The sequence below is a fragment of the Patagioenas fasciata genome, chromosome 3 (genome assembly GCF_037038585.1).
Source record: "Patagioenas fasciata isolate bPatFas1 chromosome 3, bPatFas1.hap1, whole genome shotgun sequence".
Classification (NCBI taxonomy): domain Eukaryota; kingdom Metazoa; phylum Chordata; class Aves; order Columbiformes; family Columbidae; genus Patagioenas; species Patagioenas fasciata.
This window is the reverse complement of record NC_092522.1, coordinates 70226370-70290901: the sequence shown is the minus strand read 5'-3', so window position 1 is coordinate 70290901 and position 64532 is coordinate 70226370. Positions and strand designations below refer to the sequence as shown.

At 37.2% G+C, this 64532-nt stretch overlaps 1 protein-coding gene and 1 long non-coding RNA gene across 2 annotated transcripts; both read left to right on the top strand.

Annotated features, from left to right (window-relative positions):
* The first annotated feature begins 8560 nt into the window (after positions 1-8560).
* LOC139827585 (uncharacterized) lies at positions 8561-12084 on the top strand. Its single transcript, XR_011738388.1, has 3 exons — positions 8561-8647; positions 9878-9997; positions 11229-12084. It is a non-coding gene; the product is annotated as an uncharacterized lncRNA (long non-coding RNA).
* A 2493-nt stretch (positions 12085-14577) lies between these two features.
* On the top strand, positions 14578-22533 carry CENPW (centromere protein W). The gene is made up of 3 exons (XM_065834347.2): positions 14578-14793; positions 19707-19820; positions 21502-22533. Exons 1-3 carry the CDS (start codon positions 14704-14706, stop codon positions 21526-21528), a joined length of 231 nt encoding a protein of 76 aa, XP_065690419.1. The 5' UTR covers positions 14578-14703; the 3' UTR covers positions 21529-22533.
* Positions 22534-64532: the final 41999 nt, after the last annotated feature.

Sequence of the window (64532 nt, the reverse complement as noted above, 5' to 3'; positions counted from 1 at the left end):
TAGTAACAGGAAAGCCTGTTGGATCTGGTTGAACTTGGTGGCATGTCTGTTATTTAAGTGGTTTTGTGGTCTGTGGACTAGTCCTACTTTTTATGTGTGAAGCCTACAGCTTCAAGGTTGAGGACACTGCTCCAGAATACAGAGGTCAGTTAGCCAGCGACTGGTCAGTATTGTGATGTATGCTTTGTTGCCATTTTGAGAAATATCAGTGCACTACATTTGCTTAAGTTATCACTTACAGATGCTTCATGGATGTGATACAGAGGACTCTTCTCTATCTGTGGATCAACAATTTATCATACATTCAGAGATAAGTGGAACTTTGGACCATAGCCTTTGAAATATTTTTAAGGTGACTAAAGTTCTCTCTTAAAGTACATTGAGTGCTATCTTGGGATTTATACTAGCACTATTGTTCCAGGGCACGATCACAGCAAAATCACTGCCTTTAATGAAACAATTATTCAGAGTGCATTATAATATAGTCTGGTTATGTGAAATTGTTAATTAAGAATGCCCTCTGGCTGAATTCTGTGATCAAATGCTATTGCAGTGTATATGATCAGAAGGATTATCACTTTAGTATTACTAGACACAGATACAAAAAATATTTTGACTCTTAGCCACGAAGGACTGAGAATGAATCCTCAGAGCATTAAGTCTTCTGGAGATTAGTGCTGAGAGAAAACATCAGGTTTCTAAAATTATATTTTTTCTGACTCAGTTTAGTATGATCTGCATTAATCCGCCCATCTTTGAAAGCGTCTCCAGTTAAACCTGCTGCTATATCAGACCATAGAGCAATTCTAAGCTGCCATACAGCAGTGCAGACAAACCCACGGTTACCAGGAATGCAACAGCACTATCATTGCTGTTTTATCTCTATTGTGATAGTGTCTATGGACACTATCATTACACTTTGTTTTAGCCAAGTACAGTAACATGGCAGTCCCTTCTCAACAGTGTTTAATCATCTAGTTAAAGCAATGATTTAATCTGTGTGTTGAAAGCAGTGATGATAGTAAAAGAAAAATAGGCTTGCATGGTTTCTTATGATATGCAATTTTTTATATATAACCCAGACATAAGAAGCCAGGAGATATTAATGACTCTTTAGATGGGACGATAGCTTCAGGGCCTTGATAAGAAGTGACTTTGTGGATTATGTATAGTTGTAAATGACTGTCTGAGAGAGAGGGTGAAATGCTTGGGACATTAAAAATTGCAGGAAACACTCCTTTTCCACACTTCTTCAGTGGAAGTTCTGTTGCTTGGATCTCCTTGGGTATCTCTAGAGTGGCCCAAGCCTTCAAACTCATGTCTGTGAACCAAGTCTCTTTTAAACTACTTGTTTACCAAAATTTTCAGTATAGCAGTTTTTAATGCAGAACATAGCCGATCTCTTCAGACACCTAGAGGAACCAGAAGTATTTCCCCACTGGCAGACAAAATGGAGCTCACGCCTTACTTCCCTGGTCTTAAATCAAACCTGAAGGGCTTCATTTTGTATCTCCTTATTGACTCGCTGGTGTAGGGAGACCATTCCTTTGAGAGACTTTGTTTCTGTGTTGAGAACCGGTAGCTATCATTGACTTTGAGAAACAGCAGCTTGGAGAACCGGATGACTGTGAGGCTGAGCAAGGACTTTGATCTCATCTTGTCAAATAGTGTTCATCTTTCTTATTATGAAACCTGAGCACATCACTTAGTTTCCTATTTTACAGTTATGCAATGTTTTCTTAAGACTGTTATTTGAATCTTCCTCCAGGCTGTGAATGAAAAGGTAAGGCAAAGGTAAGATTCATTGCACAATTCTAATGAATGTGAAGATTTCTGGACATTAAAAGAACTGGCCTCATATTTTTTGCCTGGGGACTCCTGAAACCAGATGGTATAGATTTTGTACCTAAGCTTATTCAGCGTTTACTGCTGGCTGCTATATTAGTCCTGGCAGCTGCTTGGAAACCTCCTATCCCCCTGAAAATTAACACCTGGTTTCAGAAATACTGAAGTATAAGTGATGGAAAAACTATCTAGCTTCCTAAGAAGAAAATTCATGCATTATTGAATGGAAATTTGTTAGCCCAGAAGTGTCTCCTCTTCTAGAAGCAAAAGGTGTATCTACTGAAAGAGGTAACTTTGTCTCATGGAAAAACTGTCTAAAAAAATTAACAAATTCAAGTGTCTTCAAACACATTCAGATAAATAAATATTACTATGCATGGTTTATGTGTTTGGAAACTAAACAAGAACTTAAACAATGTTTTCAGACTTGGGCATCTATCTCCGCAGACCGTAAGTAGTACTTTGGTATTTTTGGTTCTGCTAACTCTTACATCACCTGTTTGTTATTAAATATGTCTGCAGGTGTTTGGATTTAGGGTAACAGTTTGGTCCTAATATCTTAGAGTCAGTTAACATGTCTGCAAAGTGAGGACTGAGATTTCTGTATCAACTTTACTGCAGTTTTGTGATGTCTAGATACTTGTTTGTAAGGGTTTGATAAGTACTACAGCCATCAATATATGTGTGTGTGGGAAAAAAAGGACTAGATTTTACAAAGGGATTGAAGCACCTTCAATTTTGCTTATTTCAGAAGGAATTAAGAACTATTCTGGCTTCTTATTTATAGTAATTTTTAAATTGTAAACTTAGATCAGAATTAATTCCCCTCCAATTTTAGAAAACAAGTAGATTTTATGTATGTGAATGTCTACGGTGTCTCTCTGAAATCCCATTTCCCTAAAACCTACATATGCTCCCACGCCTGCTCAAGCAGTGTCTCACACACCCCGAGGCAGCCCTGACAAAAAAATCACAAGGCAGTGAATGCCCAGCCCATAGAGCTCATGTCGCCGCGCAGCCACACAGACTTACAGACTCCTGCCTGTACGGTGTTGTCCCTGTTATATACTCCAGCATTTTTTCAGCAGAATCTGCAGTTCAGGGGAATATGACGTGAGGTAAGTTGTCATTGGTGCCTTGAGGGTGGGAGAACTTCTTTTGTCCTCCTCCTTTCTTCTTTTCCCACCTGCTCATGGTCAACTCTATACAGCTCAGACTGTCTCTAGACAGAGATTTTGACAGTACAATATGCACTCCTACCACCTTTTTAGGCAGGTAATAGAGGATTGTTGTTTGGCTCTCCACATCGCTTTTTCTGAGTGTGGGGGTACCCACGTGTCAGGCAGTGACTTAAATTTCCAGACCTTTACACAACTTGATTTTGAACTAATCACCTATTTTTGACTGCTAATGTATGTCATTCAGTTAAGACCTCAGAGACTGAACATCACCATTAAATTTACATTGTCTTCAGTTTGCAAAATTTAATGTGGTCAAAATAATGTTTTAAACACACTTTCACACTACAAATCAAGCTTTTAGATAACCCAGTAGGAAAAACACATGCTTTTTCTTAATAGCTGCTATTGCTCCTCCAGCTGTGCAGTATGTCCACGCACTGATACGGGGGTTCGTGTTTGGCTCTGAGCCGGTTCACAGGAGAAGACATCCACATTCCTGAGTTGCACTGGAGACACTGTTTTACCAAAATGTAGTTGAGCTGCACATAGGAAAGCAGCAGAGAAGATGGAGAGTGGTACAGTTTTGTAGCACGTATTTGCAAGAATGCCTTTCTAGCACTCTTGTCCTTGCACTCCTCTATGAACTATGCTTTCTGTTCTGGCTTTGATGTGTGAATGAGTGCTAGTACTCAGTCCATGTTTTCCTTGCCAAACATTTTACTGATCTCTGGAGTAAGTGGACAACTATTCATGTAGCTATTTAGGATTCTTCTTTTAACATTTGGCAGTCAATGGGAGAAGACATCTTGTAAAAGACAAGCCGTATTTATTTAACATATTACACAGTGAAGACAGTGGTTTACAAAGATAATAGATGCTAAGGTTGCAACTAATCCTACAGAATTCAGAAAATATTCTGATTCATTTGCAGACTGAAGCCTTTATTTGAATAACAAGAAAGATTTTTTGTATTTCAAATATCAACTTTACTGACAGGAAATGCAAGACATAAATGTTTATTAAACTTGTATCTTACTAACTTCTGAGCATGTTGCTTTATAGAACTGTATCAACTGAAAAGGTCCAAGTCTCTGAGACACCAAATTAGATGTCATGGGCATTTTATGTCTGAAGTTATATTTGTAGCTTTCATTGCTTGCATCAAAGAGGAAAATTCAAGCGTATGAAAAGACTACTGGAAGTGATTAAAAACTACCCAATAAAATCTATTAATTTATTCACTTATGGAAGAGTTAACGAGGGAGTAGAAAAGTCAGCCATCCACAAAGTATCCTCGTTGTCTTTTGCATAGGCATAGGGTGAGAACTTCACTAATAATTTACAAATGCTTACTAAACTTTAAAGATTGGAGGAATATTTGGGATCACACAGTGCTCTTCACGTATTGAAAAACATAATAAAGTATTAAAATATAATTTAGATTTGGAAAAGGATCTATATGTTCTATCTGTGTGGAACAATGGCTTTCAGGAAGCTTGCTAAGGAGAGGGTTTTCTGTTCATATGTGTGTAGATCGGTTGACCCGAACAGATAACAGACAAAACAGTGCTGACACTGGAAAAATTATATTTGTGATATTAATGCATGTACTTGGCTCCTCTTATTTATTATATGCCAAAATACAAATAATTCTGTATAAAACTGCATTTATCATTTAGTTATACATATAGCAATTCATATTCCTGATAGGTTCAGGCAGAACTGTGTATAATACAGCACACTCATGTATTACAGACTTCAAGCTATCAGAGAAATGCTAGAACTGGAAATCTGGAATAAAATCTTCCCAAAGACAAAACTCCCAAACCCTATCTTGTGCAAAAGTTCCCATTTAATTGCTAAATTCAGTCTTATATATGCATGGAACAGCATCCCCAAGGGAACACAATCTAAATTAAAACTCTGGATCCAGACACTGATGCTAGGAGAATTCAGATCTCTCATATGTACAGCTATACATATACATAGAACATATTTTCCCATGAATTTACGCTCAGACTTGTAGCCATCTACTTGCGTGTTTAATTGTGTTGCTGTGCTATCACAGGTTACGCAATGGATACTGTTTAAACAAAAAACATGGCAAAACAACAAACAAGCAAAAATAATTGCTTACTATCGCTGAAGTGCAGGGCAGTGCCTGTGGATCAGCCCCTGCATTCCTGATTGCCAACCAGTCTACTTACTCTTCTGGGTGATACCTTTGTGGTGAGTATATTTTTCTTGGGAAAATGATCCTCAATCCATTTCCTCCTCAAATTTTGGGGCTGAAGGCTGCATTCCCCACCTCTCAGAAGCATGACCCAGCCACCAGGCTGTGGACAGGCAGAGACATCTATTACACTTCCTGTTCTGCCTGTTGAAATACTGTTGCCACAGCAAACAAAGCATAATTCAGGACTAGAAAGAAAAAGCACAAGCAGCTGATGCTGTAGGTCAGTGGTAAGGACAGTCTCCAAGCACAGAGGAGATCCATAGCATAAGACTTGCAGGCACAGCTCTGGCCCAAGTCAACAAGCCAACTCCTGGATACGGCCCAGAGGATTATGCATGGTGGAGTTTGTCCCCGACAGTGGGGATTGACGAGATCACCCTATATTTAGGGAGAAGAGAATTTAGCCATAGCTACTTGAGGTGTAGCATGCCTCTTGCTCTCAGACTAGGCCTTACATTATACTTACAGGTACAGATCTAGCCTACAAGATGGAAAAGGAGAGTCTTATTCTGAATGAACCACCAGATTCTGGTGTTTGGGTCTACTAAATGCAACTCATTCACAAATAAACAACAGATTAAAAAAAAAAAAAGATAACTATTTCAAATTGTCCTACGTGCTGGCAATCACAAGGAAAAGCAGTATGGCTGTGAGCTGTACGTCAAGATACTGATACCTGTGGCTTCTTTATGCAGTCATACATATTTTGGGACTGTATTTCAGGACCCTTGTAGCTAAGGGCAAATGAAAGTTTGTCATTCACACATAGAATTCATGAGTGTAAGAATTGTGGCAGAAGGCAATTGTTAAATTTATTTTGCAAATATAAATCAATTTACTCCTTTGTAAAAAAAAAAAAAGTAATAGACAAAACTAATTAAAGTGCAATCCGGGTAATTATTGAAATCAGTGAGAGTTCTGAGTTCACAAGGCACCCAAATTGGATTAATCTGCTCAAAATATAATATTACAAAGAAACATTTAAAGTCTATGCATTTATGAACATGTGTTCTATGGTATAATTTTGTTTAATCTTCAGAGGCCTCTCAGAGGCCTCTAAATTTAATCTTAGACAAACTGGCAAACTTTTGCCTGACTAAGAATGCCAAATAAAGCCTAAAAAGGGATTGTTAGGATCAGAACTACTCGTTGTTTCCAGCTGCTTTGTTCTGCACTGGTATTGTAAATATGTCATAAATTCAGCTTAATTGGAGAGTTAAGCTAGGTTTACAGCTGTTTTGCTTACTTGTAGCACTGCAAAACAGCTGAGCATGCCAATGAGTATGGGCTTTCAACCAAATGACATTTACACTAGAACCACTCTTGAAAGAACTGTGTCTAGGTGCAGCTTTCCATATTCTTGCACTTTTTTTTTCTCTTTCTCCCAATGGCTCTTTTCCAGGAAACCTCGCACATACAAGTAGACCTAATGATGTCATTACATCATCAGATAGAAGTGAGAAGAATGCTAGAGAGATGCAAACACATCTTTCAAAAGAGTAAATACCTTTAGACCAGTTTGAAAAATGTGCTGGAAAAAATATCCTGTTGTCAAGCATAAACATATTTTTATTTACTCTACAGGCAGGGTAGTATTCAATAGGAATGTATTACTATTTAAAAATATCTGACAAAGCACACACCTGCCATGTTTTTAGGCAAAGAGCTGCCGCTGAACAGCAACTTTATATTTCCCTCTGCATTGTTTAATAGCAGCACTGAGTAGTTGGTTTGTATAGGGGCGAAGTGCCACCAGTCAGGACGGTAACTAGAAGCAGTCTGAGGCTCCAAGGGAACTATTTCATAGCACATCTGGAAGCTGGTGCATCACTGGTGCTGTTAAAGAGGTATAACCCATACCCAGGTAAAGGTACTTAAAAACCCCATAGAAACCTTTTTTACCATAAAGAACATCACTGTAGACTGAAATACCAAGCTTAATCTTTGCTAATATTCAGGCTAGGTAGTCTAAATACAAAATGCCTATCTGCAATTCGCGGGACAAAGGCGAGAGACCTTGGAGTTGACTTCTGTTTTCCATGTGTTCCAGCTAACATTACAATATACTCTTTCAAAAAAATATTGCATTTGTGTTTTTCTGGGTTTACTTTTTTAACAACTGTATTTGTGCTGATGCAAGAAGTGAGACTTTCAGCTTAAAATAGACTTTTTTCTTAGCTTTGTGGTAGTTAAGTTACACTACGTAAGCTCAGGTAGGCAGCCCCAATGTGTCTAGAAAAACAGTATGGTACCTCCATTTATTAAACCAGTTCTACTAGCTACTGTGCTTCCACGAACATTTCCTGTTTTAACAACAGGCTTACGCAGCAGTTTGGGGTAGATGAAGAAAAATCGATATGGCTTCTCTTGTCCACAGACAATATGATTATTCTTATGCTAAGGCTCCAATGCAGTTTTTCACAGCAGAGAGCAGCATCTTGCCGCTGTACAAGGCTGCAGCTACAGCTGCTATCTTTTAGTTTTATTAACCTGAAGCGTTATGCCCTCACTATTTTTCTTGGTGTCAAGCACTGTTTGAAGAAAGTGTGTTTGTTCTGTAGGAAAAGAAAAAGATTGTATCAGCAGTTGTTTATTTACAAAATTGTGGTCAAAGTTACATTTATTTAAGCAATACTTACTGGTGTCGGTTTACATTAGAAGCAGCATATACACTATCTTTCACTCTGTAAACTACCACTTCCATTTAATAACATATGAAACTGCAAATGTTATCGTCCCCAGAAGGCAAAATGAATCTAAGCTAATAAAAGAATTTTTAGCTTGATGGATAATTTATGTTTGAAGCCTCTTTTCATGCACTATATAGCAGGGTATTTTAAAAAGCCTCAAACCTACATTCCTAAGAATAAAATTTGCAGTTAACTAGCCAAAAGGAAAAGGATTTAGTAATTCATATACTTCACCATATTCTCCGAAGAAGTATTTTTCCCTTGTCTACGCTACAGCAGCAGAAATTTTTTAAAATTTATCTTTTTCATTTAGGTACCTTCAGAAAGCTACTGATTCTCAGTACAATCTGGAATAATTTCAGAAGGTTTCATATTTTGCTTACTATTGTTCTTAAAAAAAAGCTGTTTGCAAATTTTAAAAAAAGTATGACACAGAATCACATTCAGGAAGATTTCTGTGCATTCAAAAGGAATGTAAGCATTTCCGTAGTGACAGAAAGAATAATTTTGTCATTCTCCAGAATGTTTATTCTTTACCAATACAGAACTGCAATTAAAATTTTCAATCACTTTTTTTCTCCTTTTTCTCTTTTTTGAAGATGAATGATTCTATGTCTGCTCGCTAAAGAAGGCTGATCACTAAGGAAACATTTGTGGTAAACTGTTTGGCATAAACTACATTACTTCATTCTCAGGTGACTGCATGTTCCTTTGGCACTTAACCTCTTCGCTTCTGAATATCTGTATGGAAAATATATTCTGATTACAGCCTATTTTGAATTACTCATATTTTATCTGAAATGTTCTTTTTTAACTCCCTTATCGGCTATGATGGTAAAAGAAATAAATAAAAAATACTTAATTTTTCCCTCTCACCTCTTCATGACTGCAGAATACGCGCCAACTTTGGGCACTAAGGACCACTCCTATTGTGTTAGAGGTGCATTCCATGCAGCTGAAAGTCAATATTTAAATTCTTGCTCCACTATAGCTACTATTCTTCTATCATGTTCACATATAACAATAATATTATGGCTTGACTACTGTCACATGAAGTGAGATTTAAGCAGCCAGCAATCAGTTCCCCTCATCTGAAACCTAACCTGTCTGCCACTTTATTGGTTCTCTCTGAATTCAGTTTGCTTTAATCCATCATCAGGGGCATTGGGGCGAATCCCATGGTCAATGGGGAAAGTCAATGGGGAAAAAACCTGGTCCTTGTGGGAGGTGAAAGCTAACATCTCTTTTAGTGAGGCTAAAATGAGTTGCTGCCCTTCACGTGAAAAACAAAGTGAAGAAAAGCCATCAGGGTCAGGCCTTCTTGTGGTCAACACCTCTGAACTACCCTCCCTGCTAATTTAAAAGTTGGCAGTTGAGTAATATGTATCCGTCTATTAATCTTCGTTTGAGTTTTCTATGGTGGCCACTAGCATTAAACAAGTTACTAGACCAGTTTTCAGTAAAGATCACAGGGAATGTCATTGAGTGTTGCCCTTTCTCCTCTGTTTGTAAGACACTTGCATAAAATATATTTTTGGAAGGTAAACAACAGGTTCTTTTCAGAATATCATTTAAGTTTGAGAAAGCTTCTCAGAGACAGTGGTCTTTTTGGCAGGTCTGGGTTAGCTGATTAGGGTAGAGGTACTGGAAGATCCTTCTGGCTTCGATGTGCTTGTGGAAAGCATGACATCTGCAAAGGATAACATTGTTCCTTCTGGAGTTTGGAGAAGGAAATATGACTGGCATTAAATAAGTGTAGTAGAGTCAGGAGCAAAATGCAAAAAATGTAAAAATCTAAAAAAGTAATGAGAAAAGTTACAGAAGCACAGACAAAGTCTGTATCTGAAGTAATTATTTTTGGTGTTATTTATTCATCTTTATGGATTTCATTGGAAACACCTAAAATAAATAATTTTCTTTTACAGAATTAAATAAAGTATTGGACATATATATCAATGTCATCCTGCATTAAATTACTGAAAAGCAGAAAAACTGATACACCTTTAGTTGATGGCGTGTCAAGTGCATAAAGAATATCTCTGAAGGTAAGAGCGATGGCTGAGCTGTGATTTATATGCCTTTACTTTTTTAATGAATGCAATCCCAACAGTTACAACAGGGAGACAGTGTCTGGCCTGTGGAAGTCAACTGACTTCAGGCAGGCTCTTCACAGCTTGGTATACAGAGAGCTGATATATAGAATGTCCTGAAAAATAAAACTGAAGCATAAAATCAGCAAACAGTCTGATTTTCAAATTTAAGTTATGGTGTTTTGCACTTCCTGTTTTCACTATTCAACACCTGGCCTGAAAACAGATAGAAATAGTGCTAAACTAAAAAAAAAAAAAAAAACAAAAAAACAAAAAAAGGCAATATAAAAAATAATTGATCGTAGAGACATCTTTCTTCTCCTCATGAAAATAAAAGGTGAATGCCAAACACACCTTTGAGCTTCCAGTATTTACTACTGCAATTAACTTATTGCCATTATACTAATAGTGACAGCCACAAGAGAAAAGTTTCTTGTTAAATCTGCCATTTTGACCGTCTTTTTCAAGCAAGAGATTTACTTAAGTTTCACAGAGGAGAGGAAGACATACAATTTGCTCCTTTGTAGTCTTTTTTTTTTTCTTTCCTGTTTCTCTACAGAAGTATTCAACCACACCTGAATTATCATATATACAACAGAAGGAATATACAGATGTAACAGGAGAGTCAGTCTGTGTACTCCAACTACTATGATCAAACCTATCAACTACATTATAGAAGAGTTTACTTTTGCTGAATTGTTATGTTCTGGTTTAGAGATATCTTTTCATCACTGAAGACAACATCAAAAGATTTTAGGCTTTGACATTCACATCCAGGATAAGTTTCAAGGTCTTTCATCAACCACTGAAACTGGATTAGCACCAAAAAGTATTTAACAGTCTCTATCTGACTAGAGAAGAAAACGAGCGACCTTTGGCTTAGCAAGAATCTATAAAACGTAATTATTAATTTCAAGATATCACACATTTAAAATGGAACTCTTCAGCATTCTTTGGGAAGGCTGACTCTAAAATTATGAACTGATGAAGAGTCTGACTGAAGACAATGTCAAAATCCAGAAACAAAATAATTAAACTAATAGTTATAAAGGACAGGCTGAGTGAGACAATTTAACAAGTTAAGACTGCTTTTCAATTTAAGTTCCAAAAATTACCCTTGTTTCAACTTACAGTGTATTAACGGAGTGGATAAAATTAGTCTTTAAATTAATCTCTTTCCTTGCAGAAATGGAGAACAAAATGTCTACTGGTTTGCAGTTCAGCAGTGATGGCCCCAAGACTGGCCTCTTTTTACTCACTGAAATGTATGGAACTGTTTTCAAGAAACCCACATAATCTGTAAGCGAAACTGACAAAATAATGTAAGTGAAATTGCCTTTAGTCAAAAGCATCACAAAGGTTGTTTGTTTTCTTGAAGAAGACAGACCTGGATGGTGGCATTTTAATTGCTGAATTTTTCTAGCTCTTCTTGTCGGTATCAGATGATGTATTTAGTTTTGAAACACAGTTCGGTATTGCTGGAAAACTGGGAAGATTCTGTATGGCAGGTGAAGCCATGAAATACATGCAGTTCACAAAATGAACTTATGTATGCTTAAAAACTGCAATAGTTAAAAAGCGAAAAACACAAAATTCTTGAAATACTATCTGAAAAGAGAGTAACTGCTTGTAGAAAATGGATGCAAAACTCCTGCAGCTCTTGAACAGGCAAAACATGAAAATGTGCCGATAAGGCACAGAATTGCCTTTTTTTAATAAAGCTATATGAGTATGACAAAATTAGCAATTCCAGCTTTTCCAGAATTCATTTAAAATACATTTTGCATTATTCTTTTAGCTGTTTAAAATACATTTCATAGCAGCATTATACCAGAACATTACAGATTCTATCAGGAGGACCGAAAAATGTCATGTTCAAAATCAGAAACATAATGTGAGTTTGCAGGTTTCTATGACGTTCTAATGTAACCATTAATCCATGTGTTAATACAAATAAAATCATTTAAACAGTAGGGATTTTTAGGAAATTTAGTCATTAGGTTAACTTACAAAATCAGTTTTTCCATAGCAATGCATAATGTACAGCAATATACTTTTTTATTGTCTTACAATATTCCTGTGTTAAAATTAAACGATTCAAAAATCATATATACAGAAATATTTACTGATAGAAATTAAAATATATATTAAAGGAGAAATTTTAGCTATTGAAATTCAAGTTTGTTCAATAAATCAGAACATATAATTTAACATTTTCACATTGAACATCTTATCAATTGCTTGCAGTAACTAATGTCATAAATTTTTCAAAACATAAGAAAAAAAGAAATCTGATGAATGACTAAATTTGAGACGGCACTTTAAATTATTATTTTCTGTGGCTAAAACCAAATACTAGCCTAGTAGGAATATAAAACTAACAGAACGGACAAAAGTTTAAAAGTATCGGACTTAATAGTAGATTTTACTATTCAGTCATTGTCGATATAGCAAGTACATGACTAAAGATATAGTTAGTCGCAACATCTGTCATTTTATGCAGATCACTGCACAGTTTCAAATTTGTTGATGCGTTTTAATAGTTTTAGACCTACAGTAGAGGTACTTTTGCAAATGATAGTTTGTAAAAAGCTTGCCCACACCAGTTCCCCATAGACAGTGTGAGACTCCAAGGCCCAATTCTCAGCTGCAGTAAGGTCCAATGGAGCTACTGATTTACCCCAGCTTGGAATCTGTTGTCATGCTGGATTACTGTTGTTCCCAGTGCAAGTTTCTATGTGCATATTATGAGCATTACAGTATATGACTCCATGTACCTCCTGAGTCACAGCCATTTAGTTAACTGAAAAAACAAATGTTTACTTCTAGCAGTGCTGCTGAGCTATTAACTGTGATCACTATTAAACTGCAGAAAAAAACCCTTATGTTTTAGTGTGCTCATTCATTCACAGAGAAAAGTTAAGACCCTGATTTTAAGATCTGCATCGCTGTTGACAGTTAATGGCAAGTGACAGTCAAAGCTGAAAGAATAAAGCATGATTTTCAAATATCTGACAGAGTATGAAGAATTGGCAGATCTTAAATTCTCTCCTGCTGTTAGACATCATACTGCTATTTGTACTATGTTTTGTGCATATAGCAAAATAAACTAAAATACTAAAGCATACACATTTAAGAGCATACTTCAATAAAACCGATTCATATCTGAGTGCTGATAATTTTGAATATATTAAGCCAATATATTTATCTTATTGATTTAACATTTAAATTTGCAAACATCTCGTAGGCCAAAGAAAACAAAAAACTTAATAAATATGCTGAAAAACTCCATACCTCAGTATGAAATCCTGACCCCTTCTCCAACTAAGTACACACAGTCCAAATACACTGAGAATGCCAAGCTACAGGGGCCCCTCTGTGGGGAAACCTGTATTTCAGTCAGCAGCATCCGTCAGCTGAAACAGAAGTGTAGGGACAGATGCTAGAGAAAGGATGACGCTTTAAAGTGGTGGCTGATTTCAGAATGAGTGTGTGTTTCTGTGTATAATTAAGTCAATGCCACACTTGTACTAATGCTGTATTTTATCCAGATTTATGTGCAGAACAGAACTATCACTCTAGGCTCATTTTAGTGTAGGTTTGTGGTGCTAATTAGGTTCCTAGTCCTGCAGTCCGCCCAGACTAGGCCATTTGGTGTCATCTCCCCCCAGGGTCACACAAGGCAATGAAGGAGAGAAGCAGCGTGTTGTACCACTCTCTCAACTTCTGCAGCAAATAAATCCTATCACACCTGGGAGATGATTGCCAACTTAAAATCCACAACTGTTGGCCTGAAGCTTGTTTAATCAGGACCGTGCCAGTGCTGGTGCCTGTAACTGGTGCCATGTTCCCTCCATTTTGGGAAACCTCTGCCTGTGGCAGTAGCCAGATGTGAAATCTAAGTAAAGGCAGTCAGGAAACCGCCACGTCCATTTTCTTTCTTGTGGATTAAAAAAAGCCCGGGTGGAGGTTTGCGTAATTCGTTAAAGCCAGAGCTAAACCTGCATTTCAGTCAGCTTATAAGGGAAGCAGTTTGACACATCGTTGCTTGAGACGAGAGCGACTGTCAACGTGTCCACTTGGGGCCCGTTTACAAATTCAGCATCAGCTCGGGCAGCTCTTCTCACCCCACGTCCGCAATCCCGGCAGTGGGACTGTGACTTGTAAGGCGGCAACCGCTGTCGTTGCGACGTGACAGCCTCCCCCTGAAGGCAGCGGCTGGGGGCGGGGGTCGGGCCCAGCGCGCCCGCGGGGCTCGGGAGAGCGGCGGGGCTGGGACCGCTGCTGGCGGTGCGCGGGGAGGTGGGACGGTGCCTCTTGCTCTCTCAGCTTTCCCCGCAGCGGCCCGGCCGCTCGGGGCCAGAGGCGCCGGACGCCTCTCCCGTAACGACTGCGATTTCTTGCGGTTTCCAGGGAAACGCCTCCGCGCCGCTGCCGGGGCCGGTGGGGCGGGGAGGGGCGGGGCCGAGGGGCGGGGCGGGGCGCGGAGCGCTGCTCGCTCCTGCGCGCTCCTCGGGGGCGGTGCCGCCCGCGGCCGTTGGGAAGTGCGTCACGGCGGGCGCGCGGCTGCGCTAGGGCGGCGGATTCGAACGGCGGAGGGCGGTCGGGAGCCATTGAGGCCCGTTCGCGGCGGCCTCAGCGGGAGAAGGAGGCAGAGGAGCATGAAGCGCACGGCGCCTCGCAGCACGTTGCGGAAAATAATCAAGAAGCACAAGCCTCAGTTACGCCTGGCGGCGAACACCGACCTGCTGGTGAGGAAGGAGAGGGGCGGTCGTCGGGTGTGCGGCCTGGAAGTGGGTGCGGGCCGCTCCGCCCCTCAGTGCTGACCCCGAAGTCTTCCGCCTGCCCCAAGCCGCCGACTGCGGTCCCCAGCAGCTCGGGCAGCGCGCTGAGCTCGAGGGCTGCATCCTCCAGCACTACGATGCTCCCCTGGGGAGCCTGGGCTCATAGCGCAGGGAGGGAGCAGTTGTGCAGTTGGCAACGGCAGGTGGCTGCAGTTATCCCGATTCCCTGGGGCCAGGTGTCCCTAAATTGGGACATTTAATCTCGAAATGTTTTATTCCTTAAAATACATGAACGGGTGGATGGTGTGGACTGGGGCACTTTGGAGTTTCTGGGTGTAATGAGATGGATGCCAGGTTACTTGTAATGTTTCTGCATGCAGAAAGGAGGCAAAGTTTGTGGGGAGAGCAGCAATTGATTAGGCTAATAAAATACTAGTAAGTAGTTAATGCAGCTTTCTGCTTTGCTGATGGCTACTGTTCTGTGAGTTTCTGGCGGTGAGTTTGGGGATTTAGGGACAGGCTGATGCATAAATATTGTGTTGCTGTATGTACACACTGCTGTTCAAATAATTTGATGTAGATGGACTGAGAAACAGGCATTTGGCTGATGTTGTTTATGTAGAGCAACTTGAGTGGATCGATATAAATAACTGAGTTGTGATTAAGAAGTTGCTAAGATGTTAAGGTTTTTTGAATAGTTATACTTTTGTAGAAGGCCATCTAAGTAATTTCTAAGGAATGACAAGTCTTGTTACTAATTTATTGAAAATAAGGCGTTGGGATCCTGTTCACAGTTTAAAAACACCTTCCATAAAGGTGTAGGGATAAGAGATCTATTAAACAAGTTTCAGAAAGCTGAGGCCAACAAGGCCAGATTCCTTCTGACCTGCAATAAGGGATTTGTAGCACAGGAAGGGTTTGTCTCACCAAGAAATTACTTGATTGCAACAAGAAAACCTGACCTCTAGAGAACTTGTGGAAGCTGCCATGTTGGAAAAAAAAAAAAGTATATATATCTATATATCTGTGCATAAAAAAAATTCTTTGAAGTGAATGAACAGGCTTAACTTGCTTGACTGTCATGCCCTCTTATTTTAATATGCATGTGATTCTCAAAGCCTTAATACATACTGTGTATTAGTATGGTCCCTGACCTGAATTATATGTTTGTGTTTCATATGCGTATAAAAGTTGTGTCTTTAAGTGTCTTGAAGGTTAGTATCTGGGTATATGAAGCTAAATGTAAATATACAAAACTTAAAAACATATAATAAGATAAATGTGAATGAATATGATAATTACATGAGAGGATTTAGATTTGAATATAAACAGTACATATTTTTCTGATCGGTCTAATAAAAACACGATATCTTCCTACTGCTTTTGCTGTCTTTTGAGTATTTTATGGACTGAGGACCTGGCCTCTTGCTCTTCATGCTCACGCCAACTCAGAACTTACTCAGCAGAATGCGGTAGTCAACTAATCAAATTCACATAATCACTAATAAATTTTTTTATAATTGTTAGCAACAGTTGGTCTGTGTTTCTATGGTCATGCTCATTTAGCTTTGAGGTAGTGTAGCTGTTCAAAAAGGAATAAGTGGGACAGCCCTCCAAATCTTGGCTGTTGGTTCCCATCTCTTCCTCACCCTGGCACTAGTGTTCAGACAATCATGGAATTGAATTGACTGAAACTAGTGAGGAACAGCATTCTGGACTAGCTTAAAATGTGGCTAGGCAAATACTAATTACAACACAAAGGATGAGATGAGAATGAATTTTAATAATGTGGAAATTTAGATTATCTTTTCTGGTGATGCCAAATTAAAAGGCCTTTAATGTTAGAAGGCTTGCTTTTTTACTTTACCTTTTAACAACAGTGTCCAGGGGTAGTGATTGTCGATTATATTCTTCAAGTAGGTATGTGGCTAACAGCTCTTTTTATTTCAATGAGTATATAATCAACACAGCTGGAGCTTTTCTTTAATAAAAAAGGGGGGGAGGGAGGAGTTTAGTCCTGTAGTTAGGCAAGTAACAAGTTTTGAGAGTATTGTTTTATTGTCTCTTATTCCCTATGAACCTTTTAAGATTTATTAGATTGGATACTTTAGAAATATATATAGTAGCTATCTTAGCAGGATGAGACTCTGTACATTTTGAGCACGGTGCTTGTGTCTTCTGCAGGCAAGTATGAGAATTGGCTAGTTCCTTTTCTGGCCTATCTTCCTAGATGATCCATGCTTTATGTTTCATTTTGCCAGTCCAGTGAGGAGGCCTGCCTGCCTGGCTTATGATCAGATTGTTTTCATTTTCCTGACCTTCAGTGATTATTTTTCCTCGATAAACCAATGTCTTCTCATGGGATTGTTTGTTCAATTTTGAAAAACATAAGGATTCAGACACTTTTGTTAAATACCTGAATAGGGTTTCATCTTCACTTTTCAGATTCTTTTAATCATGTCTCTTTTTGAAATTTGAAAAATTGGCAGAACCTGTTTCATAAGATCTTTCTCTGTGCACAGTCTAGTGAACAAAATTCATCAAAGTTTCTCAAGAAGCTGTTTTTTTTGAAGGAGCGTGATAATACCTTTCAGTGAAGAGATAGGAATAGTGTTTAATGTTTTTCCAATGCTCTTAAAATTCAGTTATGTCCCATTTTGAAAAGAAGGAAACATTATAGTACTGAAGTTCCGATATTAACCTCCTAATGGTCTGAGAACAAAAAGCAGCAAACTTTGTTCTAGCTTGAAAATACAGAAGAAAAGCAGGAATCCAGTTTTATGCTAGAAGGTCAGGTTTGTATTTACATTGCAGAAAAAACTTAAAGTATTGCGTTGAATGACCCCTTTTTTCTTTGTTATTGGCATAGAATGAGAAGTATACACTGGAGGCAAAATATCAGTCTAAGGAATTGTTCTGAAGTTAAGGCAGCAAAACAAAATTATGGAGCTTGTCTCTACTATTCATTAGTCCTGTTGAACAGGTGTGTGGATGTTGCTCTGCAGGCTATGTCATGGTTTTTTATATACATCCTTCAAACTTTACAACCTTTCTTTATAGGAAATAATCATCCTGATGGGTAAGATGGTTTTCACTAGTAGTTCAAGACTTTTATATAGAGGGACAATAATCTAATACATACTAAAACAAAGTCTTTAAACAAATGTGATATCACTTGGGTACTTGTCAGTCACTGTCACCTTCATGGTATTCAGTCATTCTGCTTGTTATTAGCCTTTCTCAATTGCCTTGAATAATCTGGAATATTTATTAACGTGTGCTCTATTGTGCGGTGTTCTGATTTTCAGTTATATGACACTGTTTAATTCTATATGAGATTAGAAGAAGCTTCTCAACATGTAGCAATTCACTTTGAAAACAGGGAAATAAAGGTACAGTGATTCTGAGAGAAGATGCAGTTTTTAAAGGCAGTTTTAAAATTAACACTTTTAGGTATCTCAGTAGGAGGACTTCTAAGTATGGAGGATTTTGTTCCGCCTCCTGCTTCTCACCAGGTTGTTTTCAGAAATCTAACCTTCATGTTAAGTCTGATAATGAGAGTTCTAATGTTTAACACTATTTTAGTGCCACTACTTGATTCTGTTGGAGATTATTTCTGTGTATCTAAAGACTAATTTAAAAGTGGCTTTGATGTTTTGGTAAATAAATCTGTGAGAACATCTGATTTTTTTATGTAGTAGATACTTCCAAACAATGCCAAATATTTTATAAATTTATCTGTTGCATGCTAGCTTCATCTAGTTCAGGAGATTTTAAAAAAACCCTAAATTTCTTGTCATGTGCACATTGAAATGCCTGTCCTTTTAACAGATACTTTGTGCTGCAAACTCACTGCGAAAGTATTTCCTATAAACTCTAACTTGTAACCTTCCTTGTTATCTCTTTATAGGCTTTGCAGATTAGGTGTGGCAGAATACGTATATCACCTAATTCTTAGAAGTAAAATTTTCATGTATTTCAATAGTATTTTTCTGAGCTCTTGATTGAAAAAAGTATTTTTTTTACAACTAAGTTAATATTCTTTGAAAGCTGAATTTACAAAAGGTACCATTACCGATTTTCAGATTGGACTACTAAAATAGTTCACATAATGTCTATATAGTGCAAGAGGTTTGTATTATGGGTCCCTTATTAGACAAGGGTGCTTTAGTTGGCAGGTTTTAGTACAAGTTGGAGCAATTCCTTGCCTGCTGAAGTTTTTGCTACTTCTGTACTAGCAGAGCAGCATTCTGTATTTCACAGAATACTGCCCTAACAGTTCTTTTTGCGTAAAAAGGTTAAGTGAATGATGTGCTAGGAAAAAAATGGATGGAACCTCCTGACAGTGGAGAATTTCTTGTTCTGGAGAAATTAATGTCAATGCTCCTTTGCACTGGAAAGGGGCAGAAGTCCTTGAACTTGTCTGTGGTCCATTTGGTGATAAGACAGAGCTGAATTTGCTGTTCATTAAAAGTCTGTCGGTTGTAGTCACTGCAAGCTGGCTACTTTTACTAATAAGCAGAAAGGCTCCTTGTTCTCTGATTTTTATATTTACATTTTATTATTAAAAAAACTAAGAAAAATCAGATTTGATTTCTGTTAGATCTCTTGTATGAGCATTTCTAGAGCACTTTTATGATTTAATTATGCTAAATTGAAACTATGTTTACAGGAATCTTGCAGTAAGGAATGTCTTCGGAATTTATTAAGACTTGAACCAAGAGGTGCTTTGTTTTCCTGAGAACACCTTTCAGGAATTTGGAAGCAGTCTAATATGTGAATCCTCTGTCTCAGACAATGAACCTCTGAAAAAAAACAAACTGTGCATAACAGTTTGAATCCTTCTTGATTTTCTTTTTTTTCCCTTCCCTCTTTTAAAGGTGCATTTGAATTTCTTACTGTTTCTCCATCGGCTAGCAGAAGAAGCCAGGACAAATGCTTTTGCGAACAAAAGTAAAATAATTAAACCAGAGCACACTATAGCTGCAGCAAAGGTAATAAAGCATTTTTAATATTTTCCTTTTTTGTTTAAGGTAAAATGTATTATGATAGCATATACAAAATACTTCTGTGTTAGCATTGATATTTTTTTATTTATAATCCAAAACCTGCAGAAACATACTGTTCTTTAGTCCATTGTTGGCTTCATTCACTTTTACCAAGACATCAAATTAACTCTTCTTGCCCTATTAAATTTAACCCTATTTTTCTTGGCTATTCAATATTTAGATTCATAGTTTCAATATGTGGGTAAATCTACGCAGTAGTCTACCACCAAGCATCATTGGGCTGAAAGCCCAGGGAACAGGAACAAATTCCGAAGGTGAAGGATCTCTGTTTCAGATGGTACTATATCAAGGAAGCATAGTCTCTTAACTTCAGTAATGTAAATGAAGCTTTATGGAACAGGTGAGAAATAGTTCAGAGAGGTTTAAATATCTTACACCTTCTGTTCTTACCTGCTTAGCCTGAAAGATGTCTGAAGTGGATTCTTGCAGGATTGTGTGGATACTACTTGAACAAACAGATACTTTGTGTGATGTTGTGTTCCCCAAGGAAAGAACTAAGGGAGAATTAAACTGTGGATTGCTATATGGGTAGTTCAGAGTAACAAAAATTGCTGTATGAATGTCTATGAAGGAGGAATCCTCTACATTACAGAGATTAATAAGCTTTGCGTACATGCAAAAGAAGGGAAAGAGGAAAGTATTATTCAGCTTTCTCGCTGGAAGGAGAGTAGTGTCAAAGTATGAGTGAAATCCTTTTGTGTTCCATAGCTCATTTCACTTGCTACGATATGTCTACTTTACCTACGTTTCATGAAGGATCTCAGTCTCTTTAATCTGTTATCTGTTCAACCACCCGCTGTTGCTGGTCATATTGGAAGAACAAAACTCAGTGTTATCTGATATTTGGGTCCTGTGGCTTCTGTTTATCTTCATTATTTTTTTTCCTATGGTGAAATGTTTAGTTTGATACTTTCTATTACTATAGTAACAGAAATATATACAGGATGTGTAGGGTAGCCAAGTGAATGTTACAGTTGGAATCTTATGCATTTGTAATTTGCAATCTTCACATTATTTGAACATTTTTGTGCTCCATTTATTTTTTTTTTAAATGAGAAGAAAGGAAAATCTGTCTGTATGTTCATAATGTTAACACTTAAATGGTCCCGTTTGGGCTTTGAAGTTCATTTTTCAACTTAAACTCCAAACCAAAAAATGTCCTTCCAAGGGTCTGGGCTCTGTTGATATAGAAAGAAATAAGGTATTACAAACAAAAATAGAGCATAGTAGCTGTATAATTGCAAATTTTTTTTTTTTCTTTTTGTCTAGGCCTAATGGGGTAAGAGCTTCAAGGAATCTGCTGAGGGCTTGAGAATGCTGTTGCCATTTCTTAGCATTTATTTTTAAAATAAGCCCTTTATTTTACAGATTTATTGGTTTTGAAGGTTCTTGTTTAAAAACAATACTTTCTAGTATGGCATTTATGCTTTTGCTTTATTTCTAACCTTTTCCCTAGACTTTTACCGTTGGTGACTCTAATCTAGGAAACCAATTGTTTGGCTAGGTGAACCTTCGATCTGAGTAGCCTAGTGTTTTGGATCTCTAACTGCTGCCTGGATTGTAGTGATAAAAGCAGTGATAAATATACTTTTTTCTTTTTTTGCAGGTTATTTTAAAGAAAAGCAGAGGCTAGAAAACAGGCCACTGGAATTTCAAAACATTTTTTCTGCGTTTTCTTACTAACGTGAGATCCTGTGAGCCAACTTTTGCACTTCTGGAAGTATTTAGTTTCATTGCCTGTCTCCTGACTCTGACTATCTTGCTGTTTCTGGGGGGGAAAAAAAAAAAAATCTAATGTATTTTTTCATCTACTTCATGTGTCATTTTAATCTGTGTCAGTTGTAATTTAAGTCTTTTGATGTACCTTATTTCTTCCGTAATAATGGAGGAATGCCTATACCATAGTCAGGCTTCAGGTACGACATGTAATTTCATATTAGAAGTGTCAAACTTTTAAAGGAGGAGGGTAATAAAAATGCAGGTTTCACTGAATTCATTATAGGTTATGCAGTTCAAAGCAGATTTACTAGTTAAACAAAATCTTGGCTTTTAAAACAATTGCTGTAGAAACTACTGTATTAAAGATCTTGGCTTCAATTTATTTATAAATGTCTTAATATTTCTAAAAGACTTTGAAAAGTCGGCTAAAACTTCTGCGTTCTGGGGAAAGAATGCATATTTTGTATTTCTAAGTCATGCTTTGAACTGTTAAGCTGGCCTGTTGTTTGATGTGCATGAGACAAGTTGGTGGTCTCTAATTCAGTTGGTGTGGACAGATGCACATTATAGAAAAGAAGAGATCTGGCACAGTGGATGTTTTTGAAGTTAGGTCCCGTACAAATAGTGAAGATAAGCTGGCATGAGTGCCAAGCTACTTTCTCTTTGCTTGTGACTGTCATTCTAATGTGTCAGAAGTCTGGAAAAGTACATTATATTAAAATATCTTTTTAAATTTAAATAATATTCTGTTCTAAATCTGACATTTTTAAACAATTGCTGAACACTTAACTATATCTTGATTAAAAGATTAAGTAAAACCTCAACGTTTGAGCTAATAATAAAGTTTTGTGGAACATGTGGTTGGTGATCCTTCATATGCCTAGTGAGCTGTCCTTAAAATAAAGAATGTTTAAAAGCATTGTGTATTGAGTAGTTGAATTTTGTTTGACATGTTACTGAGTATATTCTAGAAACTTGGCAAAAATAATTGCATTTTATAAATATTTTTGTAGTCTAAGGAAACTGAAGCAATGCCAGAACTTCAAATTTCATATCGTGTCTACGTACTTCTTAAAATCTTGTACAACCTGTGAAAAGTCATCCATTCACAGTGCAGAAAGGATGTATCTTCTGCTTCTCTTAACTCATAGGTCTTCAGTCTGTTTCTTGTAAGGTTGACTAGATTCCTTATTCTGCATGTTCTTCTCTTACTCCCTTGGAATCCACAAAGAAAGCTGAGAACATGTATGCATAGAGGATATTTGGACTTACTGATCTGAAGTACATTCTCAGGAATAAGGGAGATCTGACTAGATATTTATATTTTTCTTTGTAATTACTGTCCATGATTTAACTATTGCAACACTAGATTTTCCTTTGCTAGAAAAGTTTTCTCTTAATTTTTCCCTGAAATATTTTCTTACAGTCTTGTGTAACCACGTTACTTTCCTCATTATACAGCTGTTTGAGTGCTGTAGCTTTGATGTCCACTTTAACTTTCTTTTTTTGACTTACCTAGGAGAAAGATCCACTCTGAACTTAGTGGAATGTTCTCATGTAGTAGATGGATGGTCATTGGGGTAGGGAGGCAAGAAAGGGTTCAAGTTGGCCACCAATGTACTTTTTGAGATATTTTATACAGTGTTTCTGGCCTGTATTCATGGTTAAGAACGTGCCTTTTTTTTAATATGATAGGAAAGGGATTTTTCTATAAACCCTGAGAAATTTGAGTCGGGATGTGTCCTGTCACTGGATTGCTGGTACTTTGTGAACATTTCATGATAGCAGAAGCAGGCAGGTATTCAGAAGACCTGAATAGCATGGTAGGTATTCAGGTTTCTCTCTTAAAATTTAAATGCTTACTGAAAATTAAGGTAGTTGATGTAGTGCATTCAGAAATAACCAATGCTATTATATTTCTCTAGTGTCGTCTTCTTGAGTGTTATAATTAACTGTAAGGTTAATTATATTCATATTTGGCAGCTCCTCTGTACTCCATGTATATAGATAAGGTCTCTTCTCTAGGCAGTACTCCTTACTGGATTTTTAAAATCAAAACTTCTTACAGCAGAGTTTTCTTAATACCCATGAACACTGCCAATCAATATAACCTTGGTGGATATACTAATAATTTATTTTGTTGTTGAATCTCTATTTAATGACAAACATCAAAGCATGTTGTTCTAGAATATTTATTTTAAAAATAAATCTGTGGTAGAAGGCCTAATGAAGTTTGGCCCTCATTTGAATTCCTATGTTGATTCTCTGCCATTAGGAGGAAAAATACAAAGATTACTGAGGGAAGAGTCATGCTGATACGTTAATAAGGTGTCTCTTCTACTCAACTGTTTTCATGAAACCTTGAGAAATTCAGTGTTCAGAAACAATTGAGACTATTGACTCACCATTGAATTTTCTCTGGTGTTAAAGGTAGGATTCAAGAGATCTTGGGAAGGAGAGGTGTTCAGACAATGCCATTATGATTCTTCATTTCCTCAGGAAGACGGGTTAGAAGTTCTTAAAAAATAAAAGCACACTGCAACATTGTCCAGTTTTTGCATTTTCTTTCTTCTCTCTGCAGCTTTCTCAGTATTCTGTTTCATGTCCTACCTTGCCCTTTCACTATGACTATCAGTGAAAGAGGGAAAAGCCAAAATTAAGAAATAAAAGAATCCAACAAAAGTACTTCTGGTGACCCTTGTTTTGGTTTTCAGCTTTTCATGTAACTAATGTTAGTTCCTGGGCTAGTGGGTGGTAGCACAAGTGATTAAGGCACAAAAGAAGGAAAATGTTTATTGTTAAGCAGGTGGCTATGAGAGGAAACAGTGTTTTCCCTTGTTGGGTGGTGCTACTACTGGTTTTGTTTCATCTCATGTACGGAGTGACTGATCAAAGAGGATCTGCTGTTTGCCAACTTGAGTAAGTCTCATGAGGAGCATGCATTGTTCTGGCTCTCATGGTTACACCATTTTGCTTGCAAGATAAGCAAGGAGAGAAGATAATTTTGAAAGCTTTAAAACTAGATTCACGCATACTTTTGTTATAATTTCTAGAATATGTAAGTTTAATATTTTCTGTGCAGTATAAATCACCTGATTATTAGGTTTAAAACTAAAATGTAGATATTAAGAATGGTTTACCAATGATCTATGGAGACATATAGCTGTTTAACTCCTAGTGAAGTCAACAGGAATTTATAGACTTGCATACTTTTGTGGGTCAGGGCCCAAATAATCAACATTCTATTTGAATCAAAAGTGATATTGGATCATTAAGTCTGCTTTTTTGATTCAGAAAATCAATACAGATGCTAGAGAGGGTGTGCCTTGGTGTTTCATTGTGATTGTATGTGGAGGAAAGTGTGATTGCTAGAAAAGACTCTTAAGTTCCATAATAGAAATAGTAGATATTATCTGGCTATAGTGAGACAATAAAGAAAAACATCAGAAATATGTATGCTGTAATAGGAAAATTCTTTTGGTAGCCATAAGGTGGGGATAGAGCAAAAACTGTCTTTTCCTTCCCTGCAGTAACTTCCCATTAGATAAAATATTCTGTTTATTCCTACTAAAAAGTATACTATGTGTCGTGATACTTCAAGGCTACCAAGGCTATACTGCTGACATATGTAGAGCAATTAATGTTAAAAAAAAATCCCATTCACATGGAAAAAGGGTGTTCTGCTGATCTGTGCTGAGAGGGTAAAAGATACGTGAGGCTTTGATGGATCTTGAAGAAATTTATTTATTTGAAGTTCATAGTTTCAGCATCGGTTTTCATAGTTACGGTTCTATAGTTACGTGTACGACATAGAATGCACCAGTTTCTAAAAATGAGGCTATCAGCAGTTTTGTGCAGCAGGATTTTCTGCAGGACATTGCTCATTTAGCAACCTTAACTATAAAACTTACAGCTTGTATTGGTTAAATTGCTGACTCAGCATTCCATTAGTCTTTTATCAACTTAGAACAACTAATGATAGGTCATCGAAACCTTAAATACATAGGGTTTTGAGGTGACTTATGATTATGAGTATATATTTAGAAGGTGTGACTTATATTTCAAATAAAAGTGCTGATTACAGTAAAACAAAATTCCTTTTTCCAAAGCTGTAAACTATATGTCAAATTTAGGTTCCTCAAACTGTTTCGAAGCACTGTGTGTAATTGTTTTTCAGTTCAATATACTATGTATATGTATTGAAATGTAGATTCCTTGATATATGTTAATGGTACTGTACTTGTAGCTGCTGTGTTAGCTTACTTAGCCATATGGGAGCGGCTGAAGTCACTTGTTTTGTTCATCCTGCAGGAGACTCAGAGGAGACCTCATCATGATCTAGAGCTTCCTCACAAGAGGAGGAGAAGGGGCAAGCCTGAACTCTTCTCTTTAGTGATCAGTGACAGAACCCAAGGGAATGGCAGGAAGATGTGCCAGGGGAGGTTTAAGTTGGACATTAGGAAAAGGTTCTTCCCTCAGAGGGTGGTGGAGCACTGGCACAGACTCCCCAGGGAGGTGTCACAACCCCAACCCTGACATTGTTCAAGAAGAGACTGGACAATGCCCTCAGACACATGGTGTGAACTGTGGGGTTGTCCTGTGCAGGGACAGGAGTTGGACTCAATGATCCTGGTGGGTCCCTTCCAACTCAACAGTTTATGATTATATGATTCTATGACAAAAGAGCATAATAGAACTAATTTCTTATGTGTTTGAGTAGTTTCTATATTAGGGTGAAAAGATGCTGACAGCATTTTTGTTGTGCAAAATACAGAACTGCAACTTTTTGAGGAAGCTGGTGAAGAGTCTTCCCACCTGACAGCAGATGTAGTCAGTTGGAATTCATTCCTTTACTGTTTGGTGAACAGTGTTGGGGGTATGTCTGTTTCTTTGCAGTCCACATTCACCACTTGGGCTTTGGTACATAATATTCCCTTGTGGACTGGGTTATTAATGTTATACTGACCAAACAGCTGAAAGATCTTTTCAGGTCGTCTGATACCTGCAAAATAAGTTGTTTGCTGAGAAGGTCACTTTCCTGGGGGAATGATTTCAGTGTATGGAGAGCTTGGTAGAATGTAGAAAAATGCCTAAACAGCCCTCAAATCACTTCTGGTTTACAAAAGAAATGTAGACACAGCCTTACTACTGGGTAATAATGTGATTGCAGCAGTTAAATAAATCCAAGAGCACTTCCTGTAGGAAGAACTTGCTTTTAACCTGCTAGCACTAGGTCAGGCTCTATAGAAAAAGGCACTCCTAGTTTGTTTCCTGAGTGTGTAAAAAGCACAGAAAAATATATTTTGACAATTGAATGGTTTCTGAATCAAAAAATTATACAGGGCAGGTAGTTTCAAATAAATATAATTCAGAAGATGGTTGGGTTAGTATTTGTGCTAACCTCTATAACTGACAGCCTAATGTGAATTTTTTGTTTAACTTCAGCAGGGAAGTACACACACACAGAGATTAGATTATACAACTGAAATCAGTTTTAATGAGATTTGTGCAATTTTTATAAATAAACTAGAGAAAGGAAAATGTAACATGTAAGCCAGTTTTAAAAATTCTGTTTGTAGATGAAGTTTTCTTAGTGCAAGCAAGCATCTAGTCCAACTGTTGGAGGGTACTCACAGGGTAAAAGCTGAAGTTAATGTGCTGGTGGTGGGTTACATTGAAACGTTTAAATTCTTAATTCTTTAGTTTGTTTTCACTCTTCAGAGAAAAATTATGTGTGTGAAATGCTTTTCCCAAAATTAGTCAGCTGTTTATTACTGATTTCTGAAGGCTGGTTAGCAATTAAAAAGGAGTTGAAGAGAGACCCTGATTAAAAAAAAAAAAAAAAACCAACACATGATGGGGGGGAGCAGTAAGGAAAAGGTAAGTGTACAACACAGTAAATGATTGCCTGACCAACCTCAACTGTTTCTGTATTTTTACAAATTGTTTTTCAAGTTGAAGTTTAATTGTTGGTTCCCACACTCCCCAAATGCAAATTGTTATGCTTTGGGGGTGGAAGGCTGTAGTTTTCATATAATCCAAGTAACAATGCTCTTCTGAAACTTTTTCTAATAAAGTTAATGCTGTGTCTGTTCAACCTTAACTTTAGTTTTACTAAGGTTTTCTGGGATATGGGGTGTCTTCCTAAATTATCATCAGAGTTCCACATGATAATTAATTTTGGTGGTACTTTTGCTGTTACCTATTCTGGAAGTTTTTTCTGTAAATTTGTAGGAATAAATCTTGAAAATTCAGATCAGAAGTGGACAAAAGAAGTTCATTTTGCTTGGCCTAAGAGCTTTACAGGGAACTTTTCCATAGCTTCTAAAATAGTGCAAAATACCTAACAGTATACGTAAATTAACTTACCAGCTTTTCAATAATTTATCGTGATTTTGTTTTCCTTGTTGTTTCCCTTTCCTATTCTGGGTAAGACTGGAGAGCATAGTGAAGTTTTATTTTAAGGCAGCAACAAGATTTTAAAATCCACTACTGCCAAAACAATGGACTAACTATCAATTTTCTTTGAAGTAACATTAGTATTCTTTATGTGAATATGGACGATAACACGTTTTTCATTTAAATGTTTAAATGACCAACAGGCTGTTCACCTATAGATGGTGGTGGTAGATGAGTAAGTGCATGTGTGTATATATATATGAGTGGCTGCAAAATTAAGAATGAGAATCCCTCTTCATCACTACTCATGGGGTTTTTTTTGTTGGTTTGTGAATTTTTTGGTGGGGTGGGGTTTGTTTTTTAGTGGAAATAAGGGAAAGTTACCAAAGATGGTTAACTTGATGAATAGGCACTGTAGGTAGTACAAGAATCCTTCAACAGTCTGTTGGCTTTGAAATGTGTACCGAATTCAAGAGAATTTAAGGAAAAAGCTTCAAAGGAACCATCAACAGCTAGGTGAAGCCTTCTTTTCCTCTCTTTGACTGAAGTGTATAAAATGGGAAGGAGAGAAGGAGCAATTGGCTAAGAATGGTTCCAAATAGGAAAAAGACATAGTCGAGCCCCATCACTGGTATTATTTCAGATTTATGCAATGTCTTGCAGACAAATTATCTGAAATGAGTTTGAATCCACTGTCCCAGAAGACACCTGTGCAGGAGAAAGCTTCAATCTCACAGTCAAGACAGAGTATGGAACTTCCCCTCATCTTGCCTCTTGTGGCTCTGTGGCATGTACTCTGCTGCTGGCCATGGGTGTGTGAAATAAGGATCTGCGCTGGGCCAATACCCAGATCTTGGGATATTTGCTTACTCTTCTCTGTTCACTTTCATAGTTCTGTATATACATAGCATAAACACAAATATTGCGAGATTGAGAAAGTAGGACCTAGGGTTTAATGATGCTTTTTGCTGACCGCAATTTTTTAAGTTGTCTCAACAACTTATGGAATAACTTACTGGTTTGAGGTGGTGTTAATTGTACTATAATTTTGTACCTACAAACAGAAAGAAATGTTATTGTTAATGTTATTGTTCACACTACCATGCCTTATGTGGAACTTTTCTTATTTGCTAAACAGCTGGCTGGCAGCGCAGCTATAGCCAAGAGCTGGAAGAATAGGCAGTATTAAAAACAGAGGATGAGTGCAAGCACAGCAGTTTTACTTTGGCATATTATTTTCATGAACCTAACATCTTTTGCAAGGTTTTCCTGGAAATATAAAGAAAACACCTTTCCAAATCATCTTTACTTGGGTAGAATGGATGGTTAATTATGCTGAACTTCTCCAAAACAAACGTTCAAATATTGACCTGAATTGTACCTTGGATATTTCTGCTAAGATGTTTTTTTCCTGCTTCTTGCTTGCCCACTTTCACTTGCAAGGAAAGAGGATGGGATAAGTTGGATATTCTTTTCTTCTAAGGAAAACTCTTCTAATGGCTCTTTTTTTTGTAAAGTTCCTGCTGAAGCAGAAAGCCATATATTAATATCTTTAAAATGGTGTCTTAGAAATTTGGTGATTTACCACTAAGGTGTTATTTTACCTCTACTAACTGTGGTATAAAATGTTTGTTCTGATGTGTAAAACCTTCTCTGCATGTACTGGTTTTAACATATGCAACTTTTAAGAAATATAGATTTACAGATTTTTTTATTTTTTTTTTACAAGTCAGAAACTCTAGGTATTTTCTAATGCATAAGACTCCAGATGGAACTTAGACAACCTGGGCCTACATTTTATTCTCTGAGGAACCCATCGATTTAAAATACGACTACTTTCCAGTTGAGAATGGAAAGGATTTTTATTAGATTATTTTACATTTTTGTTCATTTTTTTTTCTTGTCTTTTTTTGGTGGCTACAAGGGCTAGTAGATATTTTAAAGGTTTGGTTTTTTTGCTAAATATTTGATATCATATTCCTTTATTCAAGCATGAAAATCCAATTATGACTCATCTCCCAGAGAAATCTTCCAGTTTCCATAACATTCCTAATATTTTTAATTTTGAAGACTAAGCAGAGTTTCTTCCCAGTATTTTCTGTTCCTCTTTTTCCAACCCCTAACTTCAGTGGTAAAGGGGAGAGAGGAGAGAATGGTTCTGGTGTTGCAGAACATTTACACTGGAACCTAAACAATACCAACAGGTACCAGGCTCTAAACAGTGAAAAGAGTAGGTAAAGTGAATGCTGCGTGTTTCCTTATCAAACCCAGATGCTCCTTTGGGGTGACAAATCATGAGGTGAACCTTTTTTAGCAATGCTTTTGCTTAAAAATTATGGAAATGCTTCCCCCCAGACCTCAAAAAAAATACAGCTTTAATTTTTTTTCCTCTTTATTAGCAAAAACCGAGAAAGCCTCAGATCCAATGTAAACGTGAACCAAGACAAGTTAATTTCTTTTTTAGTGTGTCAATTATTAGTTGAAAAAAAATTGTTTCGTTTTCTTTCTATTTTTTCTTGGAGGAATACATATTCTTCTGAGAAAACTTCTAAAAATTAGAAGCTGAATGTTTAAAGCTGTACCAAAACTGGGACATTATAAATTGTACTAATATTGGTTTGTCAAAAAACTATCATGATGTTATTGCACAAACAAGCAAAATTCTCCTAATGATAAACACTTTTGAAATACTAACTTTATTCAAGCTTTCTCTTGCAAATTCCATGTAAAATGATAATGTTTGTTAAAAAACTTGTGTATAATATTTTTAGAACTTAGTTTAATGTCTGCATCCCTCTTGAAAAGAAATGTGGACCATGTTTGAGACATAATTTGTGTAACAAAATATCTTTATTTCTGAGTTAATTTAATTTTTACATGCCTCTGTTACAGAGGAAGTATACTTTTAATAAAAGTCATGTGTTTAGGGCAGTAATTTTTGCATTCAACATAAATAATTTTGTTGTTTCTGTTTGATGTGAAGTCTACATTTTCTGTGAGTAAACTTCTAAGAAGTTACAGTATGGATCTCATCTTACTATATCAGTACCCTTGTGTTACCAATCACTATATTGGAAATAAGTCTTTAGAGGTTAATATCAAATTTTGAGCAAAACGATGACTGCACTTCTAATACAAGACACACTCAGTCCTTTTTTTACCTGGGTTTCGTGCACAATCCTTGGAAACCCAGAGAAAAATAAATTTCAGTCTGTTCATGTAATTTCCCATTTAAAGAGGGTCTATCACCACGTGAAACTTTCCTGACCTTCAGCAGTGTCAGAACATGAAGCAGAGGAAGAGGATGTTCTATGGTGTAGAGTACATTAAGGGGATTACCTCATCAGCATGAAAGGTCCATAACTAATCTACATCAGAGACATGTGAGCTGTTGGAGGAGGACATTCCTGAGGACATAAAGAAACACATAAAAATGTTTTCTCTGAGAGTTGTTCAGCACGTAAGTGGAGCAGTCAATATGGGAATGTTTCTGAATTGCAATGTCAAATTTGTTCTCTGTTGCCAGTGTTGTTTATTCGTATATATACCCATACCCCAAATTTCAAGGCTAAGATGGGGTTGATAAAAGACGCAATCAAATTCTGCTTCTTATGAAAAAACAAGCTGCAGGGGGAGGTTCTTCCTGGTATTGTCCTTAGAGTGAGAAGCAAGGTTCTCCCTACGCTGGTAACTGTAGAGGTTTAATAACAAAAAACATTGCAGGAGGTAACTGAGAAGGAAGCAAATTTTTTTTCAAACTTCCTAAACTGGTTTGAAACTGTACCTTTAGTTTAATGTATTCTTTCTCCAGTCTTGCTTGAGCTTATATGAAGCCGGTAGAGAAATAATTATGAAGGTTCAAGCTCTAGCCCTAGTCAAATGAGATGCAGTTCTACCCATTCATCATGCACAACTCCATAACTACTGCTATGATAGACTTGCTGTAACTTCAGCATTAGTATCATCTTAATACATATTTTTCTATATATAATATTTTTTTTTCTAGAGCAATGTTTCGTGATAGATTTGAAAAAATAATATGACCAAAAGCTGTAAATACAGTTTTCCAGAAATAAAGAGCTCATGGAAGTGAGTCAAACCCAAATTTAATTAGCCATGCTTAGAAGTTGCAAATAGCATAGCTTTAAAATATTTGGGTCTGAAAAACCTGCTGCAATTTTGTGTGTGAATCCTTGTTTGAAAGTATTATTTTTTATTAAAAAACCAATCCAATACTGAATCTATGGAGACTTGCCAAAAATAGTTTTAATTGTCCTTATTAGGTCACAGTAGTATTCTTATCATTAACCATTCATTTAAATTAGATTTCTTTTCAACAGGCAGTGTATCTTATTTAAATGTTTTCTTGCAACTTACAATACTCTAAAACATTTTCGAGCAGAAAATTCATAAAATCTTCCTTCTTTACTGTGAATTGTTGATGAGTAATTCAGTTTCTTCAAACGTATTCAGCATTTGGAATTGTTTGTTGAATATTCTTAGTGAATATTGGGCTTGAGCTCACTTGTTAGCTGTCTGTTTTCACTGATTGCTATTTGAAAGGCTACAGTCTGCAATCAACCAGTTACTTTGCATGTTATTTTTCTTTGTCCTGATTGAACACATATAATAATTCTTAGCTGGAAGCTTGCGGAAGACACATGTAAACATGCTTTTCAGTAAACACTTTCTGAAATGTGCTTAAATTGCTTAAATCCATACTCCTGATGATAAACTTTATTTCAGTATTTGGGAAAGGCTAAACTGAAATATATATGTATTTTTTTTTAAATCTGAATTTGTGGAAAATATTTCACAGTAGTTGATCAGTTCTAGCTGCAGAACTATATAAGTGTAATAAATAATACAGCCTTACTGAAGTTCAATTTTTTTTTTTTTTTCTTGGAGTGAAATATCATATTTGTACAGAACATAAGTAGTAGATGAAAGATTTGACAAAGTGCATTGGGAAAAAACCCATCCCCTTAGGAAAAGTCCAGGAAGAACAGATGTAATCTCCAATATAAGTGGTTCTAAGAACTGTAGCCTTTTGATCTGAAAGGAAGCCAATTGCTAAAAATTTGCAGACAATAGCTTCTTTACGATACTGTGCCTTCAGTTAAGATTTAGACGAGCAAGCTACTTTCTCTGTCTGTTTTCTGTTCTGCAGTAGGATCCAAATCTTAGTTCAACTGAGGTAAATAACAGAAGTTATTAATACTGAAGAGATCAGTATTTAAATATGTAGGATTCTATATCTCATCTCCAGTAATAAGAGCCATTCTCATCACTGCCTTCCAACATTAGGTTTTGTCAGGGGCTCAGCCATCTGGGCATTGCAGTTGCTGAAGAGAAATTATCAGCTGGCTGAGATAAAGACCTTTTCAGGTGAACTTTTTGTAATGTCCATAATTTTTTACTTTTTAGAATTAAAAAAAAAAAATATCTGTAGTTACATTCTATGCCAAATTTTCCCCATTTAGACTGATATAAATCCAAAATCATACAAAGTGATCCGTACTGCTGAAAATAAGAGCAAGATTTCCCCCCCTTTCGTTTGACTACTGCATCTTGTTCTGCAGCACAGACTCCAGACTACACTTAATTTTACGTGATACTTGATGTTAACTAAGTAACAGCATCTGTACTGCTGCTAAATTGAGTGTTTTGAATACTAGGCTTCCACACTAGCAGATATTTTTTGGCAAGTACGTACCTTTACCACAAAGTTGTTGCTATTATGGGATTGTTTTAGTCATATGCTGAAACTCATTTTCTTAAATGCACTTCTAATTCTTTCTTTGTTTTGTTTTTATTGTTTGTATAAGAACACCACATGCTAATTCACCACATGATGTGTATGCACGGTCCAAATATCACAAAGTCAGTTCCAAAGTCCAGACATTTACCAGTCTCCCTCTCATAAAGCATATAATGGCAAAATCCTTATTCCAAATTCAAGTCAACCAGAACTTTGGAGTACCTTCAGAGTAAAATACTTTTCAGAACAGCTACAGGAATCTTGATATATAACCCACAGTGGGGTGGACATAACCCTCGAATACTGAAAATATACTACATAATTTACACATGATGACAAGATAAACGTTTTTATAAGAATTTCTTCAAAAGAAGAAGGAGTAAGAAAACAACTGAAAATAAATAGAAACACTTTCCTGTTCTTCTAAACCCACATTTGGTACAGCCGTGATGGCAGCCAACACCTTTTTGGCGCAGAGCCCTGCCAGTTGCTTCATCCCAAATTCAGAGAGTCACAAAACTCAACTCCTCTTCTGGAATTTTTCCAACCATTTTGGGAGTTTGCCTTCCTAAAAGAGACTGGGGAAAGGAGAACATATAATCCTTTTTCTCTTGCTTCCTGCTTGTTAATAAATTGAAAATGACATAGTCTACAAACATACACTTGGGTCCTCTTCTTATTTTGCAGGATTCCTCAAAAAGTATAAATCATCAGAGACTTAAGTGTTATTAAATATTTTTATACCAATTATTTTGTCCAAGATCACACGGTTCTCTTACGTAAAGCAAAATTAGTGCATTTTAAATGTGTTCATTTTATTTTATGAGAGCGTACCATAAGCCATATAAAATAAGCTACTTAAGTTAATGTCAAGGGGAAAAAACTTTTTTGGAATTTCCTAGGATTTTATGTAGCCAATTTTGCAGCAGTAACATCCCTGATTGGATAAGGGTTTAGTGCATAACCTTTTCAACCGATTTGGTCTCAGTTTGTGTTAGAATTACAATCCTTAACTCAATAATTAATTCTCAAGAGCAAAATATTTAGAGAACTATTTCTACCAAGAAAGAGTGCTGAAGAGTTTTTCCAGAACATTAATTTTAAATCCGTAAATGTTGTAAAGGAAAAGTGTAAAGAAAGTGAAGTTTTCACACACACACACACATATGCTAACATATATATGTTTGAGATCTACAGGTATGCACAAATAAGTGTATATAGCCAGTCAATTGTATACCCATCCTGGCAAGATATAGCATCAGATTCCAGTTTTGTATTTTTTATTAACATACCTGAGAACTGGAAATATCTTCTGAACTGAAAGAAGAGCAAAACCGGAGTTCAAATGCAGATTCTCGAGTCCCAGGTGCTCTCTGCTATACACAGCAAAGTGAAAGATATTTGTTCTGTTTCTGTAGTTCACTCAGGTCCTTGTATGTTAGTCCATCAATACTTCTCATGGGGAACAACCAGAACTGTGCAATCTCATTTTACTTTCCGACATCAAAGATCCTAGAAAGGGTGAGCTAAGAACTGCTTTTGCTGTAGTTACTCTCATCTGTTGAACGGTGTTTTGAATCCAGTTGACATCCAGAATACAGTAGAACAGGTTCAAAACTTCCCTAATCTACCCTACAAATATTATGCTGGACAGTCCTCATAGTTCCTCTTTCCTTCCTCACCTCTTCAGGTGGAGCAGCAGAGATTATGTCTGCTTCCCCTCCAAAAAATCTTGATCAGGTTCGTTTGTTTTTTCTAAATTTTGAACTGTGATGACTGGCAATTTGTGAGGGAAAGACTGCTATTCCATGTTATTATTTGATATTATTAAGGAAACGTGGAATGTGTTCAAGTCAGAATCATTGCAAAGTCAGTGGAAAGGATGACTGACTTTACACCGACTTGTGCTCTGCCAACGTTCCATCTCCTGATACGAGCGAATTTTTTGAGTGCCAGGAGATTTTACAGTCCTTTATAGTGAGTGAAACATTACTTGGACACGCTTTTGAATTGAATCCTAATTAAAGCAAGACACAATCTAGAAGAGAAGTGAGTCCCACTGGAGTCTGTTTCTCATCCCTCCTCTAAGCAACATGACTTCATTGTGCTAGCTACAGGGAAGCACCGTTGCTCTTCTGAAGCCAAGAAAGAAAAAACTAATTTGGTTTCACTAAGAGGTGCTGGAAGCTGTCTTGTGTTCAGTTACATACAGGTGAATTGTAAGTCGCCTCCATTAGATATAGCTCCATGCTGTCCTGGTTCTGTTTCATTTATATATATATATATGGAGGACTCTTATGATTCTGTAAGGATGAACTGACTAAAGCATCACTTCTTAATTTGCTGTCAGACCCGTTTCTACCAGACTGTTATACTGATCGCTCTAGGTATCAATCATATGTTACATTTTAGGTTGGTTAGATTATCCAGCATTGTGTTTTCTTATTCATTTGGAGGATCTTGCTGTTAAATATTTTATATTAACGCCTGGTTATCTAAATGTTTATGTTAAAAAGAATTTAGTCATATGTTTTTAACTTTCTGGATATTATGAATGCTAAGAACATTGTCTGTTGTGAGAAGAAATGTGAGGAGCTTGTCCTACATGTATTGAGAGACTGGGTTAAAAGGCCAATGCTTGCAAGCCTTGACTCTTAAAACAGAGAAGTGCCTCAATCAACTTTTTTGGGTATGTTAAGTGGGATATTTCCCAACACACTACTTTAAAGATGGGTCTATACTACATTTGTTTAAGTAAAATATATATGGCATGTTGAAAAGAATTGGTGGAAGGATTAGTTACATGAATTACAATGGAGCAAACTGTTATGAATTTCTTGCATCTTACTGTGTGATGCTATTTGCCTTTCTGCTATTTTGACTGATCTCACATTAACACTGTAGCTTGTAGCACAAAGCCAGTTTCAAAACTTTCATGGATTTTTCTATATTAGAATATTTTCCTGCTCCAATTTCTTTTGATAAGCTTAAACCTCTCTATAGGATGACCATATAATCCTATACTTCTGAACATCAATTTTATTGGTTTAGATTGTTCCAAAGCAAAAGGAATGGTTTTGTGTCAATCCGAATTTCTCTCATTTGATTTCTATTTCATCACAGGTGGACTACTAGGTTTGTTTATCCTGAGTTTTTCAAATTTTAACTAAGAGTCCATTTGGAGTTGGGTAAATGTTGTTGTTTTTAAAGTAAATACTACAGATCAATGAGATAATTGGATTTCCTTGTTGTATTCTTTTCATTTTATGACTTTTTTTCTCTAGAAAGATGGAGGCAGAAGATAATTGCAAACCAAAATGTTTTGCAAAAGTTCTTTAATGAAATTGAACTTAAAAAGCATACATTTTTAGTAAATCTTGGTGCATGAAGGTTCTTTCCCTTACTCTCTCTTTCCCTTAAGATATGCAAAGGATTGGTAGATGGATGTTGTTGGTGCTGGGGCTGAGATCTGGATCTTGCTTTACTAAAAAATTTCAATTTTAGGTCTCTGCTAGAATTCCTGAAAGCTTTTGATCAGAGCTCGATATTGAGATGGATATCAAGTCAGAAGAGATTAGTTTAGCTGATAATGCCCTGTAAAAAGTTTTAGTTTTGTGCTTTACTTAAGCTTGTATGTCTCTCTTGACTTCTATGGGGTGCTGGAAAGTACAAGAAATAAACAAGTACTAATGCTGAATTTGATCTGGCTTAGGCAAAAGCCCAATTAGGAAACATAGTTTTTAATCACAGATATTTAAGCGAAGCAAAATATTCCATCATCTACCATTATTAAAGCCATGCCAGAATTGTGATATGCTATTCAATTTCTTTGAATTTAGAAATATTAATAAAAATAGTAATGTTTGACCTTACAAAACAATTTTCTGATGTTAGACTCTGGCACTTTGTGTACTATCATAGATTAAGTAGATGGTTCATCATTCCCAGGGACTGCTAAACTTGTAATATGCTGAAGCTGCAAAACCTTATATCCATTTTGAGGTTTTCATGGCTACTGTAACTACACATATTAGATATAGCAAGAGCAGCTGCATTAAAAGCATCACTGGAAGTAAGTAGAAAATGCTGTAGTGTCTTTTTCTAAAGAAGTTACACTGGCATCCCTTTCAGTGGACATATAGAAGCAATGGCTTATGAAATATTGGGAAATAACTATCACTACAGATTTTTTATTCTGATAATTATTTATGTCCTTTTAGAGTCATTTAAACATATAAAGTAGGAACTCCGGTCGTATAAATGCAGACTGAAAGAAATCTTTTAACCTTCCCACCTCTGAAAATCTTGAATAATTGAATCAAATACACTTTTCCTGAAGGAAAGTCAAGGGTTTTTTTTCCTCTGTTTGTTTTTTAAGACATGGGAAACTTTGGGTTGTGCAATAGTCATTACCTTCAAACACAATGCAAACTCTTTCAAACAGGTGTAAGAGAATAGTTGGGCTACTTACACTCTGCATTTTTTATTATATATAAATCTGCTATTTGCAAAACTATGTAGATATTTTGTAGTGCAAGAATGGTCAAGGAAAGAGTAAAAGTTTGAAAATATATTTCAGGAATTGATGGTATGGGAATCAGTAAAGAAGGATGAGAATTATTGTTTGGTTCCAGAGGCAATACTATCACTATAAGGAAAAGAAACATGCAGTAGAAGAAACTAGCACAGTCCTGAGTCATTCCTAAGGGAGTTTAGGAGCAGGAAAGCACAAAAGAGAAAGCTGGTGTGAGTTGATGTCACAGATTCTGTATAAGATCAGGAGAAGGAGGAAGAAGTGTGCAAAAGGGAATAGGTGATGAGGAGCAACTCTGCTTCAATTTTTGTACATTTTAAAAAATTACTATTCATAATAAAAATAATAAGTTGGATAAGAGGGTTATTTTCCTCTTGAACATTATTTTTCATTTGACTGAAATTATCAGTTCTGCTTCATTACAAAAGCAGGCACATCATAATACCGTTATGATGGGGTTATCTTGTTTGGTGCTTTTGAACAGAAATTTTATAAGGAGATTCTTTCTCTTGATATTTTCAGTTGCATATTCCAGACCCTAGTGGGTCTGACAGATAGGGTATGAGTCAATACCAAAATTTGTAGGGACTTGATTGGGTGAGGGATCTCTAAACATTTCAGTTCTAATTTTCAGTCTACCTTTCTGGTGGTTGTGGGTGCATTTCACAAAGACATATTTTTCAGCTAAATGTAACTCTTTCAATCAGACTGTGTAGACTGCAGGATTAGGCCCTGGTTTAAAAAGGGTATCTTATCTCATGTTATACTTAGCTGAAAGTAAATCAGAAAAAAATTCAACTTTAAGCATTTTAAACGAGATGATCCTTTTCATCTGGAGTAAGTTTATCCTTAGGGGGACAACACAGTACAGCCCTTAGAGAAATACCTCGTTAAAAACCATGTATTGAATAACCACATTTTCAAAAGGAGCATTTCAACTGATTGCCGAAATACAGCTGTCCTTGCAAAGTCAGCATGCAAGGGAGGATCATGCAGATTAGCACAGACATAACAATGTGAGCCTTTTGGGTCAATCTGAGGAAATGGCAAGAGTCGTAGCGGCTGGGTGCGCACCTATTCAAGGAGACCACATAATTATTTCATCCTGATGATATCATTTCATCAGCATGCTAGTATTTAAGCTGCTTTTTCCTCCACACATTTTACTCATCTAGTTATAGCTTTCTTTAGACAAGTAAAATGATAGCCTTTTCCTTCTACAACAGAAAACAGACTGGTCCAAATAGGATTCAGTTTTCTGCACTGTGAAGACTAGCTGATTAATTATTTTTCAGTTGAAGAATAAAACGTTGGAAATTCTATAGGAGGACATTTATAGACGTTCAGGGAAAGAAATAAAACAAAATTTAAAAACCCTGAAAGACACTGTATGCTTGTTTTTAAAAAGGTGCATTCCGCATCATTTGAAATAGTCAAGATTTCTCTGGTGCTCCATGAAAAACTGCAAAGACCATGTTCACTACGGTTGAATTACTAATCTTCAGGATGTAGGCATGGCAAAAAGAAAATAAAAAATGTTATGATTTCTTGTAGCTACATCTACTACTTTGATTATATCAGAGGCCAAAACACCCACTGACACCCCACAAATTAGAAAGCCTGGTAGTATATCCTGGCAGGATAATGCAATGCCATGGAGAAGTGCACTTGCACAGTGTGTTATCTCTGCTGAACCATAGGTTTCATGCCTATTTGGGAAGTTCCCTCTTTTTAATTTATTTTGAATCTGACCAGATATCTGATCTCCTGTAGTCTATGCAGTGCAAGGATCAGAGGGACTCGTAGGATTAGGAAAGAAACTGGAGAAGAGCTACTGGAACTAGCACTGCTGCTGAAACTCATGTGGCAAAAGTACAGTAAATTATTCATAATGAAGTCCTGTACTAATTTTATATTGTTTGTGTTGGTGCATGAGTTATCTTTATAACAGTTTGAAAATTGCACTGTGCATTCCTGTGTAGTAGCTGAAAAGTCTCTAACCTTTGTAGTGATATACTGCTCACCATGGACATCCACGCCTATGGACAGATAAAGAAATTCCTGTCTTGGAATTGTCTGGTTTGGGAAGTGCTAAGAGTTGTCAGCTTTTTGTGAGAGGTGGAGTCCTTTCTAGTACTGAGGTTTATGTCTTTCTGTCCTATTCAGTTCTCTACCTATGGAGAGGCACGGGGTGGATATAGCTCTCTGCAAATGAGCTAAACCCATGTCACAGCATTATAACTCGTGATAAAAAAGTGTCTCGCAATGATAACTCTTTAAACATTTTGTATCAAAAATAGTGAATGTAAATAGTTACAGAACTAATTTTTGTGGTGACACAAAAGATGATGATCGGGTCACACAAAAATCTCATAAGGTTCTCTGCATGTAGAACCACACGTTCTATAATGATGCAATTGATTTTGCTACCACCAAGTTCCAAGTAACACTTGGAAGGCAAACAGTCTCACAGTTACCATGATTTATGGGAATCTAGTAAGTCCGGGAATCAAGTCCCTGAATGATTTTAGTTGGTTTTACGATATGTTTATAAAGCTTGTAGTCATGGTGAGACCAAGGAAAGAATTACAGATTGCTTAGAAAAAAACTAGTAGGAAGTTCTGTTTATTTGCAGTCTCTGAAAGAAAGGCTCCACTCTTCTTCTTTGGTTTAAAGGTAGTATAGGAGCAGGACTGAAAGTGAGGTATCTCTCCCGTAGAAAGATATCACCTTGTAAAGAAGTAAAAAAAAGAAAGACAGAGGAGTTTATTTGTTAAACTAACAAGTAGATATGCCATATCAAATATTCATTTATAGTTCTAAATTATCTTTGTGACAGTCTTGTAGTTTTCTTTCTAAGAGTTTGACTCCTAAAATAATTCAGGTTTTGTCTTCTAACTCACAATATGTTTTTGTCTGCTAACTTATGTTGTTTAAAAATAGGGCATACTCTGCTGAAAGTCAAACTTGTGTGTTATTACTGTACGTGAACCTTTTAACCTGTCAGAATTATCTGCAAGTGTTTAGAACCTATTTCTAGAAGAATAAATAGGGTTGAGTAATACCCACAGATAAATATAACTGTTTTGTAACAAAGTCTTTCTTTTGCTAATACTAAAGAAGTAACTGAACATTAGTGAGTTACAAATTCTGAAGAATTAAACAGAGAAAAATTAGATGAGATGGCAATAACAAAGGGATGAAAAGTATATAGTGAACTTTTGTATAATAGCATTACTGTAATCTCTTTAGATGGCCAAATTAGTATTCACAGTACAATGCCATAAGTACCCATTTATGAATACAGCAAACTCTCTATTTTGGAGAGTGAGTAATTATTTTGCTTGAGAATTCTGGCTAATCATTCACTTAAATGCTTACAGGCTATAGATTTCAAGAAAACAATAGGTCCCAACTGCCTCTCACAGAAATGAGGTGGATATTGCATGAGAACAGATGACTCCAGTACAAACCTGAAATTTTATTTTTTTTTTAATTTAAATTGCATGCATAAACCAAGCTAAATTGTATGAAAATGTGTCCAGACACAAAATCTGGTCTATTTTTTCCATAAAAGATGAGGGAGCAAAATGTAGTGAGTGTTGTACCTGTCGCCCTCATTTCTGGTCCTGTGCAGGCGCTTGCTCAAATACCACCAGAAATACCACCTCTTTGGGATATCAGAAAATTCTACCTTTTAGTCTCAAAGAAGCAATGGTGCCTTGTTTGTGTTTCCAGCCAGCTTAGGAACTCTGCAAGTTGCTTATGGCTGTAAGAAACAAACAAACACACCTGTTTAAAACCTATGGCTGTTGCTTTTGTGGCCTGGATTTAGAGGGAAAGGAAAACACGATGTTGCTTGTGACAGTGTGCTTGCTTACATGGTGCCATTGACCCTGAGCCAGCCATTGTCCACTGCTCTGGGGCTGTAAGAGTTCAGCTGGTAAATTCAAAAGGATCACGGTTTGCCTGTGACAATAAGGGGTTTGACAAAAGGACTCTGACAAATGCAGAAAGTAGTGAAAGGTGCAGTCACTACCACTCTTCTTACCAAAGGAATTTGTGAATGTGTGTTTGATGGTAAATGCTAGGCAGTGTTGTGAACTTCACAGTGAGACGTGACAGGTCTCTCCACTAATCTTCCTTGAATGTATTTTCAGAGACTGTTTTTAAAACTAAGTATTTAACTGGCACGCTGCTCATCTTTCTTTCCCAGGTACTGGAGCTTTCAAAGATATTGAAAGGGTTTTGTCTTTGAATTTAATGAGTTTAGGAGGCTATGACAAGTCTTTAAGGCACCTGGGTGACATGGCGCTTAGTGAAGCACCACCTATTTCTTAAGTGCATTGCATGTTGTGGAAGTTTCAGTCCCAGGTTAGGTGTCCAGGCTTTTAAATCATTGTTGTGGTACAATTAGGGAACCGAGGAAGTGATCTCAGGAAAAAAAGCAGGGAGTTGCCAGGAGAAGGATGGAGACGCCAGAGGTGGGAATCTTCCTCTAGGTAATTTTTATCCTCTCTTGCAGCTGGAGATGCAAAAAGGTAATTTTTCTGTCTGTGAAAATGAGGAAAACTGTCTTTGTATTAATATATTAGCAGTGTGGAACCAGAATTCAATCCCTCTCCCCAGAGCAAGTGTTTCTACAAATGAAACAAATTTGTCAGGAGAGACTGAGAAAGATCTGCTCCTCAGTGGCCAACACCCAAACCGTTAGGGCTCTCAGCTGGAGCAGGCAGCTTGGGATCAAGTTCCTGTTCCACTTGGGACACGGCAGGGGCTTCAAGCAGCTCACTTGCTGTGGCTCATCTTCATATATACAGACCAGCAGAAATTTAGATCCTCCCTGGATTAAGTGACAGTTAAGTAGCTGAAGAACATCAAGGACACCAAAACGTAGGTTAAATGTGTAAGTAAGAGTGTGGACACCTAAACACTTAAACTTCTTGTGTATTAAATTTCCTCAGCAGAAATGAGTTGCAAACTCTGCAGATACCCTTGGATAAATTCATAAACTACGAATGTTTGCTATCTCAAAAAAAAAAAAAAAAAAAAAAAAGGCATATAGCCAAGTAATTGATTAATAAAATTTTCTGTCCGTCCTCTAGTTTGTACTACTATTTTATAATCCCAGAGAACCACTTGTTTTAAAACTATACAGTAAACCAAATGTTTAATAGAATCACAATCTGCAATCTTTGCCACAGTGCACCATATTCAAGTAGTGTTACTGGAAGGAACAGCACATTGAGGAATTCTTTCCAGATTATTATAGTACTTTCTTGCTCAGATTTTCCATACAAATGCTGTATGTATACAGTCATCGTCCTCACTTGAGGATTTTGAGATTTATAGGAAAAACATGATAAGTGTTGGGTAGAGTCCCAGTTGTATGAATACACAATAACGTTCTATGGAGTCTTAACACAATACTTTGCCCACATTTGTGCTTATAGTTGGCATATTTATCACATTTGCTCAAATAACATTTGCCAGACAAAAACCAAAGCTGGTATCATCCTTTGTCTTGGAGTTTTTTTCAAGCTTGGGAAGGCAGAAAAAAGTAATCCTGATCTCACGAAAAGCTGAACAAAATGTAATGCTTTCTCAGAGAACATGGCTAACTCTTTTAAGATTTGTGGAATAGGAAGTCCATATAGAAAGTTGATTCTTTTAGACATTATTTATACCACATAAACTTGTGATTTTGTCTTTTTTTCACCTCCCTATTAAAATCTTATTTGTCAGTTCAATTAGAAGTCTTTTCAAATGTATTTGTTTTCATTAGCTAGTGAGTGTATTTGATTGTTGTGCTCCTGCTGAAGACCCTGCCTCCTACACCTCTTTCTCAGATCTATATACAATGAGTGTAATTAAGTTTTAGAAGGTGGATGACTTTTTCAGTAACATACTGTCCTTGTTAGTGATGCTAGTCCCTAAGTTGTTTACCAACTGTATTTTCACAAACAATAGTCAATTAAACTTTAGAATTTCAAAAGTTTCCTATTCCTCACTGCCTGATACTGTCCCTGTGCCTGTCAGAGGCTTTTAAGTCCTATGTCACAGAACAACGATGTTATAGTGTTCCTCTGACATTTGACACAACTGGCAGAGAGAGTGGATGCAAAAGGGGAGGTTCTTGAAGTGGACCTGCCACCAGCAGAGCTGCTTCCAGTTCCTCCAGCAACTGATTCATTGCAGGAGCTTTTCAGCTGCTTGCTCTGACCTGTCTTTCAGGAGGTATCTGACAACTTTGTTATTTAGTCTTTCAAGCTGATACATTTCACACAATAGTCCTTCATTTTTACTGAATTACATTTCCTACTGAAACTAGACAAAGGTAAGATGTCAGGAGTTGGATACTGCTGGCCTTGGGAGGTACACAAAAGAGTAGAGGCACCATATGAGTTGGTTTTGTCTGATCTTACATGTATCTTGCAATGTCCGTTTCTAGGGGTGAGAGAGTAGTTTGATCTACCTTTGTGTTCATGTGTTAGGTTTGCTGATAAGAGGAAAAATAGTGTCCCCATGGTCTTGTCTGATGTTCCATAACCACCTCTCTGGTTGCTCAGTGGCAGCCCTACCAATGGTTTTAGACAGCAGCTATTCAAACCTTACAAACATACATCACAAACAGACACAAAGTTGTGCTTAGCTGTTCTAAAGATCCTGAGAGGAAGAGTAAGGAAAAGTAGCACTCCTCAGCTTTTTTAATCAGTTTTTACAATGTGGTTGCACAAACATGGGCATCTTAGCAGAAGCAAACACAGATATAGCATGTTTTGCTAGGTAAGCATTCCTCAAACTTGAATTTTTGGGTCTGTCTATACCCAGTTGTCACAGAGTACTATCAGATGATGTCATCCAGCTTTAAAAAAAATTAGCTCCTGTTAAAAGTTGTCAAATGTCTGTAAACAGGATGTACCCAGCATTACCTGGATGTTTCTTGCCAAGAAATGGATTTGTTCCCAAGTAACAGGTAATAACAGTTATTAGGGTAGGAAACTAAGCCAAGAATTTTGAAACATGTTAAAAAGAAAGGAAGGATGTGGGATTGAGCAGAGTGGTCCAGGACACTGTAAATATGAAGAATAACAAAATTAAATGTAGCATGGGAAAATTAGGCTTATTTACAGGATTTTTTTTTTGCTAATTATGAAGTCTATTAAGCCGAGAAAAGTTTTCCAAGAAAAGTGGTAGAATACCCATCCTTGGGGATATTTAAAACAGCCTGAACAAAGCTCTCTAAACCATAAAATAAGGAAGAATCTGGCACAGACCTGAAAGATGGAAAAAATGAAGAAATAGCTTTTTTCAATAACTAATTTCCACAAGTCTATGAGAACATGAAACTAAGCGGTTAAAAATACATGAGGCAGAAATATTGCTGTAAACACAACAGGCTTATCTGGAAGCAGTAATTGGTTGTCGATAAATCAGTTCCCTGGTGAGAAAACTTTAAAAAGTGTTTCTGCAGCATGAAATTACCCTCAACTGAAAACAAACAGAAAACTTATTTTTAGTAGCGTGCTCATCAACTGTTACTTGAATGCATGTTTTTCTTCTTTGCCCAGTAAAACGATGGTTTTTGTTTCCTAATGTTAACCAAAGGAAAAGGTGATCTCTGAAAAATTTATGTTATTTTTTGAGTAGAAAAAAAGGACTTTTGGAAAACAGATACAAAGGTCTTTGTCTCTCTTCATAACAGAAGTGGACAGCCCTCATGAATTTTAGCAGTATTTGGACTGCTTAACAGTCTAAACATCACTTAACAGTCTAGACATCGTACAGGACAGCCACTGTGTAAAAAAATGAGATCAGAGCAAGTCTTGAACTTACTGAAAGCTGCCTCTAGTGATACGATCTCATTTACTTTTTCCCCACAAGAAAGGCTAGATGAAGGAAAAGTTGGCCTTGGAAAATATAATAAAAAAAAAAAAATTACATTGTTAACTTTGTTAGTGTGTGAAGAACTGGTAATGAGGGTGAGATATGAATGTTAGGAAAACAATGGTTACTGCAAGTGCTTTGGGAATCCAAAGTCCCTTTAATTATTTTTTTTTTACAATGAGATTAAAGATAAAGTAGCATTTTATTGATTTGACATGGAAGGCCTTCAGACACTTGAATTTTACGCTGCTACCACAGTTAGATGGTACCGCCTTTTGTTCCTTTGCTGGGCTTTGTGCTAAATGGAGTGCAGCTTTTCCACAGATTTGGTCCCAAATCTCCTCTGCCAAAGTGAAAAGACCACCAAGATTTTCCTCAAAGCCCTGTGAGGTAGTGGTCCCAGCATGCTATTATTAATGAAATATTTTCAATTTTTGTGGTGTGTATTGAGACCATATTGGCCACGGTTAGTGTATTTCAGTCAAACAAGAAAGTACTCCTGCTGAAGTGAATGAGTAAATTCTCCCCAAGGCTATATGCATCTCATTACCTGTGATTTCAGTTAAAGAAAAGACAACTAAAACCATAACTCAAGAATTTTAAAAAGAGAGTCACACTCTTTGTCACATCAGCCAACCTGCTATTGAAAGAGGCTACTCTGTGAGTTTTCACATCTCCAGCCCAGTGGGGAATAGAATTTTAAAGCTTTTGAAACTGTTAGTTTAATAATATTTAAAGGTTTTAAAACCACTTTTATTATGAGGTAAAGGATATTAACTTTTCTCATGATTTCTCAGTTCCAGCAACCTATTATTAATTAAAACATTGTGTGCCACTGGCTTTTCTTTCCTTTTCCACCTCCCTCTGCTCTTTAGTTTTCAGTTGGCCATGGGTTTTATATATTTCAGTGTTGGAAAAAAATAATTTATTCTCATTCTTACCATAACAAGCAACCAGCTATATCCTAAAGGAAAATATGTCTGTTTAAAAATAATTAGAATGGAACGGAATGGAACAAAATTAGACTAGACTAGACTAGACTAGACTAGACTAGACTAGACTAGAATAGTTCCAATTGGAAGGAATCTAGAACAATCATCTGGTCCAATTGCCAGCTGCCTAATAGATTAGGGCTGTCTCTATGGTGGGGCATTGATCTGATTTGGCCATATTGCAAAACAGGTCTCTCTACACACTCTGTTCTTAGCCTCTTGTTCTGAATCAATCTCTGAAAAAGTCTTTCACATATGTCCACTGTGGCTAGGACCAAAATGATGATAAAAAAAGAGACTGAGTGATGAAGAAATATGAACTGTTAAGTTGCCTTGGGAGGTTTACAAGGACAGGTTAGACCATCTATCAGGAAGGCACAATTGATGGCTGATCTTGTCTTAGGACAAGGAACAAGCCAGATTACCTCTCAAGGCCCTGTCCTTTTTTTGAATCAACCTCTGGGCCTAAATCCCTTCATTGACTAGAGAGCAACCGGGCTGACTGGGCTGGCTGCCCAAGACTGGGTGATGGGACTGCTCTCCAGGCAGGTCTAGCTCTTAGTAAATTCTGTTGCTGCACTGTGTCATTAAATGTCAAGGATATTTGCTGAATGCAAAGCGTGCCTCTCATTTATGTCTAGAGGCTGACTCACATAGAACGTAGCAGCCTTCTATTTCTCCCAGTTACTCCATTCTCTTCCAGTTACTTCAGATAGCAGAGACTTTTACCAAGCAACCAAAGATGGCAGCTCTGCTATAAAGCCTGTATGGACTTTTCTGAGCAGATTTAACTAGTTAGTTTTTTTTCCAGATTTCCCAAACTTTAAGAGAAATAAATGAAAAAAAAAAAAAAAGAAAAAACCCCACACAAACAACAAAAAAAACCCACCCCCAAAACAACAACAAAAAAAACACAACAAACCCCACCCAAACCACAAAACAACAACAACAAAATGAAAAGCAAACAACCAAAGAACCCAATCAACAACAAAACCAACAAAATCAACAACCCCCCCCAGTGTACTGTAAAGGCAAGCTATTATAAAAAAGGCATACTCGTATATTCTCATGGAACTCTAATCCATTATTCTTTTGTATGGCTTATGATAACCTTAATTTACCTCAGTCTGTAATCCTTTTTCCAGAAGATCACTGTCAGTTCAGCACATTGAGTGGAACTGCTCTGGAAATACATCAGGCTTTACAGAAGTTGGACAGGGCTGTCAAAATCAAGATACATTTGCATTATTAAGGTGCTTGCCTGCTTCAATGAGCAACTGGATTCTATTTTTTTGTCTGCTACAAAGAGAGAAGATGGTGGAAATTTTATTTATCCCAGTCCTTTTCATGTAGTTACTCCATGAGCATGGCTCATTTTCTCCATGTCTGACTGAAGACCATAAGCTCTGATTTGTAGAAAACTTGGGTCCTCATATGTGTCATTGGAATCTCTGATCCCTGTGCCTTCAACATATGAAGAATTATGCCATGCTTAATATTTAAAAAAATTTAGCCATGGGTGTCTTAATTTTGACACCAAAAACTGATGGCTTCTTTTACATCTGTGTCTCTGACTCAGTTGCATCAAAGTAATCTTTTTTCCTAGTTATTTAGGGAGGAGATACCACAGTAATAAGAACCACAAGCAAGTTAATGACAAAGAATGGTAGCCTTTTAAAGTCAACATCTAACATTCAGTTGCCTGTTGCAGACAGAGAAGGATAATACTAGCTTGTTTTGCGGTCAAAACCACTAGCTCCTAGAGGGGACTTTACACAGAAATTCAACCATGTTTCTGTGAAAGAGCTTATATTTCTCCTCTAACTTGCTGGAGAACTTTTACCAATGAGCCGGCGTTTTTGAGAAGTGCAGTGAGAAAGAAAGAGGTGTAAGTATAGCAGAAGCTAAGGTTGGTGCCATTTCCAATTACCAACCCTTTTGTGCTCCACCCGCAAGATGCGTAAATTGGTTTGGATGTTTGTTATGCTTACTGTGAAATGTCACATAAAAATTATCCTTAACGGACATCTGCCTAGGATTTTCTTATTCTTACCCACCTAGAAATTGTTGTCAGCTATTCCTTCGAGCTAAATGTACAGAGAGCACAAATATAATTTTGACTACTTCAGTGAGGTTCAACGTAATCTACGTAATCTTTAAAAACTCCTGTGATAGGTGAGTGCTTTGGTGCTGCCGATCATCCAGAATTACAATGTGAAATGAAGTTTTTGGTCTAGGAAATTTAAAAAGTGGTCACCAACAGTACGCTGAAGCGCATGGATGGTAAGCAGTTTGCCTGAGGAAGGACATGCCAGTGAGGAAAGCAGAGCCATAAGGCTTCTAACGAGTAGATCCCTGTTACATCTCCTGGACAAGGTGGTTTTCGTGCTCATATACGGAGAACATAGAGGATAAGCTCAGTGATCAAAATCAAAGGTATTTCTCCTCCCAAGGACAAGATTTTTGGCAACTGTGTGCTAATTTTAGTTAGTTTACAGTCCTACTGCCTTCTTTTCTGAACTGCCCTTTTATATTGACTAGAAATAGAAGTGGTCTTGTTGCGGTCATTTTCTTTTTTTTTTTTTTTTTAATATATAGTATTTTAACAAGGCTTGCGGGGGGGGTATTATTTTTATTGTGTTGTTTTATAAACAGACACACGCATGCACACATATTTATAAAAACTTGATTTAAGTCCCTGTTTTCTTCTGCTATGTTCTCTCTGAACAGGACTTTCTGTAACCATGGCAGCAATTGTGTAAGAGATGGTGGTTATCACCAACAACGTTGCTATCTTTTAGTCTTCAGAAACAGCCTTTTTTGTGAATCTTGGCTCCATTAACGCCTAGAAAGCTGTATCTTGTCAGACTTCTTGGCTAATTCTCTTCTTGATGTGACCTCTCACTTTGAGATGCGTCAGTGACATTGAGTTCTGGTGCAAAACGTACTATAAAGTTGTGGGATCACCACAACATGACACCACAGCAGGGCTCTTTTAAGCTGAGAAAATTTTCTTAGGAGTTAACAAGAGGATAGACCAAAAATACACTGGGACAGATTCAATTCCATCTGCTGGTCTCTCTGTGCCTCAGGAATTTAGTTGTACTTGGCCAAATGCAAATTTCCTAGCAAAAGGGAGTTTTTAGTAGACATTAGATTTGGCATGACTCTGAATCTTACCAGTCCCAGCCTATACAATATAATGCCAGAGGCTGGAAGGGATGAGACTGGAGTGCTACTGTGCTCCAGATAATTCCATCTGGCAGATTGCCATCTTAAGACCATTGTCATCTGGGGTAGGTTAGACCAGCCTGAGGGTTGCTTTAACTCATGCTGCCTCTGTGGCCAGTGCTGTTGGAGAATCAAAGAGCCATAACCAGATCTTCCTAATTATTCACTTCCTCTCCTGCACTGATAGCTCTTGGCCAAAGCAATGATTTTCCTCTGTGGGCTCAAGAGTTTTTTTCTACACAATTGTGGCAATGTTCAGTGTAGTGGGTGCAAAAGTATAGATCAGAAGCAGAGTGAGGTGGGAAAAAGCTTTTCTCATTTTGCAAAATATGTATAGATAAAAAGGCCCTTTTTAACCCCAAGAAAAATCCAGCAACTTTTTGAAACAGTACATGAACTGTTAGACTTAACTAAAGCAGTGTGTTTCAATGTATTCACATAAATATTGTCTTGTCAAAAACAAAACAAAACAAAACAAAACAAAAAAACCCCAAAAAACAAATGCCTGACTAGGTCTAATTTGAAGATCTAGATTCTTTTCAAGGGTCTAATTTATTCCATGGCTCTTACCAAGCTGATTTTACTTCAGGTGTACAAAAGAGTGTATAGACACTGACTTTTCTCTAAGTAGAAGAGAGATGCTAGTTATTTTTCATTATTGTGCACCAAATTATGAAGCAATCAGTTTTATCATTTGAACTAAGAAAGTACACAATCTACTGCTGTTTGCAGCACTGGAAAAACGTCAGGAACAAACTTCAAAAGCTTCTACTTGTGGTCTAAATCACTATGATATATACTAAGAAGAGAGATTGTTAATCTAAATTTTTCCTTTCTTTCACTAATTCTCTCTATTCAGGGCAACCCAGCTCCTTGCGGGAAGATCCAGCCTTCCCTACCGCTTTCCAGTGTATTGGTGGAGACGCTTAGGCTCAGTTTGTTTCTGCTTCAGGCATCATGGTGTCTTTTGGTCCCTGGTTTTGTGCAACAAGAACTTACACTGTATAGTGCAGTACTTTTTAATCTGCTTTAAAATCTCATGGGTTTTATTTCTATGTATAGCACACATTTTACATCATACACAAGCCTTAGAAATGGAGGAAAAAACCATTTTGTACCCAGACTCTACACAGTCTCCCAGCATAGTAAGCATGGCAACTTACTTCACAGGGCCAGTAAGTCAACCAGTGAGTGAAGTGAGCTGGAGAATTTTGGTGTCTGTCAGCAAAGCAACCAGGCACATCCTGAAGAAGAGCTGTGATAAGAAGAGACCAACTTTTCTCTGCTGTAGTTCTCCAAAAGAAGGTGTTAGGCCTTATTCTATTCCCCACAGTAGGTATGAGGAATCCTTTTGCTGTTCAATCCAAGACTGAAAAATTATTCATGCATCAGCTACTTTTGTTTTATAATAAATTCACCACCTAGCCTAAGACTCTGTACTTCTGAATCCTCAGTGGGTGTTGAAAAAGCAGATTTGCATGTCCATCAGAAATCTAGAAAAATTTATGGGGAGTCCTTTTTAGCAGAACATAATTCAGGCTCAAGTTTAATGCAAGTTTTCTTTTTCAGACATGTAAAGGCTGAATAAATAGTGAAAGGAATAGTGCACAGTGTTATAGATTATAATATCACAAACCAACTATTATATATATATTTATATATAATTTTTATAGATATAATTTTTATAGATGTATATATAATAGAAATGGGAAATAGATACTTTAAACTAGAATTTTGTCCTAAATCGATCTGTGTAGAAAAATCTATATAGAGTGAAAAACCAGAACAAATTCTGGTTTCCTGCAGAAATTTTATATTGTGTTTCATGCAACTGAGAAACAGCTGTAGGGTTGGTGGCTTCAGGAGAGGGAAATTGTGCTGTTTATGAAGAAAAGTGAGCCTAGAAGCTTTCATTTGATCATTCTGAAAACACTTGCTACTTCAGAACTATAGAGTCATACCAAGACATTTTAGCAGCATATATTTAGGTGAAAGTCTTAGACAAAGTCTGGATGTCAAAATCCAAATTTCTTTCTTGCAAATGGGACATTTAATTGAATTTAAGTGTCTGCATTTCCAGAACTAACCCAGTTGTGACAGTCTGCTTAACTGCTAATTCACATCTGTGTCTGTTTGGGGAAGAGTTAAAATGACAGCATCTATATTAGTAAATTAGGCTGTGCTGGGAATGTTCCTGAACATGAAAACTCAGTCATCTAACTGTTAAATTGTTAGAAGGTTCCTAGTATGGTTTTGACCTGGACCAGCCAGCACTATCCCAAACAATTGCTGAGTACAGTAAGGATTTCCAGAGGCCAAGGGTCATTCAAAGATCACAGGCAATTTGGCTGCCGCCAGCATGTTTTGGAAGACGAAAATTTAGGAGTATGGATGTAGGCTGCTCCATGCCAGTTGGACTCAGTGACAGAAAACAGTCCCACACTCATATGATTTAGTAGTACAGATGTAGCCAATGTATTTTCTATCTGTCTCCCAGAGAGGCTTAGTTTACTAGGTGTTGTTGAGAAAACTAAACACTTCCCAAAGTCGGGATCTTCAGAAAATGATATTATTGTTGACACTTTATGTCCACAATGTTCCATTTTCCCCTCTCCCACAAAAGTAGCTCCCACTAGGTTATCTTGGTGTAAAATACAAACTCAGTTGCCTCCTGACTATACTCCTGAGGGAATACCAGTCTACATTCTCAAAATGTTAATACACAGGACAACCCTCAAACCAGCCTTAAGGGGAAGAATTTTTTTTTTTTTTTTGAGTAGCATCCTGTTGCAGAGAATTTGTTCCATCTAAGAGACAACATAAAGACACATAGGGAGAAGTCTGACACATAGGCGAGTGAAGAAGAACATCAGTTTGTGGTGAGGAGACTAGAGTTCCAGGCCTTGCTTCCAACACCGTTCCTCTGTTTTTACAGCCACTGGGATGTAAGGCAGACACTCAGATCTCCCTGCCCCTGATACAAACCTTGAATATGTTGGAGTTTCTCTTACCTTCAGTAACCTTGTAACTCTGGGTGTTTGATATGCCGCTGAAGGAAAGGCTCTTTCACAAAAATGGGTATTAAGAAAACAGTGATATGACATCAGATGTCCAAAAACTCCCGCCTGGTACTATAGCTGTTTCAGCGTAGAGCTATTCTACATTGCTTTAAAGGCAATGAGGATTCTGTCTTTTGTAGCTCTGATGTCACTTCTATATAGTTTAAGTCATCATAAGCATGGCTTGGAGTTCAACACTTGACCCTTGCTTTTAAAACTCAATTTAATCACAGTTGCCTTCATTTTCTTTATCCACATTGATCTAAGTTACATGTTGAATGTCTATATCCAAAGCTATAGTTAAGTACTGCTGCTTAATAAAGAAAGGATGAATGTCACAGCGATTTTTAAATTAAAAAAAAAAGATTTTTCATCTTTAAAAAGAAGATTTTAAGATTTTTCATCTTTTAAATTTTAAAATCTAAAATAGGAATTCACATGACTTAAATTTGACCATGTTTTCACATGTAATCAGGAACTCACTGTTTGCATGTGCCTTTATTAAATAAATTTGTCCTGAGACTGCACATCTGCAGATCTGCACCTGATATATTGAAAGTTCCAACTGTAGATGTTCACAGCAGTTCAAATGTATGGGTTAACATGCCTAAACCATTCACCTTGGAATACTTTATGTATAATTTTAATGTCTTGTTTAACAAGATTTTGGGTTGTCCCATACAGCTAAAGCCTGGAGAGAACGCAGCTTGCATTACATGTTATTCTTTCCAGTAGACTTGTAACTCATACATCTTGGCTGCAAACAAAAAAACCAATCTAATTAGTACAGAAAAATGTGACTACTTTGAAACTGTGTTTCTTTAAATAAAATTTTCCATGCCAGCTGTACATCATGTCATACTCTTCACAACACGATAGACTAATGTGTGCTATCTAGATGAAGCTGGTTGCTTAGCTACAGCTGCAAGGCCCCAGGGATGGCCCCAGGGATGGGCCAAAACAGACAATAAACATGCATCTCCATGTCCTTGGTCACTTGAATGACTTTGTAGCATTGAATCTTGGGTTTGAGAAGGAAAACAAATTCTGAAACAGTGTTTCCTGGATTTCTTCACACAGCTCTGACAGCAAATAATAATAAATTCGTATATTTACTGTATCACTGAGGCCCACTTTAATAAGTATTTACTCTGCTTCCAAGAAAAAAAAGTTGTACAAGTGGTTACTGTGACAACCACTGTCTCAGAAAAAGCACTTGGCTTTATAACCTTTTGATTCTAATTTTAAATTATCCTCTCAAATTTTGTTCTAAACTTAATTTAACTTTGTGTGTCACAGTCATAGGCTGGAAGAGGATTTCTCTACTGAGAGAAACGCGTCAATTTAAAATGTGGTACTTTGTATATCTATGGTTGCAGTTGTATTGCAGGTGGTGGCAGGTGTGATAAAATCTTTGGGTACACAATTTGTACCTTCCTCTAGTCAGATGCGATGTAGAGGATGTGATAGTTATTGGGATTAAAAATAAAAGAAATGTAATATCTCTAGCAGACATCTATTATTTTTTCTTCTGATGGTAGACTGTAGAGCATTTAAAATCCTCCCTTCAGTCAATTGAATTTCTTTAGATTTCAGTTCTGTGCTAACTTACAGTGTTTCACAGATGTGACTTCACAAACAGTAGACCCCTATGCCTGGAACAACTCAAGATCAGGAAACCTGGTGGTGGGCAACTATATTGCTCTTTTTAAGGGCATATATATATGGATTCCTTATTTAGTTCTTAAGCCAGAACCCATGTTTAAGGCTAAGTGATTTTATCCTTGCCAATGACCAGTAGCTCCTGTCATGGTTGTGTCCTTACTATGGGTCAACAGTTCAAGTAGTGGTTAGTGATCCAGGGTCCTCTGTTGTCTGTTCTCTTTCTGGAGGTGTTTTGGGACTACATCCTCTCATCAGTGGATGACGTGAACTTTTCTTACTGCTTTATGGACCTATTATACTACTGACTAAATTCAAGTCATGGTTGAGATACTTCTGACTGAGAGGCCAATTATTCCCCTGAAGAGGTGCACTTCCCTTGCTGCACCCATTTGCCCATGTTTGCTTGCATGTCTTTACTATCCTGTCCTGTCTGTTTTCATCCTACAGCTAAAGTCTTAGCAATCAGGCAACAAGAAGACAGTGTAAGAGTTTTTTTTCCTCTCTCTTGTTATTTGTGCACTGGGTAACTATAGGAAACCAAACCGCTGGCTCTCCAAAGCACTTTCTCTCAGTGATAGAGCCTGAATGAAGATCTGTAGGGTATGCACCAAGTGTACTTCAAATGTTAGATAATTTCCTCTCCAATACGTCCTTTAAAAGATCTCATCAAAAGCTTTTCCCAGCAGATTCCCTCTTGGTGAGCTTTCAAGAGCCAGCTCCCTTAGCTTACGAAAAACTCCTCTGAAGTCATTGCCAAATAAAAATCTGCAATCAGACCTTTATCAAGGGTCTCTCACTGGTGCCTCCTTCTTCAATCCAGCAGGCATGGACTCAAACCCTTCCATAACCAAGGGTTTCTCCAAAGGGAATCCAGGGTGGTAGCAATAAGAAAAGAAGGTGAGATTCAGGCAGTCACGTACAACCTAAGTAGGTGAGGGTTCTTCTCATTGTTCTAGAAGAACACATCCACATAAAGTTTTATGTACGTATTTACTCAAAAAATAACAACAGCCTCTGCTGAGCTTTGTTTACCACACTAGGAACATATCAACATCACAGTTACTAAAACTGAAATGCTTAGGTAAAAAACAAATGTGATTCTTATTAACTAACAGTATTTTTGTAATCAAGCATAATAAAGAGATACTGTCAGCACCATACCTTTGATGGCAAAATAAATCAGATGTATCTTTGCAAGTCAGAGAAATATACGAGTCACTGTTTCAAAAAAATTACTTATTAAAGGTCAGTCTAATGCAGGTTGATTATTTTCAGGTTTTATGACTACTATGACGCCCCACACACACAAAAAGAAGTATAAGAGACAGAAGGTATTGGGGAAAAAATTGTCATTGCTTTCACAAATACCTTGTTCAAAAACGTGACCAAAATTACAGCATACTTGGGCCAAGATGTAGTCTGTATACATACGTGTGTATATATATATATATATATTTAAAATATAATGCTACTTACATAACATAATTTTTAGTCATTAATTAAATTCCTGGAGAGCAGCACCCTCACCCACACCTGCCTAGTGTTTCACCATGAAGCTGCTGTGTTGGCATCCCTCACCACCTCTGCCTGGTGCCACAGCCCTCTGTGCCGGAGGAGCGGGACCCTCTGCCAGGCTGTGTGGGGAGTTCAGGACCTGGTCACGCTTGCCCACCACAGCCATGACAGGTCCCCCAGCCGCTATGTCTTGGAGACTTTCTTATTGAAGCTGCCTGGGCAGTAACAGCTTGATTTGAAATACATGGATAATGGAAAGTGTAATAGCTGGCTGGCTTCACATTTCGCAAGCTAAGTCAGTTGTATTCTCAGTTTACAGGAAAAAAAAAAATGAAAGAAAGCAAGAAGGCATAGCTTCCCACCTTTGGAAACTATTTGGTCTCCATCTGACTCTGCTGAGACCATTTAGATTCCAACCATGTTTGGAGATATCGGCTCAACCCAACACAGATTTCAATCACCTCCTTTTTCTAAAAAAACCAGTCCTCTGCACACGTATCTACATAATACTGCGTAGACTCACTGTTGTCTCTGGGAAGTGGACTTCTGGTGTAAAAACCAACATCAGCTTGCTTGCACAGTGTCTTGTGGCTTTTGGTGCCTCATTTAACATGTGTTTGTTTGTTTGTTTGTGTGTTTTGTTTTGTTTGTGTTTGTTTGTTTTTTAAATTGTGCAAACCAGTTTTCATTTGCTAGAAAAAAAAACTAATTGTGATCAGATGTTCACAATTTTACCATCACAACCTAATTAAAATCCTTAATTATATATAAATACTCAGTGCCCTGAGCTTTCCTTTCTGCTCTCTCTGCACAGCAACTTGACAACACGCAGACTGTGACTTTAAAACACAGGAGTGGTGTCCGGCCAGTCCCTTGGGGGTGACATTTCTCACAGAATATATGACAGTGTGGGCAGCGGTGGATGTGGCGTGGCTGTGGTGGGGGGCACAGTGCTTTCTGAGTAGAACTGTTTAGGCCTGAGTTGTTGCTCTAAAGTAAAACAAATCCATGTACAACGGTTATTCCTACAAAATGCATTTGTCAGGACTTACTGCATGGGTAAATACTCAGGATGAGTTGGTTAAAGAATTTTCTTGGAAACAGAATATCAGGATAAAGTAAAAGTAATTGTCAATGTTTCTTCTTTTTTTCCCAACAAAATTAATGTGAGGAACTTAATTGTGATTGCAACTCCTCAACTTTTCTGTTTTGTAATTGGATTCACTGGTGTATGCTGGGGGAATAAGAGGTAGTGGGATTGATCTCAAAGGATACACTGGGCGTTTGTAAGGATATTAAGTGATTCTAGCTTTTGGGAAAGATTCTAATAATTGAAAGAAAACCAGTCTGAGACAGAGAAAAGAAAAACGTATGTCTCCTCGTAGCATCACCTCAGCCCTTTCCTACACAAAGCTGGAGATGCCACCAGTATGGTGAGTTGGTTCAGTCTGTGTTCTTGAAAAGGTTGTTAAAATGACCTACAAGAGCAGACATGATTGTCTTTTGCACTGAAGCACTTACACAAGTTGCTATAAAGCTATTTAATGTTAATGCATTTGCCACTATTTATTTAGAATGAGTATGCTCTTTTATTTACATACATATATGTGTACATACAACAAATAATAAACAATTAATACCATATACCTAGTCCATAAAATTGCCTATTGGGGGAATGTTGTTTATTCTGTGAATTAGTGGACAGCATTATCAGCATTTATTGCGTTTTTTTTAGATAAAAATGTTACATTTTAAATGTTAATACATTCAGTTTGGAAGCAAAGAAAAAATGGTATTAAAATACCCTTTTAAAATTATGTTTCCCAAAGGAAAATGAATTAAGGATCCTGGAAAATGTTTCAGTCTCTTTCTTCTACCATAATCTAATCCTGAAGGACACCCTTTGATTCCCTTCTATAATACTTTGTTTCTTTCCCTCTTGTTATTTTATTTTACTTATTCCCACAGCCAGCTTCAAGTGACCTCAAGAACACAGGGCAACTAAAAGATTGCTTAAACTTCTTAATACTTTTAATCCTTACTTGTTATAATTTGATTACAGAGACAGATTTTCTCCCTGGGCCTCATATTAAATCACTTTCAAGTTGAAACAAACCAGAAATCCTTTCAACTTAACAGAGCTTGTATTCAATATGAGCTGGTCAGATGTAGCACAGAGACTGTAGGATGTTGCATCACATTCTTTCTGGATTTTAAATACAAGGAAAGCAAACTTCAATCAATGTTACATAAGAATTTACCTTCATAGAATATCTGTTTTACAAGAGCAAAAATGAGTAAGTATCGTTTTTGAAGTGCATGTATATGCATGTGTGAAAATGACTGTCTGTACACAGGCAGATACAGATTTCTATGCAATATATATAGCTTTGCTGATAATACAATCTTTGGAATTGAAGGACCTTCTTTATTCTAATGAGTCCTTAATAAGCTTTTCTTTCACAAAATACATTCCTTACCTCATCAAGTATAATATAAAAATTACCTTTTTTTCCAGGACAGCTGTTCGGTTAACTTCATAATATCATTTAAAAGCGATAAATTTCTAATTTTGGGGGAAAAATATGGTAAAGCAAGAAGGCTTGGAATGCAGCAGTAAACAGGAAATTGTATAGCGGAACTGTGGTACTTCACAATGGAAAGTTGGTGGCTTTGCCATCAAGTTTCATTCTGAAGCTTTTGTATGACAACATTTCTGAGAATGTGGGTTTTGCCTAAGCAGCTCCCTGGCTGACCAGGACAACGTGCAAGCACACTTGACCCAGCCTTGTGATATTCAGAGGCAGCAGGTTTGCCAGATTCAGGCCATATGCTGATCTTAATCAAGGTTGTGAAGAAAGCTACAAAGGAAAGAAATAGCCAGGAAGGGGAAAATTCAGTGAAAAATTAAGGGGGCTCATTTGGTGGAGAAATCCCCGGGTAAGAGGGATGTCAGGAGTTGAAACTTCCAGCAATAGCCTGTAGGTAAGTTAGTTTTAAGGAGATTAATAAAGTACTTTAGTAAGCTAAAGTACTTTAATAAACTTCAACTGAACGCCCCTGTCCCTTGACACAGCATGTCTTGTCCCCTTCTGACCTCCTCCACCATCCCCCTGCTTCAGCACAGGTGCCAGGGAGGACCAGCAGCCTAGGCTCATGGTGCTGATGACCACAGAGGCTCAGGTGATTTTCACACCTATTAAAAATCTAGTTTTTAAAAACCATAAAGCTGTAGTGAGAACCTTAAATTTCTAATTAACTGCCTGGAGGCCAAAGATCTCTCCCTGAAGCTGAGGGCACTAACACCAAAGGTTTGTTCTCCAGTGATATTCAGGAGGACAATGCAGAAGCATTACTGCAGTGTACATTCCTGGTCATCTCTGACCTCATGCTGCAGCTGGCGTGGCTCACTCTGCCTCTGAAGACAGACTATAACGGAGCACATTGTCACGGTGGAGATCTAGTCGAGCTTAGCCACTTCCAGAATTGAGGCTCTATTTGCTAGTGGTGTCTACAGCTGCAAGAGAAATGCAAATCCCTGCAGCCTTATACTCACATCTTGGCAGAAGAAAAGCCCTTTCACCTTGAAAATCCATTACAAGAAATGGGGTCAGATTAATTCCCTCAATCCAAAATCACTGAAGTCTCAGAATGATCGAATCCAGACTCGGTTTTTGCCAGTTGGGCCCCTTGCTGATATCTGTACATCACTTATAAACACACACAGGTGCTCTGTGAAAAATGAGGGAATCTTAACTACGTTAACAAATACGCTGATACACCTTTTTAAAGGATTTCCATCCACACACAACTTGCATCAAGGCAACAATAAGAAGAAAAGTCCCTTCTTAAATGCTAGCTGAGTGTTTCTTATGTTTCTGTGACTTGAAATAGGCCAAAGAGATCCCTTTGAAAATCTGCAAGCATAAAAATTATTTCCAGGCTGGAAAATTTTATGCCAAATTCCTTCTGAAGTCTAAAATTCAGAAAAAAAAGGAATTTTAATGAAAGCAATTACCAACTATTAAGTTTAATAGTACTGGTAGGTGTTGCTGTCCTTTACCTATTGGACTTGAACTACGAAAACATAAAGGAATTATTGGCTGCAAACTCTAGGTAATAGAGTCAGTAATTTAATGTATTTTTATGGATCTGGTCCTGCAGTTCCTTCATAGGCAAAGTCAGTGGATTTTTTTCCTGGATTGAGAGCAGGTACGTGTCCTTAGTATCACTTGCTAAGCTAAAAATTCCAACTTTCTGAATATTTAATACCAAATTTCTTGTTTTTTCAAACCAAGCTAGCTAATTATTTTACTCTGATATATGAATGTACTTCCCCTGGTTTTGTGAAGCCAGTGTACTTTCATTCAGGATGCTAAAATTTAATTAGAGGCTATCTTCTGCACATGCCAAAGAGCATGGCAAGCATTTCCACACAGGAGGCTTCTTAGTCCCATCACCCACGAGTTGCAGGCCCACAGCAAGAGTACTGCTGTGCTGTTGGGAAGTACCTGAGTCTGACCAGGAGGACTAGGAGCTGTAACCAGCAGCAGGATGGCTGTGTTTGTGCCACTGGTGTGGCTCATGGGGCATGCCAAGTGGAAGCACTGGTTACCCTCTTCAGCTCAGGGCCATGCCAAACCATGGATGGGCTGCTGGCACTTAGCTCGTGACTCACCAGTGCCTTGCACCCAGCTGAGAACAAGTAGCTTTGCTCAGAAGTAGCTGATTTCACCATTGCATAGAGTTGAAATGTGTTGTACACATATGCCCATAGGTGCATACAGCCCAACTAATTCCCACTTCTGACTTTTAAATTCAACATGCCCCCTCTGGTGCCCTTTAATTCTAGTAGTCATAAGAGCTGTCACTGCCTTTGTTATTGTCAATCAAGTTTATTTACCACCTGAGGGATCTGAGTCAGGGTCCGCTCAAATAGGGGCCACTCAGACTTCAGCGGTGATCGCAGAGTCGCTGGAGGAAAAGCTAGCTCTTTTGGTGGTGCAGTCTTCCCTCTGCACTGGTCTTGCAACTGAATTGCGTACCTAAAGATCACTGGGATGAAACCAGGCTGAGGAACGTCCATCCTGGTTGGCACACTTACCATGGTGTTTATATTCTAACCATGCCTCCTGGATCAGGCTTTGCACAATGTATGCTCTGTATTTGGTGCTATCATTTTTTCCACTACGATGGCTCAGAATTGGTTCTTACCACACTGAAACCATATGTTGCACACACTGGAGCATATTCTGGGACTTGAATATCTAAAGTCTTCCTCTTACAGTTTTGTATGGAACAGGCAGCCACTTATATTTGCACTTTCTGGCAGCCAGGTAATACAAGCACAACTATCCAGGGCATTGGAATCAGTTTTTCGTTTGAGGGAAAAGTCCGGTCTCCTTCCAATTAATACCTAATTTGGTAGATGTTGAACACTGATTTTCTTATAGGTCCAAATCTGTGTCTTTTGTCTTCCAAATGTATATCTTAACTAAGCTATAGAGCTAGCTTCACTTCTTATTCCCTCACCAACTGTATATGAAAACATTTTCTTCAATCTTGAATTAGATTTGTTGTTCTTTCCTCTAACCTCCTAATTGTTTTGACAGATTTTCTAAAGTGTGCACCAGAGCATTGTGCATTACTCTTAATGCATAGGACCTGTGCTGTATGAGGTAAAAATTAATTTCCATAATCCCATAGTATTCCCCCATAGAGGGACTGGTTCCCTCTTAATACATACAAGGATTGCATTAGCCCTTTTTATTGTAGGGCATGTACAAAGTTCCGGCTCAGCTCTCCACCTGCTGATTCATCAGTTCTTTTCAGGCATTTGTTTCTGGGATACTGTCTTTGCTATTTGTGGGTCTGACCTAAGGCTGTTGTTTTTAGAAGTTTTTCAGTTATCATCAAAATGTACAACTATTTGTATTTATCTCTTATGAGTTTGTTGACTACCACTTGAAATAATATCAGTTTCCTGGAATCTTACTAGGAATAAATTGGTGTAATAATTATGATACTACATTTTGAGATATCTCATCTCTTTCATTCTTTATGCTATTCTATTGATCTTGAGATTTTCTTTTCTACAGAAGGTGAGGAGTAAGTATTGTATTATGTCACTATTGAGAAAATTAGTGAATCCTTTAGGTCAGCATTATAAATTGATTGGTGGACACAGATTTCTGTTTTTGTTAAATCATTATTTATCAGTTCTTTGAAAGTTTCCTGATAATTAGAAGTGAAAAAATCTGGTTAGTGTGTTCAATTTTGTCCACCTACTTTTAAGTGCATGTATTAATCTATTCCACAAACTAATGCCTATAAATAATTGATCTCAGATAATTGCTGTGAAAACAAATCCATATGGTATAAAGAGTAGGATACTACTGCTAACCTTTGCCCTTTTACATGCTTTGTGATAAGATTATGAGCTTTTTAAGATATACCAGTGATTCAGATATAACCTTTGCTTTCACTGACTTCTACTAACAATTTGTCTTCTAAGTAGACAAACAGAGAGTTTATGGGCTAGATAAACTGGCAGTTTTATTTCAAGCATGCGTTTTTATTAGACAGGACTAATAAAATCTTCAATGAATTTTGTGTATATTTGTAGAAATCTGTAAATGCCACCCAAAATTATGAATCAGAGGTGATTAGAGTTAACAGGCTACTCCAAAGGAAACTGGAAGGTCTTTTTACATGTGATTTAAATTATTTTGAAACATTAGTTTGAGAGGGAGAGAGCATGCATGCAAAGGAGAGAGGAAGGCAGAGATTTCTGGATGTTCTGTGGGAAGGGGGTACAGGAGGGTATCTGAAGCTGGCAACCTTACAGCAATTCCTGGTATCACCTGTATTAAATCAGGAAAGGTCGGGGAATTGTAAAATAATTCCTCTTCTTTCTGATTTGATTATGAATTATTTTTGTTTACTCATATTATTATTTCTTCTTTTTCACATTTTCAAAACCAGCATATGTCCCCATCCAAGCATAGCACGCTGTGCCAGAATCACTTTCCAGGCTTTTAAAATTGTTCTGTGGAGAATGAGCAAATCTTTGATTGATCAGGAAATCCATATGTGACTCACTGGTCTTACAGTTCTGGTGAAAATGAAAAAATATGGAAATCAAAATTTTACTGAGGGAGAAAAGACATGTTTTCTGAGCAGCTACCCTCAAAAAGCAAAATACCAGGGAGCTGATAAAGATGAAAATATTGCATTTATTGCAACTAAAACAAGTATTTACACAAATAAATGCAAACTGAATATTGCAGATTGTGGCGGCTCTAAGTTATCCTAGAATTTCAGTATTATCTTCTCTAAGCAGAGAAATAAAGTGCAGTTATAAAATCAACAGAACAAGTTTTTAAAAACCTGGCATGAAAATCTATCTAGATATAGTGTGGCTGACAGAAAACATGCTGAGTTGGAGTTTGCTTTCAACATTTGTGTGGCTGCCAAAGTACTATACTCAGAGATATTTAGGCCAGAAGGGACATTAGATCATCTAGCCTGACCTTCTGTGTATCGCAGGCTGTTGCACGTTACCTAACTGCTTCTGTATTGAGTCCATCTAATCTGGCTTCAGCTGCCATCACTGGTTCTTGTTAAACCTTTTTTTACTAGCTTACAAAGAAAGTCTTTGAATGATAATATTTTTCTTAATTTCTTAGTCCTGGTTTTAGTGCTGTAGAACTTTTATCATTCATTTTTTCTTGTAAAAGTTTATTTCCTTATAACTGTCACAGAGTGAACTTATAATGGCATCAAAACATCAGTACAAACACACGTCATAGTGAAAAATAACATTTTAAAAGCCATATTTTGTAAGAGCAAGGGCTGATCTAGCCCAAGGTCTTG

Coding starts and splice junctions, on each gene's coding strand:
- CENPW (XM_065834347.2), top strand. CDS start 14,704: ATGAAGCGCACGGCGCCTCGCAGCACGTTGCGGAAAATAATCAAGAAG. Junction 14,794..19,706: donor CGGCGAACACCGACCTGCTG/GTGAGGAAGGAG, acceptor CCTCTTTTAAAG/GTGCATTTGAATTTCTTACT. Junction 19,821..21,501: donor ACACTATAGCTGCAGCAAAG/GTAATAAAGCAT, acceptor CTTTTTTTGCAG/GTTATTTTAAAGAAAAGCAG.